General features: G+C 39.7%; 1 protein-coding gene across 1 annotated transcript; it reads left to right on the forward strand.

Moving 5' to 3' along the window:
* Positions 1-2,689: 2,689 nt before the first annotated feature.
* LRCH2 (leucine rich repeats and calponin homology domain containing 2) lies at positions 2,690-53,382 on the forward strand. The gene is made up of 22 exons (XM_077825572.1): positions 2,690-2,702; positions 2,810-2,954; positions 4,977-5,103; positions 10,796-10,901; positions 10,989-11,125; positions 16,761-16,894; positions 18,480-18,567; positions 19,916-20,027; positions 20,350-20,447; positions 20,535-20,602; positions 20,827-20,931; positions 21,037-21,102; positions 27,168-27,236; positions 31,511-31,559; positions 33,290-33,406; positions 42,309-42,353; positions 45,294-45,344; positions 46,883-46,940; positions 48,758-48,870; positions 49,956-50,093; positions 50,408-50,485; positions 51,843-53,382. The coding sequence occupies exons 1-22, from the start codon at positions 2,690-2,692 to the stop codon at positions 51,960-51,962; spliced, it is 2,037 nt and encodes a 678-aa protein (XP_077681698.1). The 3' UTR covers positions 51,963-53,382.
* Positions 53,383-72,089: the final 18,707 nt, after the last annotated feature.

A 72,089-nucleotide genomic window follows, 5' to 3' on the forward strand; every position in this document is an offset into this window, starting at 1 on the left:
TCTTAAGCATTTTTTATGTTTTATCCACACGATGAAAGGGGTGCATAACCAATGGAAAATCTTTCATGGACCTATTCAACAGCAAGAGGAAAAATAATGCCTATGTGGTAATAACGCTAAAGAATGATAGTGCTGTAATACTACATATAATTATTCAATGATCGTAGACATTGAGATTTAAAAACTCTACTGTGTTCTCAAGCAGCATTTTTCTTTTTTTTGCCTTACTTCATCATCAGTGGAAATATTTTTTTGTCCATTGTGTTTGGTGAAATGATGTTTACCAATTTGAAAATCTAATTTTTCCAAGTCTAAATATAACTGACAAATGAATTAATCCCGTACGTAACTTTACTTTCATTGTAAAGTTCATTGTTATGGATTATTTTGGAAGAAGCTGTTACCTCATTTTGTCAGTTTCGGTAAAGAACAGTGTTCAGCCGCTCCCTGAAGAAAAAGCCTTACGCAAATGTATAAAGAAATAGATAGGCCTGACTCTTCCCCAGTCTTCCCGTTTTCTTGAAGAAAAAAATTATTCATGAATGAAAAGATACTGTATAGGTAGGTGCTTTTTTAACACTTAAAATTTTATATAAAGGTTATCACACCTCATTTAAACCCTAATGTTAGGGGATCTTATTTTGTTCTAAAAACTTGGGCTGAGATCTTGGCCATTGACGTCAGTGCGGCCAGGATTTTACTTTGATCTTTACTGAAAATTGGCACAAAAAGCCAAATGTTCATAGAGAGCAGCAAGGTCCTTACATTGTGTACTTCTAATTTGACATTACTGCAGCTTTGTACACAAATCATGCATTTATGCATGCAGTTAAGTTTGTTTAGTCTGGGAAAAAGAAGACTGAGGAGGCATGTGATACAGTTTTCATGTACATAAAAGATTGTTATAAAGAAGAGTGTTAAATTGTTCTTCTCATCCGCTGAGAACAGGGCAAGAAGTAATGGTCTTAAATTGCAGCAAAGGAGATTTAGGTTAGACTTTAGGAAAACCTTTGTAATTGAAAGTGTAGCACTGAAACAAATTTCCTAGGGAGGATGTGGAATCTCTGTTGTTGGAAGTTATGAAGAACAGGTTAGACAAATACCTGTCAGGAATAGCTTAGAATAACACCTAGACTTGCCTCAGTGCCAGGGACTGGACTAAGCGACCTGTTGAGGTCCATTCCAGTCTGACGTTTCTGTGCTTCTGTGTGGACATTCGCCCACCCACTGTCCTGTCATAACTTAATTAGCTGAATGGTTTTGCTCGATATTAAATCACTGAGTTGATGGTGAGAAAGGACTCAAAGGGCGTTACTGATCTATCCAAGTGAAGTCACTTGTCTTTGTGATATATACTATTGTGCTAAGGATCTTAACACCTTTTTTTAAAAACTTTTGGTGGTTAACTGATCAATACAGGTAAGATTTTGTCACAGATATTTTTAGTAACAGTCACGGACAGGTCGTGGGCGATAATGAAAAATTCACAGAATCCGTGACCTGTCCCTGACCTTTACTAAAAATATCCATAGCAAAATGGGGAGCCTGGGCATCTGGCATGGACTGGAAGCTCCAGGGGCCCCCTCCGCTGGCAGCTCCGGCAGCGAGGGTCCCCCCCTTGCTGCCTGGGGCGGCCAGGAGTAGCAGGGGTCCTCCCCCCCATTCCTGCCTGGGGGCAGCGGGCGTACCCCGCAGTTCCATGCTTCCACAGGCAACAGGGGACTGTGCAGCTCCCAGCCGGCACTGGCTGAAGTCACGGATTCTGTGACTGCCCTGCCCTCTGTGGCTAAATCGCAGCCTTACTGATCACCTCTGGAATTCAGGGTTCATACCACACTTTTAAATGGATGTGTATTAAAACTACTCAGTGAACTCACCTGTCAAAGATGACATGCACTGATTCTGTCACTTGGTTTGAGAACGTAGACTTGATGAAGTCGTTGTAACTTTTTTATGGTATGGGAGCTTTTTTCGTATAGTCTGTAGTATTCAAATTTGTTCCAACCATTTAGTTTCAAAATGCAAGCCATCATTTGGAACACATCACCGTGGCGACTTGAATGTGGTGGAAACTACACCCCTCTTCTGCCCACTAAAATAATCCTAGTGTGTGTTTGTCTGGATTTTATTCTGTTTTGAACTGTTTGATTAGTACTTCTTAAATGGAAGACATGACAGTTGTGTTTTCTTGAGATGAAAGGCATGATAAATCTGCTAAAATAATGTTGTTTAACTGGGTGAATAGATAAGTTCTGCACACCTAGCTTTATTCTTGCAGATATCCTGAAACAACTTTAGAACGTTAAGTTCTAATGTAACTGGTACCAGTGGGAAACAATCTATTCAGTTGTCTTGTAATATGTTAAATGAGTTGTCTTGTTGCACCTAGCAAGTGAAAAATTTAGAGGAATAAACAGATGTATAGAACTGAGGAAAAAATTTACAATTTAAAATTGTGATGAATATTTCTAACTTCTTTATAGGAGTAGGGTGTGGCATAACTTTAGATTCTTGTACTTTTTATAGCATAAGTTTATAATCAAATGCAATGTTAATGGTATCTTTCACTATTTTTTATTTTTAGAAGGCTTTCGTCTGTTATTTATTTTAATTATCAAAATCTTCATTATGATTTTTCTCAGCAGCATCTAGTAAAACCAAAATACTTATAAACATAAAACACCTAATCATGCAGGGACATGGCAAGGACAGCAGTTATCTTGTGTATCTCTTCAATTTTGGTTTAAATTTTTAAATTTTAGAAAATTTTAAATTTTTAGAAAACAGTCTTTTCTTTTTTTTGTTTCAGATCTTTCAAAGAATAGATTTACTGAAATTCCTTCAGATGTCTGGCTGTTTGCACCACTTGAGACTTTAAATTTCTATCACAACTGCATCAAATCCATTCCTGAAGCCATCAAAAATCTGCAAATGTTAACATATCTTAATATTAGGTGAGTAACTGTTTTTTCCTGTTGATGTCTAGGGATTATATATAGACCATCAGGAAAGATGGCATTCATCATCCTCAGGACCTTCATTACATTTGTTCCCCGCTTTTCCTCAGCTTGTTAAACATTGTTCTATAGTTTTTGTCTTTTGGTTGTAGGTCAAGTAGCTCCTGCTTCTTCCTTCATGGGAAGGAGTTGACTGTATTACCGTATTCCATACAGTAAATTGTAGAAGCTAACTATGTGGGAAGCTAATGGAAGTTTCCTTTGTTTCTGGTGCTATACAGATAAGTGTCGATGAAGGTTGGAAATAGGCTATAGAAGCTGGATTATTCTGTTCAGAAGGCTCTACAGACTTAGCACTCAAATGAGTAGTGAGAGAGGTGACTGCATTACTGCAAACAAATAGTGGGATCTTGTGAGACGAAGGAAAAGAAATAAACACCAGCTTTACAGGAAGACTTATAAAGTGTAACGGGTATACATATATATTGAATGGGGCATTATGGAAAACTGTAACTTTCCCATGCGCTGTTGAGACTTGTTTTGTACAATATGCCCAAATTTTGGTCCCTGATCACCTAAAATATTCTGGAATAATCTCTTCCACTATACATTTTGCAACGGGATTTGTGACCATCCGTCATTTTTTTCTTGTCAAGTTTGAGGTGACTTGATTGAGAGAAAAAGAGAGAGAGGACTCGGGAAAAATAATTGTTAATCATGTCTTGAAAGCTCGAATGCTTTTCCCCCCCCATGTCCTGTCTTTTTTTTTTTTTTTACTCAAACTTCAAGTGAAGTTTAGTCAGAAGCTTTTGGAGGTGTAGTATACAAGACCAAATTTGAAACAGGAAGGAATATTTAGGAAGTTATGCACTGGCAAATTTGCAGGGTAAGAATGGTCTGCTTTGTGGAGGTTTTTAAGAGCACTAGTGACATCTGAGAGACCTACACTGTTTGTTTTTCTTTTCCTGTGCAAAGGGCCAGAAAGCACAATTCTCTTCTGCTTCTGGGGATAAAAGATGCAGAAAAAAATCTCCTCAAACAAGACTAGAACAAATGCTCATTGAAGTAGGAGTTCTATTCTGTATTGAAGCAGGTTCTCAAGGTATTTGGGTGGCCCATTTCATGATGTGCTCTACTTCTCTGGGGGAGTATCCTTGCTTGGTGAAGAGGAGGAAGGACTCAGCTGCTTTCAGACACTCCTGCAGGACCTGTCTCCCTGTGGTTATCCAAAACTGTTCCCTCAATTCCCGCTCTGTGTTGCTCGTCAAAATCACTATATAGCTTGAATGTTTCATAGTGTGGTCGGTCATTCTCTTGAGCCAGGCTAGCTGGAGTGGAGTAACTAGACTGTACTGGTGAAATGAAAACGAGCCCTAAGACAGGTCTGGTCTACATTAGAAAATTAGATCAATCCAGCTATGTTGCTCAGGGCTGAGAAAAATTCACACCCCCAGAGCGACATAGTTTAAGGCAACCTAAGTTCACTTGTAGGCAGTCTTCCATCAATCTTGATACTGCGTCTCGAGGAGATGAGTTGCCTACACTGACAGGAGAACCCCTGCCATCAGCCTAGGTAGAGTCTACGCACTAAAGCGCAGCTGTTCAGCTGTAGCATTTCAAGTGTAGACAAGCCCAGAGATTCAATTTACAACTCAGTGGGTTTGCTTATTTTGTCTTGTCTATCTTGAGTCCATTTCACTTGACATTACTTCTACATGGCAAGATGTTGAAATGTTTTTATAATTGCATCTTATTCCCTAGATTTACATCATATTATGGGAAGACTAAATTATTACACTTGAACGCTATTTTATTTAAATTGAATGGGGACATGGAATTTATTTAGTTAAGGCAGACTTTTTCATGTAAGTCATTCATACTGGGGAACACAGCTAAAATTTGAATGAGAGGTATTGCTGTGTACTTTAATACCTATTGGAACAGAGAGAATGTTTTCTCAGAATTCCTATTAAGCTTCAAGAGACTATTTTAATTTAAACTTTTTTTTTCCCTTTTTAGTCGAAATCTTTTAGCAACATTGCCAAAATACCTGTTTGACCTACCACTTAAAGTTTTGGTTGTCAGTAATAATAAGCTGGTATCTATTCCAGAAGAAATTGGAAAGTTAAGAGACCTGATGGAGTTGGTGAGTATAATTGTGTACACCACTGTTATGTGTATTGTGGTATAGATAACTTATTAATGCTGTAAGAAAAGTATAATTTGATATTACTACTATTAGTAGTTTATTCTGATTGTGCAAAGGGCTGACTAAGAGTGGGGCCCCATTGTGCTAAGCACTGTACAGAGTAGAAGACAGTCCCTGCTGTAAAGAGCTTAAAGACACCCATCTGGTTGAGTAAGGGGATATGAGACAAAAGCGGAGTGAAAAATGTGAGGGCAGCAAATGTCGTGTTGCTTGTATTTGTTTTGGTGGGTGTGGAGGGAGGGAATTACTTACACGATAAGCTAACAGGGAAGGGGAAGTGAAGGGGACGGGGCAGGGGGAAGAGTTTAAGAGGGAAAAGTGTGGAGTTAAACTGAGGTGAAGAGACTGTAAGGAGCGGATGGGATGGAGAGGATTGGTGCTAACAATTCTGATTGGCACAGGGCAAAGAAAGACAAGTCAAAACTGAGAAGTTCTCTGACTGTATGTTTACACAGTGCTCGGAAGCCCAGGGGAGCGGTTCTCTTGGCAGACTTGAGCTAGCACGGCTCATGCTAGCATTCTAAAAATAGCTGTGTAAACAGCTCTTTGAAGTTGTGGCTTGGGTTGGAGCTTGGGGTCTGAAGCCTCGGGGAGAGGGGTAATCTGTTGACCTGGGCTGCGAGACTTGGTTTTATGGGCTCCAAAACTCAGTGTAGACCTACCAGAAATGTCCAGAGCTCCCTACTTTGGCTCCTACTGGCTGGAGTCTGACTGATTCCCCACTGTAGTTTTTCCCAAAGGCCATGTGGCGGGAACAGGGGAAGGAACCTCCTGGAGCCTAATTCCTCCAGGTTGTGGGAGTCTCTCCTATGCAGTTCTAGGTCCAGGGGGATGTGAATCATTGATGCAGAATGCCAACTTAGTTATTGCATGGTCAGTGTTCAACTGTATATTGCAGCATTCAAAGTACAGTTACAAAGTTATTAACAATTTAGAATAACTAAACACTGAAATATATAAGTAATCAAACTTTCTCTTAATACATTGACATGAAAGACAAATCTGAGAAACCTCTATTTATTGAATATGGTTTCTCAGTTTAATATGTAGTAACAAGTAAATTATGAAGGAATGTAGCCTCACTTACTTTAAAATGAAATTGGGTCTTTTAACTTGTTGCTGTAGTTCACCTGTAACAGATATGCTTAGTTTTGTGATAAGTCTAGAACATTACACTCACACTTGTAATGAAACATGAGCATATTCCAGGTCCCAGCTTTTTAATTTGAAAAGTCAAAAATAAAGATTTAACTCAGTTTCCTTTGTGAAATATATTAGTGAAATGAATGCCCATTATTTATCCTATTCTTTCTCTTGTACTATACTTTCTGTGGGAGTAAAGAAACATTTTTATTGGGGGGGGGGGGAATTGAGAATACTACATTTCGATTAACTAGTTAGTGTATTTGAAAGTACATTGTCAAGGTTTCTTTCATATTTTTAAAATGTGTTTACTCACTGTTTAAAGCCCCGACATCTTTACCAGTTGAAAACGGGATAAATGTTTTTACTATTGGGGATTTTACAGGGGTTTCATAAAGTTAATCTTCAAAAGCCAAGTGAGAATTAATTGCATGTGAGGAGGCAATCTTATATTAAGTAAAGATTAGTTTTTTGCAGTCTGTCTGCAGTTTCACCCAGAATGGAGTCTGAGTGTACAAATGGCTATATAATAACTTGATAGAACAATGAGGACCTGGGCTACGTGTGGTGACTTGTCAGTGTTGAGGTGCACTGTTATCTCACTGCACATTGCAAACAGCCTGCCCCCCATTTCTGTAGCAATTCAGACTCAATGCCTTCGGTAATATAATTGTGTACACTGTTTTAGGCACTTCTGCAACGTTTAAAATGTTCTTTGTTATACTGTATATATGTAGAACTTGAAAATTCTGGCTTTTTAAAATTACATATCCATGGGATCACTCCCTGACAGAAATCTAGACCTGCAGTGCTCTGCATATGCGCATGTAAAATATTGCCAGAAATAAAAAATCCACCACAAGGTGTATAATGCAATCTTGAATATTAAATATAGCTCCCGTATGTGGGTTTTTGCTCTGCTGCTTTTATTATAGTGGTTTTCAAGCACACTGCCATCTGTACACAACATGAAGGTATTTTTAATCCTGGTGCTTAAATACTCTTTATGTCCATAGAATCATAGAATATCAGGGTTAGAAGGGACCTCAGGAGGTCATCTAGTCCAACCCCCTGCTCAAAGCAGTGCTGATCCCCAATTAAATCATTTCCACTATTGTTTGATATCTGCATTAGAGCTCTCTAGTCCATCAAGTAGGCATGCTGTCTTTATTCTAAAGACTCAAAGCAACAGTTGCCAGCCACGAATATTGAGATGGAGTATTTATAAAAACCATCCTAGCTCTATTTTTGTCCCTTTAAAAAAAACCAAAAACCTTTCATTTTGTGTACTTCACCACTCTGTTATAATTATCTAGAAAATTAAAAAGCGCTTGTCGCCACAAATAAAACTGAAGTGTAACTTTTGAATGTTTTTATCACCCTTCCTAAATTACCCCATGGACTTGAAATAGAAGACTGTTAACCAGTTTTCAGTACACTTAAATAATAGTTTAACAATCCACGATGAACATTTAAAACTGGTAGGCAACCCAAGTAGCCAAATGGACGCTGGAGAGAGATGTTGGAAAGGAATTCTGTCCTAAAGTAAGCAGGCAGAAGAGAAAGAATGGGCACATGTATGCAGAAGTGGATTCACCTGTCCCACCGCCTGAGCAGGGGAGCTGCACGGAGAAAAAAGCTAGATTTATTTCTAAGGACCTACCCTTTAAAATCAACCTCCAGTTTTTCATCTGTAGCATTGGGTGTGACATCTAAGTGTTATCATTGCACACATGAATCACACCTGGAAAACTGGAGCTATAGGTCTCTCTTGTTGAACCAGTGTTCAACCAGGTTGGAAATAAGTTTTTAGGTCTTCTCCATATTTTATTAAAGCATATGCTGAAATTATCTAAAACACTGGTTAATAAAGAAGTTACTGTTCATCCAAGTATAATGTTAAATTATCCAAAAGTAGCAAGTTTGATTTAAAAAGTCATAAAATGGATATAATACATAATCTGCAATATCTCAAATTAGGGTTAATAAATTTAACAGTACATGTTAAATATCTGTATCCAAATACTCAAATACATCACTCATGGAAAGTTATACTAAGAGTAGCTTGTGGAAAATAAATATAGTAATGAGTGTAGATTGTCCCTCAATAGTTGAAATTTTAAAGTAGGTTGTCCATGAATAAATATAGTCCACCAGAGAAGAATTTCAGCTACTTTCCTGTCTTTGCTTCTCATTGGCACTGTAGCTCATTTCTCCTGGTATTGCCAATGTCCGGTGATATATTCTAGTCTAAATAAATGCCCCTTGACCACCTGATGGTGTCTGACACCGTGAGTCACTGCTTTAGCCGGGCACTGCACTGACCGATTCCACATTCCAGTAGCACTCGCTTGTTACCAGGATCCCAGGTGCCCCAGGCTCCCACAATCAGTAATGTGCTTGAACCTTGTAACCCCTGGCACTCAAAGCATCAGCCACGGGGGCGTATTTCTCCAGCTTTTGAGCTCTGGCACCGCAAAAGGCCAGGGTTCTGTTCTCAGAAGGAACTATGACATCCACCATGACGACCACCTTCTGTTCCTCATTAGTAATGACTATGTCCAGTCACAGTTGATTCTCCGTTTCAGGGACAGAGTTCATGGCAACCTTTCCCATGGTTGGCAGGATGGCCTTGACTAGGTGGTCTTGGATAGTGGTGTGGCATAGCTGGCAGGTTTTAGAGTTGGGTTTGCAGCTGCACAAGATGTGGGGTAACGTCTCGTTAGAATAGCCAAACTTTTTGCATCGATTGTTCCAATGGCTCCGTTCAGTGGGATGCAATTGAGCCAAGCCCTGTTGCTGAATTTCCAGTTGTCAAATCAGGTGAAGCTGTCCCTGGGGAGGAAGTGATTCCTGGCATCCCACTTGCATGTCACCTCAAAAGCCTTGCCCTGATGTGACTTCCGTCTCAGGTTTTCTACTTACTGCCAATGGATGGCATCCTTAAATGTCCTCTTGAGTATGGTCCTTGCTGTCAGAGTAATGACTGCGTACGCAATGTTCTTGACCTGGGGCACCAGGACTCCCGCCTCCTGACGTTCCTCATACCATGTCCAGAGGCAGCCAGTAAGCTGCTGCAGCCGTCGTGTAGCATTGTGGGCACAAGTCTAAAGTGAAGCAAAGTCTCCCCAGTCTGTTCCAAACTCGCCTTCCAGGGAGCCACTCAAGTACATGGAGACATCTTGGCTGGAAGGGGTCCTCGCTATTCGCTTCCTGCTGACATCACACACAGCACTTGCTGCAATGCTCCTCACCATAGCGTCCTGGTATGTCAAAAGACGGAATGCGTGAATGATCACCGCAGTGTGGCATAGATCACCTATTCAAGGGATGTTGGCACCATCCTGCCTATGCAAAATGACCACCAGTTCATTACTGGCCAGCTGGGGAAGGTACATCCACTTCTTCACCACATACCTTATGGTGTTGTCCACCTTGTTGAGAGGTACCTTCCCACGCTTACATGAATGCCTAAACAAATGTTAATTAATTTAGTCTTGCAACACCTATGTGAAGTAGGTGTAAACCATGCTTATTCCCTGTGGCTGAACCACTTCGAGGTGTAATGAGTCTACAGCAGTCTTTGTGAGACTAGGCTGATATATTTTTTCTGAGGCAGTAGAGCATCAGGTTCCCAAACTTTTTGCTCGCACAACCCTTTCTTAATGAAGTATTTCCTGCTGCGACCACAGACAGCATGGAGGATGCCATTTTATAGAGCAAAATGGTGTCCTCTGCATGCATGACCTTGCATGCTCCGTATGTGAGAAGTCATGCCACATGGAGGATGCCATTTTGCTCTACAAAATGACACCGTCTGCAAAGTGTGACCTTGTATGTATGGTGTGTGTGAGGTCACGCTGTGCAGAGGATGCCATTTTGTAGAGTGACATGGTGTCCTCCATGCACTGTGACTTTGCACACACTGTATATGCAAGGTTACGCTGTGTGACACAAAATGGAATTTTCCACTCACTAGGGATTGCCGTCATCCCCTCTGCTGATGGTGTGACCCCATTTGGTGTTTCAACCCACAGTTTTGGAACCGCTACAGTAGAGGCTCATCATTTTAGATCCAGTGGTCTCAGGTGATTGTGGAACATAGGGAAGAAGAAAGGTTGTTATCCCCATTTTGCAGAGGTACAGAATGTAGGTGAGCTGTCTGCAATCACACAAAAGACAGAGATGGGAATCAAATCCAGATCTCCTGATTGGGTCCAGTGCAAATCTCAAGGTGGTCTTTCCTTGTCCATTGGATTAGACTCCTTGATTGGGCTCCCACACTACCAAATGTTGCTGCAGATTGGAAAGGCTCTCCTTAGAGCTGAGTTATAGCAGCTCTCAATTTGGTAAGAAAGGGGGAGGGGGAAGGAATGAGGATATTGTTCTTTAAAACGTGTTTTTGTAATAGCTTTCACTGAAATTTTTTCCTTTGTTTAATTTCAGTCAAGGTATTCAGCTCATTGACTCATTATCTTTTACTTAGGATATCAGCTGCAATGAGATTCAGGTCCTTCCCCAGCAAATAGGAAAACTGCAGTCACTTAGAGAACTGAACATTAGAAGAAATAATCTCCATGTGTTGCCAGATGGTAAGCTGCTCACCATCCTCGTGTTGAAATAGGTAAATTACACAAAATATTAGGGTGTCTGATTTTGTTTTCTTTCCCCCTTAACAGAATTGGGAGACCTTCCCTTGGTAAAGCTGGATTTTTCTTGTAATAAAATTACAGAGATCCCAATTTGTTACAGGAAATTACGTCATTTACAAGTAATAATTTTGGATAACAATCCAATGCAGATACCACCGGCACAGGTTAGTATAAAAAACTTGCATTTTCTCAACTTTCCCAGCATTTTAAGAAAGGGTGAGATGTGTTAGGTTAATTACCAACCAACTGCCAGTGGCACAAGGAAATATAAGGGCATTTCTTGACCCGTAATCCTTTGCTCAAAACATTATTTTGTGGTTTAATCATTCATCCCACCCTTTACATTAGTTAATGTGGAGGCCAGAATAGATAATTGTAGTAGTCCATTCTGTCCTTTAAAAAACAAAAAACCTACAAACCTATGAATAAACCCCCAAAAATCAGGCTGATGTTGATTATACTATGTGGTAGTCTGACAAATTGTCGTGAACATCCAAAGATTTAACCCAGGAGAAAAATTGTAGGTGTGACTATTAGGGTTAGTCTCCTTTCTCCCACACACAGCTATCTTTCTTTCTCTGCATCCATATTTCTGTTTGTTCTTTCCATCTGCTTTCTGTTGCTGATCTTTTCCTCAACCCAGCCCTATAGAGACATAATGAGCAAGGCCCACCCCCAAAAATGGTCTTAATCAGTTTAATCTAATCTGAAACTACAAACAATATGTAGTAGTCATAATTGCATGGAAACTGTATTAGTTATTGAATAACATCATTACAGGGTAGATTAAAGGCACCCAAACAACCATACCTTTGCATTTCCATACCTTAACATTTTTGGATTTCTTAAGTTTAATTCTGATATTCCAGGGCTTGTGATGCTTGTTTTGGAGATAATTACTACATTCCTGTAACTTTTTTTTAACCTTAAATTACTGATACGTACACAACCTTTATCTGGGTATTATATCGTACTTTTTTCCCCCTTATTGAAATTTGAAAGTAATCATTAAATTTACTTGAATACAGTTGTACGAGTTGTACTTATTAGAAACATCTTTGACATAAGAAAATTAATGTTGGAGTTTAATCTTATTTGTTTATAACCTTTATACTGGCTTAGTTTGATAATATGTATTATAAGTTTCATACAGCATGTATCAGAAATGTCCAAACTCCCGCTCCTTTCCTCCCTGATCCCGGAGATTCATAGATTCATAGATTCATAGATATTTAGGTCAGAAGGGACCATTATGATCATCTAGTCTGACCTCCTGCACAACGCAGGCCACAGAATTTCACCCACCACTCCTACAAAAAAAACCTCACACCTATATCTGTGCTATTGAAGTCCTCAAATTGTAGTTTAAAGACCTCAAGGAGCAGAGAATCCTCCAGCAAGTGACCCGTGCCCCATGCTACAGAGGAAGGCGAAAAACCTCCAGGGCCTCTTCCAATCTGCCCTGGAGGAAAATTCCTTCCCGACCCCAAATATGGCGATCAGCTAAACCCTGAGCATATGGGCAAGATTCATCAGCCAGATACTACAGAAAATTCTTTCCCAGGTAACTTGGATCTTACCCCATCTAAAATCCATCACAGGCCATTGGGCCTATTTACCATGAATATTTAATTACCAAAACCATGTTATCCCATCATACCATCTCCTCCATAAACTTATCGAGTTTAATCTTAAAGCAAGATAGATCTTTTGCCCCCACTACTTCCCTCGGAAGGCTATTCCAAAACTTCACTCCTCTGATGGTTAGAAACCTTCGTCTAATTTCTAATCTAAATTTCCTAGTGGCCAGTTTATATCCATTTGTTCTTGTGTCCACATTGGTACTGAGTTTAAATAATTCCTCTCCCTCTCTGGTATTTATCCCTCTGATATATTTATAGAGAGCAATCATATCTCCCCTCAGCCTTCTTTTAGTTAGGCTAAACAAGCCAAGCTCCCTGAGTCTCCTTTCATAAGACAAGTTTTCCATTCCTCGGATCATCCTAGTAGCCCTTCTCTGTACCTGTTCCAGTTTGAATTCATCCTTCTTAAACATGGGAGACCAGAACTGCACACAGTACTCCAGGTGAGGTCTCACCAGTGCCTTATATAACGGTACTAAAACCTCCTTATCCCTACTGGAAATACCTCTCCTGATGCATCCCAAGACGACATTAGCTTTTTTCACAGCCATATCACATTGGCAGCTCATAGTCATCCTATGATCAACCAATACTCCAAGGTCCTTTTCCTCCTCCGTTACTTCTAGTTGATGCGTTCCTAGCTTATAACTAAAATTCTTGTTATTAATCCCTAAATGCATGACCTTACACTTCTCACTATTAAATTTCATCCTATTCCTATTACTCCAGTTTACAAGGTCATCCAGATCCTCCTGTAGGGTATCCCTGTCCTTCTCTAAATTAGCAATACCTCCCAGCTTTGTATCATCTGCAAACTTTAGTAGCACACTCCCACTTTTTGTGCCCAGGTCAGTAATAAAAAGATTAAATAAGATTGGTCCCAAAACCGATCCCTGAGGAACTCCACTGGTAACCTCCCTCCAACTTGACAGTTCACCTTTCAGTAGGACCCGTTGTAGTCTCCCCTTTAACCAATTCCCTATCCACCTTTCAATATTCCTATTGATGCCCATCTTATCCAATTTAACTAATAATTCCCCATGTGGCACCGTATCAAACGCTTTACTAAAATCTAAGTAAATTAGATCCACTGCGTTTCCTTTATCTAAAAAATCTGTTACTTTCTCAAAGAAGGAGATCAGGTTGGTTTGGCACGATCTACCTTTTGTAAAACCATGTTGTATTTTGTCCCATTTACCATTGACTTCAATGTCCTTAACTACCTTCTCCTTCAAAATTTTTTCCAAGACCTTGCATACTACAGATGTCAAACTAACAGGCCTATAATTACTTGGATCACTTTTTTTCCCTTTCTTAAAAATAGGAATTATGTTAGCAATCCTCCAATCATACGGTACAACCCCTGAGTTTACAGATTCATTAAAAATTCTTGCTAATGGGCTTGCAATTTCTTGTGCCAATTCTTTTAATATTCTTGGATGAAGATTATCTGGGCCCCCCGATTTAGTCCCATTAAGCTGTTTGAGTTTCGCTTCTACCTCAGATATGGTGATGTCTACCTCCATATCCTCATTCCCATTTATCATGCTACCATTATCCCTAAGATCCTCTTTAGTCTTATTAAAGACTGAGGCAAAGTATTTGTTTAGATATTGGGCCATGCCTAGATTATCCTTGACCTCCACTCCATCCTCAGTTTTTAGCGGTCCCACTTCTTCTTTCTTTGTTTTCTTCCTATTTATATGACTATAGAACCTTTTACTATTGGTTTTAATTCCCTTTGCAAGGTCCAACTCTACTTGACTTTTAGCCTGTCTCACTTTATCCCTACATATTCTGACCTCAATAAGGTAGCTTGCCTTACTGATCCCTCCCTTCTTCCACTCCCTATATGCTTTCTGCTTTTTCTTAATTACCTCTCTAAGATGCTTGCTCATCCAGCTTGGTCTACAACTCCTGCCTATGAATTTTTTCCCCTTTCTTGGGATGCAGGCTTCCGATAGCTTCTGCAGCTTTAATTTAAAATAATCCCAGGCCTCCTCTACCTTTAAACCCATAAATTCTTCAGTCCAATCCACTTCCCTAACTAATTTCCTTAATTTTTGAAAGTCAGCCCTTTTGAAATCAAAAACCTTAGTTGCAGATTTATTTTTGTTAATCCTTCCATTCAGTTTGAACTGAATTAGCTCATGATCACTTGAGCCAAGATTATCCCCTACAACCATTTCCTCTATGAGGTCCTCATTACTCACCAAGACCAAATCTAAAATAGCATCCCCTCTAGTCGGTTCAGCAACTACTTGCTGAAGGAATCCATCAGCTATCGCATCTAGGAAAATCTGAGCCCTATTATTATTACTAGCACTCGTCCTCCAGTCTATATCTGGGAAGTTAAAGTCTCCCATGATCACACAGTTTCCATTAGTATTTACTTTATTAAAAACATTAAAAAGGGCTCTATCCATATCCAAATTAGATCCCGGCGGTCTATAGCACACCCCAAGCACTATCCCAGGGGAGGCTCTAATAGTTTTCTTCCCCAATTTAATTTTTGCCCAGACAGACTCAGTCATATCCATTTCATCGCTTCTTATTTCTTTACATTCTATCTCATCATTGATATACAGTGCTACTCCACCACCTTTACCTTTATTTCGGTCTTTCCTAAACAGCACATACCCTTCAATACCTGTAGCCCAGTCATGACTACTATTCCACCAGGTCTCTGTTATACCTATAATATCTGGTTTCACTTCCTGCACCAGTAACTCTAGTTCCTCCATTTTGTTACCTAGGCTCCTTGCATTAGTGTACAAACATCTTAATTTTTGCTGTTTAGCCTCACTCACATTCTGTACCCTATTAGGCATGGTTATTTTACTACCAGTATAACCTATTAGACTTGTATCTACACTGCCCTTCCTCCTACCTACAGCTGTATCCACTCTTACTTCATTTTCTTTCCACTCTATGCTTAATTCTGGCGTGGAGATTACCTGGACATCTCCCAACCATCTCCCCCAAATTCCTAGTTTAAAGCTCTCTTAATCAGTTGTGCCAGCCTCCATCCTAGAAGTCTATTTCCTTCCCTACTCAGATGAAGTCCATCCCGAGAGAACTGTCCTCTATCCATGAATGCCTCCCAATGGCCATACATCCCAAAGCCCTCCTTATAGCACCACTGCCTAAGCCATCTATTGATAGTCATAATCTTGTCACACCTTTGTTGCCCTTCTCTAGGAACAGGCAGAATCCCACTAAAGATCACCTGAGCCTCAATTTCCTTAAGCGTCCTCCCCAGCCTAGCATAGTCTCCCTTAATACTTTCCAGCGAGAATCTAGCCGTATCATTTGTTCCCACATGAAGGATAATTAGGGGATTCTTTCCCGCTCCCTTTAGAATCCTTTTCAACCTCAGGTCTACATCCCGTATCTTAGCACCCGGAAGACAGCACACCCTCCTATTTTCTGGATCAGCTCTGGTTACAGGCCTATCTATTCTTCTCAGTAAAGAGTCCCCAATCACATAGACCTGCCTTTTCCTAGTGACTGTGCTATTCTCCAGTCTATCCCCTGTTCCCTCTGGCTGCAAGTTCTTTCCATTCTTATTACAATAAGAGATGTCTTATTTACCTTTGTTGCGGCTTCAGGCACCCTGATACCTTTCCCTCTGATTGGTATCCAAATGCTTCTGTGTTTGATGTATGCAGTGTTGTTGTAGCCATGTTGCTCCCAGAATATTAGAGTGACAAAGTGGTTGAGGTAATATCTCTTATTGGACCAGCTTCTGTTGGTGAGAGACACAAGCTTTCGAGCTTACACACCTCAAAAGTTTGTGTCTCACCAAGAGAAGTTGGTCCAATATGACACGTCATGGCACCCACCTTGTCTCTGTGCCTGATGTCATTCAGACCGTGGGCAGCCTTCTCTGCTGTCCTTACTCTGCAGGCAGGCAGACCTTGCACTTTTATGTGCCTAAAGAGCAGGTCTGCTTGTCTTGGGCTTCTGGACAATTTGATTTTTTTTTCCAGCCCTGACTGCTAAACTACTAAAACTCTCTATTTTTTTTTCATTTGAGAGTGGGAAGAGTAAATTCTTGTATAGTAGAAAGTTAATAAAAATAACTCTTAAATGTAGAAAGTGTATGATATAAATATACCATACATCTAAATTAATTTTTTCATGTGTTTAACAGATATGTTTAAAGGGTAAAGTTCACATATTTAAATTCCTCAGTATTCAAGAATGCCTCCGAATAGATAAAAAACCAGATTCCTTAGATCTTCCATCACTGTGTAAAAGAATCCCATCCCAGCCACTCACAGACAGGTATTACTTTTCTTCTTTAAAACTACTTAATGTTTGCTATGAAATAAGTGTTTAGGATGATGGAGAACTACTCTCACAGTGAGGTCATGTAATGTTAATAGTTGTATTTACTTTTAAGGCATCATTATTACAAGTTAATTGATTAACTGATTTAAAGAAGAATTATATCAATTACATTATATCTCTTCATTCTTTTAATTTCTTGCTACAAAGCAAACAGTAATTGTGCTTTTTCAAATTTTCGGCAGTAGGGTACACCAGAAATTAGACTAAAGATGGGTTTGAATTTGTTTTTTGAAATGAGCAGCTTTTCTTTTTCATACTACTACAGTACAGTAGAGCATTGAAGTTATATTCCTCTGAGCTTGCTCAAAATAGAACTGTATTGCTAGATGGAAAGCCCGCCTTCCAATATTGATCCAGCTGTATACATTTATAAGGAATTCTAAATTGAGCAATACCTTATAAAGTCTCAGAAAAACAAGAGAAATCAAACTGAAAAGTCCAAATGAACTAAACAGTGCAATGTATACAGCTGGACTTTCTCAATTAATATACTTCTATTAACTGTTTCAGAACTGTCTGATATCAACAGTCTTTAACCCGTCTTGTTTTAGAAAACTGTATTACCTATAGAACAAGATTTTACCCTTGCCAACATACTTAAAATTTCATCCACAACCTGTGTCAGTATTTGTTGACTTTTGGTGCTGAATAAAACAGAAGAGCTGTTTGAAACATACAACTTCTGTAAGAGAAGAACTAGTTAGTTATCCAGGGAGGCTTAACTAAGTGTAATGGGATGAAAATGTACAAATGTGAATGTAGGCTGGATACCAGTCAGAATACCACACCTAAGGGCTTGTCTACACTGGGAAATAGCCTGGAATAGCTGTTTTAAACTAAAAAGAAAAGGAGTACTTGTGGCACCTTAGAGACTAACCAATTTATTTGAGCATAAGCTTTCGTGAGCTACAGCTCAGTTCATCGGATGCATACTGTGGAAACTTCATCCGATGAAGTGAGCTGTAGCTCACGAAAGCTTATGCTCAAATAAATTGGTTAGTCTCTAAGGTGCCACAAGTACTCCTTTCCTTTTTGCGAATACAGACTAACACGGCTGTTACTCTGAAACCTGTTTTAAACTAGCTTCCCATGTGGACTCTTATTCTGCACTGAGAGTGGATTAAGCCAAACTGCGAGAAGGAACTCTTAGTGTAGAATGAGTGTCCGTGGAGGGGAGTTAGTGCAGAATATTGCACTTGAAATTCACACAGCACTTGAATGGACTTAGGGAAACACTCCTGAATTTTTTGGGAAGTTGGACGAGATAACCTAATTGATCTTCAGTCTTAAAATTTCTATCTGATATCCTTCTTTAAAATAGCCTCTCAGCACACTAAACATTTCTATAGTGGGTCTTGTGTCACAGATGGGTGTAAAACAAAACAAAGAAACCCTTTGTCCCAGCAACCATAGAGAGATAGGTGGGAAACATCTTGAAAATGGTGTCTTCCTTTCACTTACCATTTAGAAAAGTGGTATTTTGTCTTATATTATGTTCAATGCCTTCTCTTTGTTATAGTATGGAAGACTTTTATCCCAATAAAAATCATGGTCCTGACTCTGGCATTGGCAGTGATAATGGGGATAAAAGACTGTCTGCAACTGAAGTGAGTGAGTTTTTATTATTCACTGTATATTTTTATTTTTGTGTTGATAAAAGAGGGCTGAAAGGACAGTATTTTTCTTCATTTACAGAAGCAGTTTATCATTCAGCATGTGCATAATTTTGCTGCACTAAATTGCTTATTTCTTTGTCATTCAGATATGCCTTATATATAGATATGCCTTATATAACTAGGGAAACTTATAACTTATAGATATGCCTTATATAACTAGGGAAAGCTTTAATGTAATACATACTGCAGTTAAATGAACTCAGTAAAATGTGTGACAAACTTACTGTAAACAGTGTAGTTGTAGCTGTGTTGGTCCCAGGATATTAGAGACACAAGGTGGGTGAGGTGTCATCTTTTATTGGACCAAATTCTGTTGGTGAAACTTGCTGTAAAGCATAGAATGATGATACTAAATATTTAAATTATTTATACGTCCCTCTGAATATTTAGCCCAAATTAGTTGCATGGTGTTCTGTCACCCCACTCCAAGCTTTTTAAAAACTGAACTCTGAACCAAATCAGTTGTGGCTTGTTTGGCCATTTTCAGATATAAAATACAAGATCATTTTTTACAACAGGGAACAATTAATTTGAGAGTTGCTTTTGTTTTTCTAATAATTTCTGTTTTAATTAATATAAGCTGAGGTGTAATGTATTTTTCTTTGCATTGGCTGTTTATTAATGGGGAGTATTGGTTGACATGTTAGATGTATTATCAGCAACATTTAAAAACTATAAGGGAATTTATCCTATTTTTCCAATAGCTTGCTTATGTAGTTGTATGAATCTATGTGTAATCAACTACAGTTTGAATAACAGTAGTACTAAAACTGAATATGGTAAAATTATAAAACTGGGACTAATGGAAGATTTAAGTCTAGGCTAAAAAATGTACTTGCAAATTCATCTGAAGGTTGTTCATAAGAAACCGTAAAGTGGAGGAGTATTTCAGGATTATGTCAAAGGTCAGACTGATCAGATGTAAAGTGGCCACACAAACTTAATGGACAGAATCACAGTTCCTTTAATTAAGTGGGGTTGTGCTTGGTAATTGGTTGAGTGGAGAAATATTTATGTGCTTCAGAAAGTGTTGATTCTGTAGGTGGCACACTTTACTCAGTTAAGAGACCAGTGGCCCCAAAATTTTGCTGCATGGCACTGTAAATAAAAAGTACTGTCTTTCAGATGAAACAAAACATGTCTTGACCACACTTTGCATTCATATAAGTGTTTCACCTAAATCTTCCCTCATAGTAGTCTCTTTAATGACACTGTGGCTTATCAGTAAACTGAATAATTAATATGCCAGTCATGTTTTAATTCTGATTATTCTTTGCAGCCATCTGATGACGACACAATCAGCCTTCACTCTCAGGTATCAGAATCGACGAGGGAACAGACTTTAAGGAATGACAATCATTTAATAGGAAGTAAATTTGACTCACATAAAGGTAATGCCTAGACTTTTTAGTACACAGAAACACACTATTGTTTCAGGTGCAGATAATTTCTGTTAGGCACCGCACAAGATTATATGATGGTGTATTAGATCTGTGCATTTACACTTCAGACAACATTGAAATAAAATTATAAATACAAGATCAACAAATATGCAATAATGAAAAAACCGTCTCATGAAAATCTTGTCTAGATGTAGCAAGAGCTCACTGTATTAGTTATATTTGGCTGTCACAAGTACCTTTTAGGAATAACGTTAGGTTGAGAGAACTATTTAATATTTTCTTTTTTTCAAACTTGATCAATCATCCCTAGACCAGGAGGTGTATGATTACATTGATCCTAACACAGAAGATGCAGCTATTCCTGAGCAAGGAGATGTACAAATGGGACCATTTGTCTCTTATGTTAAGGTAAGGTAACTTAATAAGCGGAAAAAATTAGATGACACATCTTGGTCATTAATGTCTAAACTCTTAATTTTTTTCTTTCTGTATAAGGAACGAGGAAAACACCCTGAGAAATCGCAGAAAATAGAAGGGAATGATGAGTGGGGAGATGAAAAAAGGTAGGCCTTCATAAACATCCCTTTGGAAATCAGTATTTCCAGAGCATAGTTCTGCGATAGTGGGTACAAGCACCTGTGGCTGGGCAGATCAACTTTTAGGAAGGTTTTTTTTCCAGTTGCTCTCAAGGAACACAATCATTTGCTTAAAAAAACAAGCCCCCAAACATGCATGCCTTTCCATAACCTACTGGAAACCAAACTTTTCAGCTAAGTTAATCTTTCAGACTTCAGAAAGAACAGCTGTTGGCAGAGGAAGATGACGAGCTGAAAGAAGTGACTGACTTGAGAAAAATAGCAGCTCAGCTACTGCAACAAGAGCAGAAAAACCGGTAATACAAAATCCAAATTCAGTAATAGGTTAGGCAAGGTGTGTGCCGAATCTAATTTGTTTTCTCGTTTAAGTTGTCTGCTTAAAACTCTTTTCTATTTTACAGCTTTGAGAATAGATTTGTGCAACTGAAGACATTAAACAGTCAAACAAATTCATACAGACTTTTTAGGTGTGTGTCTCATGTCTGTTTTCATAAAATTGCTAGACAGAGAAGCAACAATGTCCAGATGTAACGTGTATATTGTGATAGATAGCAATTAATGATTATTTTTGTCATTGCTCATCCAGTGGACAGGAGAGCAGGAAATCCATTTTATGTGAATATTTTATGTTTCATAATGTTAAGCTAGTCCTTGATTATCTGATCAGGTGTTTAACACTGGCATTTTTCAAAGTGAAACACTCCTATGTAAAAATGATGGAAATTAGTAATGGCAAATTCTGGGCATTATTGCTGATGCACTAAAATGCTCTAAGCATAGATCATAAATGACTATTCAGCACCATGTGCTGCTTCTGTGTGGCTGGTTATTTTTACAGAATATGAAGATTTCAGTGAATGTAGGTTACCAGATTTTAGAGGGTAACTCCTCCATTCAGACTGCCAAGTTGTAACATTTTGCTAAAGGATGAGGAGAGTGGACCCTTGTTCAAGCATGCGTCTTTCAAACAATAAAACACACAAACAAGTTGAATATCAGTAGTCCATCTTGGCCATCTAGTTAGCAGTTATCAGCTGGCAGTTTCCAATGGGCATTGCAGAGAAGGGGGCTCTTGAGGAGGGATTTGGAGTGAGACAGGAGAGTGGCTTTATGGACTCATTTGGGCAGGGTATTCTACGTATAGGCGTGACAAGGAAAAAATGAAAAGGTGCTTGTGGAAGTGGAAAAACAGGTGATGGAGGCTGGCTGCTGTGGAGTGAGAAGGGGAAAGAAGGCAATATGAGAAGTTACAAGAGAGGGCAAGTAGGGAAGGCTAAGTTAACGATAAGGACCAGAAGCTTGTATTTGATGTTGGAGAGAATGGAATGGAATCAGTGCAATCCTGAATGGGGGCTCTGAGAGCATTACTTGGGAGAGTCAATGGCACATTGGCAGATGGTTTCTGGATGTGGCATTCAGTGATGGTGAAGAAGTGGTGTTTTATAAGGAACATGGCAGAATTAAGAGGGGTTAAAGAGTATTCGTAGGAGGGGAGTCTGCATGGTCATAGGATTTCCCAAAAATGTGATCAGCTGTGCAGGAGCAAGACTGAAGGAAGCAGAGAGAGTGTGGCAGCAATGTAGCAAGATGACACATTCCATAATCAGATGAATACAGTTTTCATTAGTGTCTTAAATTTCAGCCTAGCAATGAGATGCTACGCATCTGTTTTTCTTAAAACATTGTGAAAGATATGAAAACCTAAAATATCCTGATATTGCAGCTGCATATTGTCAAGCTTTAGAAATTGGCCAGAGTGTATCCCCCTTGTGTAATTATTATATTGCAACTAATGAATTGGTGTTAGCTGAGTTTAATATTAACAGTGTGAGCAGATAAAATGAATGTTTCTATAGCTTTAATTACTTGTAATTCTATTTAAAGTATTCAGGAATGAGGTGGTGTCCATAGGGAAGGGAAATACAATTAAGAAAGGGAGATAAGTAGGAAACAGTAATGTTTAGTCCTGGTTAGCTGGCAACTGGCAAAAACTATAATAAGAAAATATAAGAAAATATTTTGAATTTTTACTGTACTATAAAATATAAACAATATTTAAAAATTATAGTAAACAATGGTTTAAAAACACTGTCATGTTTGTTTGTTTTTAATGGGGATAATTATATTGGAAAAACGTTGTAAATCTTCTTATGTCATCATTTTGTTATACCAAAACGTTTCCTCTGAAGACCAGACTTCTGACCTAGTGCTGCTTTTAAATTACTTTTGTTAAGCATAGCCATTACTGTGTTGCATTTAGTAATTTAGCTGAGAACTCTAAATTCTGCTTTGGTTGGCAGTGCAATGTTTATACTTGTATGAACCTACTGATTTGCTAAGCTTTACTGCTATATCTGTGGCACTTGTATTTAATATTTGTGTAAATTTTTTAAAATGTGGAGACAAACTCAGTACTGATTTAAACTATATGCTATCAGCAAAATATAGCAAGATGTAAGTCAGCCCTGATTTTGGCCCATAATTTTTTGTGAATGTATAATTCCTTGTAGTGACAGGAATAAGAATTAGAATTAGAGATTAACAGTTGAAATATTTCTGCTTTTGAATCTACAACTTTGTAAATGTTTACATTGTGCAATTTTGACCTGATCACAAGGACTCCTCTAAAATTTGTGCATCCTAATAATTTCTTATTAACCTTAACTCTGATCATTTAGCATGTTTTCTTTTAATCCTGTGAAATCTATCCTCTTTTTTTCTTTTCTGCTTGCTATACTAATGACTTCCCTGTCCTCTCCCATCAACTTCTCCTGTTTCCTTCTTCCATCTCTGGGTTTGGTGTACATGAAATGTGAATACAGACGGAGACCATTAAGCTATAGAACTTCATTCAGTGAAAAACTCTTCCAGAGGACAAGGGCTGCAGGACGTGCATCCAGGTATCTAGTGTTTGTGGAGCTTAAAAATCTGAAGATCACATTTTAGACAAGAGCAACATTATCAAGGCTTGGCTTATAGAAAATAGAACAAAGTAACTGAGTGAATTAGTATAGGATATTTAATGGCCAAAAAATTGATCACAAACTAAATTGTTATGAACACATTCAGTATTGTCCAAGAGGAATGCATCCGATGAAGTGAGCTGTAGCTCACAAAAGCTTATGCTCAAATAAATTTGTTAGTCTCTAAGGTGCCACAAGTACTCCTTTTCTTTCTTCAAGAGGAAGTGTGTTTGTGTTTCAGAACATTAGGTAGTTTAACATTAGCTATGCAGAGGTAACTTCCAATTATAAGTTTGACTTTTTTTTTTTTCAGTCACCACAACTGACTTCACCAGACCTAAGCAACCAACTGAAATTTCAAGTATTATATCTTGCCCTAGATAACAATTTTCTGCAAAGTTCAAGATGGAGGGAGTGGGCAACCAGTAAAAGCCACATGGGGTACAAGAATTTCAATATTGGGATATGAAAGGAAGAGCCATATGTAAAGATGAGATACTGCCTTCAAAGGAATGGGGTCCTTCTGCCTATTGATTTTTGAGTCCATCTAAATTCCTTACCCCACTTGCAAGGCCCACCAAGTTCCTGTACACCTGGCATATTCTGCAGTGACTCCTGTCACTGAGCAATTTTTGAGTATTTTAATCTAAGGGGACTTCCAGGCAGTAATCTTTTAACATCCAGTTAAGGTTTCATTTGACTTGGAAAACTCTTGAGAACTCTTAAGAATGTAGTGTATTAGAGAGCCTACTAATGCCAAGTGAAGATTCCACGTTATTTAAAAACAAAACCTATTAAACTTTGGGAAGTGAGCACAGGTAACGTCAGGCCCCCATCATCCCTTCTAATCTGAAGTTTGGAGAAGATGCTGTACTTGTAATGTCTGTCAATGGGAGACTGAAAATCTGAGTGATTTTCATTTACCATGCAATAACTAAACTTCATGATGTCGGTCAGGTGGACATTGTATACACTAATTCGGTGTACAGCAAAATTTGTGTAATTCTCAGGACATGAGATCTTTTTAAACAGGAGAAAACAATGGTACTCATGCTATATGTCTTGCAAAGAAATACTGAAGTACTCTTCTAGTGATAAATAAGGCCAGATTCCCTTCAACTACTGATTGTTATGTATTATAAAGAGCGAGGGTTGAGTGTGAAGAGATGTGATGTGGATGGAAATGGTGGAATCTGTCCTGGTAGCATCATTCTGAGAATAACATGAGTTAAGAATTTGTGGGTGACTTGACGCATTCATTTTGCATACGCCCTGCAGTTTGTTGGCTTTTTTTTATAAACTGGAATCTTAGTTTTGGAGTTACAAAGCTTTCTAATGTCTGGTGGCTGGTTTGTTTTTTGAGAAAAATATAATGATCTCGGGGGGGCAGGGCAGCAATGTTTGGAATGAATGAATGACTTTCTCCAGTTCAGAGAATTTTACCTTGAACTGTTGGGTTTGGAAACTTAGTAAATATAGATTAATTAACTTCCATGCATTTTATAAACAGGCTGTAGACAACATTTTCCCAGTGAACCTGCAAAAATCCATTTAGCTCTGTCATTCAGTCTCACAGGAAATTCAAAAGGCCCTGACTAGTCAAACATCTAACCACTAATCTGAGAGATACTGAACTTGCTATTACTTACCAGTACATTTACTCTAAGAGTTCATTTTTGAGTATACTGTTCCAGACTATTTTCAATACTAGAAAAAGAGATCTGAATTTATTTTTAGGAAGTAGAGTATTCAAAATATATTTGAACATCCATATAAATGTCTTGGTTTTTAATAATTGGAAGCATCGATGACTTATATCATTAATGGAAATAGCTTCAACCAGCAAAAATGCGCACATCGTTAGTATTTAATATGTCAAATGGCTTATTTCTAAAACTGCGTGTCTTACTTGAAATCATTTTATCTACAGTGACAGTTTCAGTCGTGGCATCAAAGTTATTAAGTGATTCAAATTATTGCATTTTTTTAATCTTTCATTTTATTCCAAGGGTCTTATCTTGCCATCGGTATACTCTAAATTGTCCACTGACTTCAGTGGAATAATTTCCTGAAAACTAATGATCCTAAAATGGTTTCATTATTTTACAGTATTTACTATATCATATAGCACAAACATTGCATCCTTATGTAAGTATTTGTTCTGGAGAATTAGAATTTCTTTTTCCTACCTCAAAACACCCCAAAATATTCAGTCCTTAAAGATTGAATATCGGGAATGTGGACTGGAGGGAGTAAATTTTCCAGTTTGAATTCAGTCTGCATGACTTTATCGAGTTAAATGAGATTTGCATAGTCACAACACAATACAACACTTACCCTGTCATTGAAAAGTATTTGTAGTACCATTAAGCTGAGCCACCTATGATGAGGGTGAATGAAAGCCTGTGATACAAGTCAGTTAAAATTAATTCACTGGTACTAAAGACAGTTGTAAGAGAATGATTGATCTGTGACTTAAAATGTAGGTGTCTGTTTCACTTTTCCAATTTTACTGTTTATCCTTCTCGTACATAGTTGTTTTTATTATCATTATTATCATAATCATCATTATGACTGAGTTCTAGGTTTCTGTGTAATTTAAGAGTACGCTTTGTTCTCAATCCTGCTCACCATGAAATCGATGGAGTATTACAGTGCAATATTTTCTGTTCTAAGAATTCAAAAATCCCGAGTCCAACCCCAAAATAGCATGAGACTTGCTTGAAAATCGTTCAGTTAAAAAAATTGCTCTGTTTATTGGTTTGCTTTCTGTCTTTTTAATCCTTTAAGGGGGACAGCCCCATCTCCTCCTACCCTGTGTGTGATTGTTTCAGGGTAATAATCTGCCCCTAAAGCACATGTTAGGCATAGACCACCAGCTGTTTTGAGGGTGACTCCAGTTGTCCATTCCAGGATTGAGGAGGGTTATCGCCATTTTATTCATCACCATTCTCCCCATCATCGTTCTGACTCTCCTGCCCTCCCCCCAATTCTCTCAGCCTTTCCCACAGTCTCCTGCTCAAAACCCCACTGCCAGTCTCCCGTTTGTTTTTACATTTCCCCTGCTCTCTATGCTGTGCCTCACTAGCCATCTGTACGTTCTTCCTGACCGCTCCCACTCTTCATTCCCATGTCCCACTGTGTCCTGTCTTTGCCACTTTGGTGAATAGTGACTGGGCCTTGAAGCTGAAGGCTGGCTGGCTGGCTTTAAACCCAATGAGAACAGTTGATGTGGTGGCCTCTTGTGTAAAAAATGAGGAAGGAGACCTAGCTTTTTCTGAGATCGTAAAGAGTTGGGTTTTGGTTTGGTTTTGTTTTTTAAAGAAATACCTACTATTGCAAGACTTGAGAGAGCATAGAAGTTGGAAACTCTGCTGTTGACTTCAGTGGAAGTATGACTGGGCTCTGGGTTTTCTTTATATAGGCACATTCAGTTTTTATGTAAAATATGCCACTTAAATATTCAGAGTGTTTATTTTGTAGGGAAGCGTTTAATGGAGAAGGTGCTGTATGCTTTAAAGAGGTTGCTAACAAGAGAGCTGTCAGATAAGTGTGTGTTTTCTTTGTAGGCTTCTTAATCATTCGACCTCAGTAAACACAAGAAACAGGCCAAAGCAGACCGTGGAATCTGAAAAAAGGTATTAAGAAATTTTTATTGCTTTCTTTGATAGTACTGAAATAAGATTTTTTTTGTGGTGGTCATTTTATACAGGGTAGGGATGAAGGATCAGTGAACAATGAGGACTGAATTCTGCCCTTGAATGTTTGTGAATAACTCTTGTTGACTTTTGTGGGAGCCTCACACTCCTTCCAGTGACAGAATTTGGATGTGAAAGAAAACTGTTGGAATAATACCAGAGCACTTTTTAAGTGTGCTGGGGTTTTGTTTAATTCTGGTATAACATGATCATTAAGACATTTTACAGCAATGTATTTTGCTGTCGGTCTGTTTTTTTCACACTGTTGTATATGATTATCAGAAAGTTCTTATTCTTTCAGCCATGAGTTCATAAAATAAGTACTCTGGATGGCTGTGTGCCCTTTGCTGGATCACTACTCTACTGGGTGACCTTAACTGCCTTTTGTGATGAGAGACCCAAACTTTACTTATACCAGTGTTGATAAAGGGGTGTGGGTTTTTTTTAGGAAACAAAGGCCAGATTTTCTTGGTGTCTGCTAATACCACCATCTGACTCTCAGTCTCCAGCAGCAGAAAACCAATACGAGGGGGGTGAAGGATTGCGCAGAGTAAGGTTCTCACAGCTGAGAGTCTGGTTGAGGAGCTGATCCAATGGAAAACTTGGGGGTTCAGCAGCTAGCAGAGAGGCCTGCTCTTCCCAGGCTTGATTTTTCTCTCCTCTTGGTCCCTTGGTTTGCACTTCCCTGCACCATTGGAGCTGAAATGAATTCTAGTATCTTACCGAATATCTAACATTCATATGGTTTGGGTTCCTCAGATTCCGTGGCTGAAGTTCACTTATAAACTGAAGAATTTTGTTCTATATAATTAAAAGCTTACACCAGTTCGTCAGATAATGCATGTTTGAAATACTGGGGAATGAACTGCATATTTATCTTTCACTTTTTCTTCCTGTGAATGGTATGTGCCGCCTATATTTTGTAGTAACATCCAAGATTATTCTGACAGAAGTCAGTGAAAATAGCTTTAACGCTTTGTTTCCTTGGCACATTTGTCAGGCTGTGTGTGTAGTCAGTTTCACTGCCCTTTTTAGTCAGTTTGTCAGTTTCTTTCGGGTTGAGAGGAACAGATAATAGGTAAAATTTTTATAAGGCATTTTAAAGAAAAAACTCAGAATGCTCTCTTTGAAAGGGTGCCCTGTCAAAAGAATTCATTTTAATTTGCCAATTTTAAAAGAATGCAAGTTGACTGTGTCCCTTGGATGTCAGTTTTGTTTAATTTTGGCATGTCCCTAATGGAAAGCTCTCGCAGCCATTGAGTTTAATTTACCATTTTTATTCTTTGAAATATAGTCAGGTTAGTTTCTTATCTATAGTGGGAATAACTTGGGGGTAGGTGTGGAATTTCTCACTTTGAACATTTAAGTAGAACTTGAAAAATTAGTTTTGGTGTTTAAAATTACTAACAGTTTAAGTTAAAAACATTTCTAGATGGTGTAAACAGTGCATTTCCAAGTTATTTAGGAATTAATGTTGAGCAGTAAACTGAAAGCAAGCCTTTTTTTAATCCTAAATTTGTTTGTTTTTTCTAGGGATACTGTTGGTTTGGTAGTGTTCTTTAATGGAGGTTTTTGCTGTTTGCAGCTGCTAATATACATTTCCCAACTGTAAATAGTCAGAAGCATCAGGAGTGGAAAAGCTACTCTGCAAATCATATCAGTGAATAATGCCAAATCCTAAACCCAGTTACTGGGCAGGGGAGAGCACAATTACTTGGTATATTCAGGAGCAATCATGGGGGGAAGGCCCTCTTCATAAGGTAGATTTTAACTAGCATCTTTTTGTCTGTGTTTGAACCAGTCCTAGGCAGAGGACCAATAGATATTCTATTTCTAACAAACAAATTTGTCAGAGACAAACTTCCCTTGTAATGTCAGAGGGAACCATTTTTAACAGGAAAATTGGAGCCCCAGAGTCTGTGAAAACATAACCCTCTCCTCAGTAACCTAGTCTGTAACTAACAGGGTTTACTTCAAGGAAGGAATAATCAATGCAAGTAGATGGAACTTAAAAACAGGATCTTTGTTTCCTATTAAATGTTTGCAGTAATAAATGGAAAGGCAGAAACGAAATTGCTATACCAGTAAAATTTTCTCTAAATATAATTGTTTTTCAGTGCTTTCTGTTCAGATTGGATTTCGTTGGTGAATAGGTCTATAATGATAAATACATATCTAAGTGATTTAAAAATTAAGTATGATATATCTCACACAGGACTGGTTCCAAGCATCTTAACGTATATTGTACCTTTTGAAAAAGGTACATTATCCATGTATAAACCAAAAATGAGTTCTTACAGGGTTCAGTCACCTGCTTGCCATCCTGGGAATTAGGTCCAGCCAGGCCTTGTTCCCTCCCCTGGTGGTGTCTCTTCCTTTGTCCTCTCACCCTGTGGACCCCTCTCACTCCAGGAACCGCAGCCTCCTCTTCATGACTCGCCCCTCCAGCCAGTTGACCATACTTGTTTTCCCCCGCTTCTGGGTTATCAAAGTCCCTCTTGACAAATGGGTTCAGGCAGTTTTCTTGCTCACTGCCCTGCTGGTGCCACTTCATCAGTGGTTGGTAGGGGGACCTGGGTGTGCTCTTTACTCCGGGTCCTGGCTCAGGGGCCCTGTCATCGGCAGCCAAGGTTTGACCTATCCCATACCTTGCTGCTTTCCCCCTGAGCCTTGTCCTACCTTCCAAGCCCCCCCCCCCCCCACCAGGTTTGTCAGCCTCCCAATTCCCTCTTCCCAGGGCGTGACTTTGGACTATCCTCTATAGTCCAAACCACACCTCCCTTCACGCAGGGAGTCACTACAAACTACTTCCATGCAGTCCCCTCTGTTGCCAGCTTCCTGGATTATATAGGCCCCACCTGTTCCTGCCCAGTTGAGCTCCCTGTCTCCTCCAGGTGCAGCCTGGGCACTTAATTGGCTCACTTAGCCATCTTAACCCTCCCAGGCCTTTCATTGGGTGAACACTCCATCACAGGGTTGTTTCTGGTTCACTGTTTATGTGCATTACTGTTTTTACTCCTTAGATTTTCTAATGCAATTATCCTAAAAATTAGGATTTTAACTGAACCTATAATGGCCCACAGCAGAAATTTTGCAGCCTGTTTCCCAAACTGCAACTTGCATTTGCCTGCGACATTTATAGTTTTGCTTCCCAGAACAGTACTGTAGAAAGATCATATATCTTATGTCTATTTTTAAATCTACCTGCTAAAAGTCTTGGCAGAGCATATAGCAACTTTGTAGCTACTGCAGTTATTTCAGAAATAGCACTTTGTCATCAGAAATGATTTGCTGCTTTTTTATCCTTCACTTTCTATTGTGTTGTATTCAGTGATGTCGTATTGTATGACACAACATCATAATCCAGTTGTCCACTTCTGAGCCACACTACAGCCCCTGGGAATTTCAAGTACTATATCCACCCGTTAGTGCCCCTGTGAACTTTTGAGGTTCTACAATTTAATTTTCCTCTCTTCTAAAATGTTTCTCTGCCCTGTTGCTGTGTGAAAGACCCACACACACACACACACACGAAAACTGACCATACAGGGCAAACAGTGAAACTGGCTATATACAGGGCTGGTGCAGTCACAAATTAAAAACTCTGGAAACGATAGAGAAATTGTTACTCTGAACTTTCAGTTGTAGTGATCTTAGATGTACTTAATATTCAATGTAAAAAAACAAACAAAAAACACTTGTGTGCTTAAACTGAAAGTGCCCTTTTAAAATGGCATTAGAACAGACTTTATTTTTACTGTTAATTTTCAATAAAGTGTGTGTCTGGTTCTTGAAGAAAGGAAGTAATGGCATTCCACAAGTAGTAATTTAAAGATAAATGTTATCCAGTTATCGTATGTATTGGAAATAAACTTTGAAAATGGTAAGCATAGCATGCTAAAACTATAAAGGAGCTTGAAATGGATCTGGAAGCAAAAATCTCAGATTTCATTACATTTTAATCAAATGCTCATAGAATTACTTTTGACAATATTGGTTATAAAATTGTTAGGCAACACACAAAACATCAAAACAGTGTTGATAACAATGTGTATTTTTAACACTCTATTCTGACCTCAACAAATCCTCTTAAAATATCAAATTTCTATATTAGTATAAAATATTTTGGAAGTCTTGCTATTAATGTGTAAAAAGTAGTAACATAGTTAGTAAAACTAAGAAAATACATATTCAAATAGTGGTGTTTTTTTAAGTGTCTCAACAGATGAAATAAATTCTCCAGTGTCTCCTTACAGATGGCAGGTAAATATGTGCATGTAAAACTGTAGAACCCTTATTAGCCCTTGATAATCATTTTATCCACGGATGTACTAGTGGTGTAGCATAACTTGCATAGTGTTTGTGTTCAAATATGTATTTGTTTGCAGATACCAGTAAATGTATGTACATAATTGTGGTTGCAAATGTAAAGGTAATCTAAAAATGTCCCTCTTAATAATGCAAGCTTCATTTTTTTTCTCCAAATAACACTTATATTAATTTAAGATCTTTGTTCTGCTTCTAAGGCATTATGGGTCTTAATTTTGCCCTACTTTATTCTTCTATAATTTCTTTGTGTTGTGTGTATCAGGTTTTCTGTTTTCTCAGTTTTTAAATAGTCCTTACGTTGCAGATCAGGGATGGGCAACCTGGGGCTCCGGAGCCACATGCGGCTCTTCAGAAGTTAAGATGCGGCTCCTTGTCTAGGCACCGACTCCGGGGCTGGAGCTATAGGCGCCAACTTTCCAATGTGCCGGGGGGTGCTCACTGCTCAATCCCTGGCTCTGCCACAGACCCTGCCCCCACGCCACCCCTTCCCTGAGCCTGCCATGCCCTTGCCCCTCTCTCCTCTTCCCTCCCCCAAGCCCAGCCTCCTGCATGCCATGAAACAGCTGATTGGGAGGTGTGGGGAGGGCTGCTAGGGGGTGGGTGGTGCTGGGGGGGTGGGGCGGGCTGAGGGGGGCTGCTGACATATTACTGTGGCTCTTTGGCAACGTAGCCTGGTAAATTCTGGCTCCTTCTCAGGCTCAGGTTGGCCACCCCTGTTATAGATCTCTTGTTGTTTTTATGCCTAAGTAGGAAACACATCAAAGTGCTGTGAAATGTTTGTGATCAAACTCAAAATGTTTGGTTGTAGATTTTAATTCAGTGTTTGTTTTACGTTCATTTTATGGTGCCCTTAGGTGGTAATACAAAAACAGCTTTAGAAATGTAGATTGATTTATATACATTGTCCTTGTAGGTAAATATTTCCTTTTGAATCATCTTCCTTTATATTTAGTGGATATGAAAACATTTAATTATTTAAATTCACTGATCTTTTATGAATAAGCCTTTTATTGTCTCCATCAAATTATTATATTAATTTACTTGTTGTAAAGATGGATATTTGTATAGTGCCATCTATTGCATAAATTTCACTGTAGGTCAAAATCCCAAGAAAATGCTTTTTAAAAAAAGAATATCAGTGGATAACTGACCTGATGTGTAAAATTACACACACCTCCATTTGCGTGCACAGTGACTCGCTGCGTGCTCAAATACGGTAATCACACATGAATAGCTGGTCACAAGTCTACCTTTCTATTTGCATGCCTATTAGTGGTAAGTGTATACAATTTCAGCACATGTCTAATTTGTGAAAATCAGGCCCAGCATGAATAATGAAGAAAGCTGTGGTTTAAAAAATGATTAAGTAACAATTTAAGGCCATCGTTAAACTTATACCCTCTCCCATATATAACTTATTTTAGAATCTTGAAATGTAAGAAGTGCTGTTTGTAGAAGTGACCTGTACCAGAGATTGGTGAAATTACAGTGCTGCAAAATTGAAGTGTAACAGAGGCAAACAAGGCCCAAGAAAAATAGTATTTTTAGTTAAACCAACTTTTCTGTTCAAATTTACCTCTGTAATATAATTTGTGTCCTCATAATCCATGCTAATGCTTAATGTTTAAATCCTTGCTGTCTAAAACCATTGTTGAAATTTGCAGCCACTAGAAAATCAAAAGGATTTGACAGATGAGCAGCACTGGCCAGAAACACAGCCTGTTATCTGGCAGAATGAAGAGAGGAGAAGGAGCAAACAAGTTAGAAAGGAATATTTCAAGGTATTATATCCTTATTTTTTCATTTGCTGCTCTTTTTGCTCTTTGAAGAACTGATGTTTCTAGGAAGACAATGTATTTAGCTTAATTGTCACCAGACTGGTGTGATGCAAACTGATAAATTTATCTTCTGGTTCATGCTCTGCTGCAATTTATAGAAGTAAATGTGTGTGTATCATCTAATTAAATACATATTAACAAACACTATTTTGAAATACTGTGTTTTAGCATGAAATATTAAAATACTATGGGCTTTATTTCTCATTTGCAAGATACACAGGTGGGTTTCTTGGGTAACTAAATGAAGGGGCTTTCTCTTCTAACTTGCATGTGAGCTATATTCTCCGTTTGGTTCAATCCTGTTAGATTAATACATATGCTTCCAGGACAATTTGAGAGTGCAGGAAAACTGGAAACATTTGGCTGAGTGAGGAAATGCTTATTATTCCTCTTACCTTCAACAGAAAATGTAAACTTAAATCTGTGTTCTGAAGGCAGAGAATAAAACCTAACCTAGAATCCTTCCAAACATCCATCATTTCTTCTCCTCTTCCCCACGCCTCAGGCTTAAAACCACAAAAAAATATTCAAAACTATTTTAAACAAATGTTTATGCTCAATTTGGTATTTTTGCAGAGTCTGAGAAAGATGTATAGTACATCTTAAATCAGTTGCCATATCCTAGTACAGTATGCTAATATCATCCTTACCTGGTTGATTTAGTAACTGTCTTACTGCTCTAACGTGAGGGTGAGAGAGAGGAAATACTCTGAAATTGTTTCCCTTTGTTTGCAATGTGCACGAACGGTCACAAGATGTCAGTGTCTGCATGATGCAAAACAGGCACAAGATCACAGGCAACAGAGCAGGCGTCAGTTTTTCCCCCCAACTTCTGGAGATAGTTGTGGTGTTTTTTGAGAAGTTTCAGATTAGCCCTACTAGCTGTAAAGGGGTGACCGCTTTACCAGTGTGACAGCAGGTCTAAATAAACTGAATCCAATAGCACATTTCTTCTTTGAGTGCCAGTGCCTCTGTATATTCAACTGTGAATACATATGTGCTCCATCCTCCTGAAACCGGAGAATTATTGCAAATAGTGTCCGTCAGTCCACACCTGTGCCCCTGTGCTCCACGCTGAGGATATAAGGGGTGAGGCTGACAGACCGCCTCTTTCTTAGCACCGCATGGCCTGAGGCAGAATCCTCCAATGTCCAGAGCTGATACTTCGTTATAATCTTTCCAATCTCCCAGCATGGGACTTAGATTATGCCTAGGATACCAGGTTTCAAAAACCATGTCTCCTCCCCTTGCTCCTTTTTTGGCCAGCAACGATAACCATTACTGCCTCGGAGAAGCTCATATCTCCATTAAATGCAATATCTGCTGTGCTTTTCTGCGATATCTTTGGCTTCGGAAGCACCTTATGGAGTACAGCAAGGCTCCAGTCAGGCCCAGGCTGGGGAGACCTCCCGGTACATCATCCAGAATTGGCAACGAGTGTGTCCCCTAGTACTATATGTGACTCTCTGGAGCAGAGAGGGGGACAGGTAAGGACTCTTTGGCTGGGCCCCCTGGTGAGAGTAAGGGGTGCGCTCAAACATAAAAGCAGATCCTCTCTTAGATCTTCTAGGAGGGGAGATCCCTCCCCACCCCTGTCCGTGGAAGAAGGGGAAGATCAGCAGGATCCATTGGTACCACTGGTTCTGACAGGGATATTGTCCTTTGCTCTTGATGAGGTGGATGCCCCAGCCTCTCCCTCTCCACTGGACAATCATAGACTGTTCCAGGAGCTGTTAAGGAGAGAGGTAGAACAGCTCAAAATCTCCTTAGAAGAAGTCCAGGATTTTCAGCATACGTTCCTGAGTATCCCGCAGTCGGCAGGCTCTGGTTGGGTTGCTCTCCCAGTAAATGAAGCCATGCTAGGGAAATACACATAAACTAGGGAAATATTAAAGAAAAAATACAATATACATAAACTAGGGAAATACAGTCTTGATGGAGCTATTATAAGGTTATAAGATAATGGAGCTATTACAAGGTTCATAACTGGTTGGAAAATCATTTCCAGAGACTAGTTATTCACAGTCAAGCTGGAAGGGCATATCAGTTTGCAGTAGGACACATCACAGAGTATGAAAAATGTACCCAAACTAAGGGCAGTATATATAATATATATGTGTGTGTGTGTGTGTGTGTGTGTATATATGTGTGTATATGTATATATATACACACACAACATTACCCTCACATAATACATTGAGAACAATAAGGGTAGGGATCTGTCTGAGAATCAGAACTCATCTCCTTGTGGTGTTTAGACTAAAGCCTTGTCTACACCTAAAAGCCTTGTCAATATAGCTATATCAGCAAAACCTTCCCAGTGCAGACACAGTTATACTGGCCAAAAAGGGCTTTTGCCAGTCTGGCTTATATCAGTTTGGTGAACAAAGCAAACTATACCAGCAAAAGCACTTTTTTAATGCTATAACGGTGTCTACGCTAGTTCCAGTGATATGTAGCCTGTTAATCCACCCTCTCTTACCCCGTTGTACCAGAGAAAGCTAGGTCAGCCGTGTATGTGTGTATCACCTTTGAATTTGTGCTTAACTTATATAGCAGCATACTTCCATACAGTGGTCTGTGCCCGTTTTGTCCTGTTCTTCTGTGCACATGTAGTTGATTCCATTCTGTATACTTGATTTCCTGATGTCTTTTTACATTATTTCAGTGTGTGTGTGCTCTAAAGAATGAGAGTATGGTAGGTGACAGCTATGTCTATATGCTTGTCGATACTTATTGAACTGTGGAGTTCAGCGTTCTGAACTGTTTTGTACTGGTGGGCTGCTGTGCAATATGTTACCTGAGTAGAGCCTCGTAGTGCTTTGGTTTACATCACTGCACATATGGATGTGCTTTCCGTCATATGTCTCATATGAGATCTCATGTTGGCATTACTGTCAAGAGTGAAAAGGGCTTTTCTTTCTCACTGCAACACATCCTGGCTATACGTTTCTGCATTTCGTAACTAACCATCACATTGTCATTCTGGATAGAATTCTTTGCATGGTTAAATCAGTGGCCTCCTCAGAAAAGATTTTTATTTGCTCAGCCATTGTGGTGTCATCTGTAAAGTGATTGTGGCTGTGAAAACTATGATGACTATAATAGTATATGGCTACTGAACACCATCTCTCTGAGAAGATGGTGTTGTGGAGATACCTCATTGATCTTACTCATCTTCTTTCTGTGTGGTCCGCTACCTATGTGAATGGAATCTGGCTTTTTCAAGGCACTAGTTGCACACAGTACTTCCTAGTTTGGTATTTTGCAATTGTAGGATTATTTCTTCATGTACTTTTTTTTGCTTTCCATTCACATTTGCTTTTTGGCAGGTTTAACCATTTGTATGGCCCTTAGCTGAAATGACCATCAAAATTGCAAAAATTATATTGAGAAAAATTTTTAATAGAATAAAACATACAGTGAATAGTTAGTCAATATTTCTTTTTGTTTTGTGCTTTCAGTGTGGCCTCAGATCTCATTTAATATACACCATTCAAACCCAGGTCCAATACAAAATAATTAATTTTCTGTTGGGTGTTTCCTGTGATTCTGTCGTCATAGTATCTGAGTGTTTCTCAAACTTGGTTGAATTTAGCTTCACAATATGCCTGAGAGGTTAGGTGGTATTATTATTCTAATTTTACAGTTGGGGGATTTAAGCATAGAGAGATTAAAGCCAAAATTGTCATCTCCTCTAATTTTGGATGCCCAACTTAAAACACCGAGGTTCTGATTTTTCAGCATACTTTGTACTTCGATAGGACTATATATGTTCAAAGTATAGTTCCAGTTGACTTCAGTTGCAGCTGTGTGTGCTGAACACTTCTGCAAATTAGAACCATTTATAGCTGAAATTAATATTAGTATATATCAGACTGAGGTAGACACCTAACATGGGAAAACTTCAGCTCAAATTGATATAGCTCTTGGGTGGGGCTGGAAATGCTGTTATTAAGGTTGCTCTACCATTGCTATTATAAGACCCTGTTTTCAGTAGCTTATAACTTGGGCCAAATTTTTAACGGTCAGGCTGTAATTTTCCATGCCGGGTGTCTTCCGTAAACTGGTGTGTGTGTGTGTGTGGGGGGGGGGGGTTGTTTTTTTTAATTGTAACTAAAATGTTTATCATTTCAAAGAACGTTGCTTTGCCCATGTTATAAAATTCTGGTGACCCTTTCTTTAAAAAATCTCTAGTGCTCCTGCTCTGGAATAGGGACTTGACATTTGACAGGATGGTGGCCTTTGTGTCCAGGATGTGCCTTTTGCTGTCCCCTTGAAAATCTACCCAAATTTGGCCAAATTATAAGCCTTTGAAAAATTGCAGTTCACACATGCTCAGTAGAGACATCTTAAATTTTAGCAGCGAGAAGCTCCAAAGGTGATCTCTGCACTGGGCATGCTCCAGCCTAGGGCTGAGCAGGAGTTTCCCTGCAACTGCAATTATGGGTTGCTGCAGACTGTGCTGGGTCTAGGTCTGAGTGCCTGAGCTAAGAACAGGGATGCAGTCTTCTGTTTCCTCATATGACCCATTCCTCATTCAGTGCATAGGATGGTCCCCATGGGGATGAACCAGGATTGTCTAGTAAAGGAAGCTATTGTCTGTAGTCCCAGGCTTCATTTGTTCCAGAAGTTTAGAGGTGTGTAGTGAGTGAGGCAGAAGACTGCAGAAAGAATGGTTTCATAATTAAGGCAATTGAATTCTGCCCTTAATAATTTAATGGTTTTCGGCGTTTGACCTGCAGGATACCTAGTTTCTCTGTGACGGCCACTTTGAACCTAGACAGATTTGTCAGAACATTATAAGAGCATATACATAGACTTTCCTTATTAGAGTGGGTGCAACATTCACTAGTGTACAACGTTTTCCCAGCGACCTCGGAATATGCAATGCCTTTTATTTTAGTAACATGACCTCTCCTCCATACTGGCAGGGAGGTCACTATTCTAGCTCATTGTGAGTGAGGGATTCCCAGAGGCACTAGGAAACTGAACATTATGCTATGACCTGTCCAAGCCAGTCTTTGGACTCTCATTGATTCTTTGTTTCCCCATCCTTATGAAGGAGTAATGGGGAGATGGGGTCCCACGACTTCCATAAGGGCTGGGTGGACCCGGCCATCTAGGAGATTGGTTACAGTTCCCTATGTGGTAATGGCCAATGCTGGCCCTGCTCTCCAACAACTTTTCTTCAATTCCTTTATTTTTGGTACCCTTAACAGGCTGATGAATTCTTAACCCAGGTATTTTGTTATATCCAATGAGGTGGATACAGAGTGTGGCAGATCCTTTAAGCTATATAGGATTAGTCGACTGGCCCTATTAGTATTTAATCCTCCCTTTCACATGGCACGCTACTTGCATCCTTCATCATGCGCCACAGGGGCAGCAGGAATTCCCTCACAGTTACCCTTCAGTCCTTCTTCCTGTTCACCTGTGGAGACATTGTTAGTATTGGCAAGCACTGGTTCAAACAGTGATACATCCCATACACAGGAAATACCTGCACTCCGGTGTCATGGGCTAGGATCATTTTCAATATCGAGTACTTCCTTTTGACCTCTCTTCAGCCCCAGAGGCGTTCTTAAAGCTTTTAGTGGTATTGTCAGATCTTGGCTGCATGTGTGTGTTCTTTCAGGGTGCTGTCCCAGCTCTGCGCAGATAGTGGACACAGCAGACCTAGATAGAACTGCTCAATAAGACCACAAGACTTGGTTTAGTAGCGAAGGCACATGGCCAGGTTTATTACCAACGAATCATGGTCCTAGGTCCCCGGATCAATGTCTGCAGTTACACTAGCACCTGGATGCCCATGACAATGGACCAGCTCATCAGTGGTGGGACTTTCCACTGCCCCCTAAGCCAGAGAAAGATGCTCCCTCTAAAGATCAATCTTTATACACCAGTACAAACAAGTTGTGTGATGCCCCTCAGACGTCGTTAGTTACTGCTCCCTGATGTGGTTTACCACCCATTACCTTATACAGGTTGGTTCGATCAAAACATCTTTGTTCATCGCACTGTCATCCTGACCTTATCTCTAAGAGGAGGTCAGTGTATCCTTGCAACATCTTCGGGGAGTGTGTTCCTACCATACATGGTGTAGGGGTGTTCTGGTACCACCCTTCTGGGATGTGCTTGCGTGAGTGTCCTGTGCTTAGCACTTAGGAGTGTATATGTTTCTGCAATACCAGCCCTGTTCTTGCCAGGTTCTGTGAGCCTGCACACAGGCAGAGCCTGACTTCCGCTAACTTTGCTTTATATTAGCAAGGCTTGACCACTACTTTTGTTGAAGTCTTAGGCCTCGTATTGGGCTTCTGATACAAGGCCTCTTGTCTCAGGCTTTCTTTCTACTACAAGTGGTGGTGGCTGCTTATCTTCAGTAAGAAGCAGTTTTAGTCTTCCTGTATCCAGTCTTACAAAGCAGTGCTAATTTCCACCCAGACAGCTCTCTCCCTCTTCCAGAATTGGGTCTCCAGCTAAATGTAAAGAAGTCCAAGATATTCCTCTAGAGTTCTGATGCCTTATCAAGGGTAAATCAATCAGAATCACTTACAGATAATGTCGCTTGCATGTTCTATATCAGCAAACAGAAAGGAGCAATATCCCCTTCCCAGTACCCCGAAGCTATAAAATTATGGAACTGCTGTATAGCCAATCGGATTCAGATATCAGCTGCTTTCCTGGAGTCCAAAATGTCAAAGCCTGTTGCTCAGCAGGCACTCCTCCCAGGACTACGAATGGGAGTTGGACTCTCCAAATCCTTCATGGAATATTTCAGAGATGGGAACTTCCACAGATGGATCTGTTCACCACATCCACCAACAGGAAGTTTCCCTTATTCTGCTGAAGAGGAGGCCTAAGTCGCCTCTCTTTGGGAGACACCTTTCTGCTTCCTTGGACAGAGGACTTGTTCTACACATTCACTCCAACACTACTAATGCTAAGAGTGATGAACAAGATCAGGCAAAACAAGACCAGGGTTATCCTTGTAGTACCGACCTGACCGACACAAGTTTGGTATCTTTACCTGCTTCACCTATGTATCCAACTGGTGCTCAAGCTTCCAATGGTCCCTCAACTCCTCTCCCAGGATGCAGGTCATATGCTTCACCTCCACCTACAGGTCCTCCATCTCCAGGCATGGCTCCTAGTTGGTTCATGGGATTAGAATCCAGCTTCTTGACAGGAGTACAAATATTATTAAACAGTAAAAGGGAGTTAACGCTAATTATTTACCTTCAGAAATGGAAGAGGTTCAACAGTTGGTGTCACCATCACTGCCTGAAACTTCTCCTCCATCAGCCATGTTCAATTATCTGCTGGATTTAACAAATCAGGCGTATCACTTAGCTCTATTAAAGTTCATCTCACTGCAGTATCAGCTGTTCATTCCCCTCTCGAGGTATTTTCTGTTTTTGTGCACCCAATGTCATCGAGATTTATTAAGGTCTGGGTAATCTTTACCCACAGGTTAAGGATCCTGCTCAGACTTCAAATCTCAACTGGGTACTTAGATACCTTATGGGACCTCCGTTTTAATCTATGGCGACCTGCTCCTTGCTTCACTTATCTATGAAGATGGCCTTTCTAGTAGATATCACGTCAGCCCTCAGGGTTGGAGAAATTGGAGTCTTGATGGTAGACCCCCACACAATATTTTTCAAGGACAAGGTCTCTGTGACTGCACCCAAAGTTCTTACCTGAGATGCTGTCGAATTTCCGTCTTAACCAGTGTTTTTTCCTAAACCACATAAATCTCAGCAGGAGCTTTCCCTTCAAATGTTGTTTGTCTGATGTACGTTGGCCTTTTATATGGATAAGACTAAACAATTTCGGAAATCACCTAGACTCTTTATCTCCATTGCTTAAAGGTCAAAGAAGTACATGATCTCTTCATGGAGACTACTGAGATGGATTTCTGGCTGTATTAGTGCTTGGTATGATGCAGCTGGTGCTTTGCCTCCCCAAAGGACTGTAGCAAACTCTACAAGATCACAAGCAACTTCCACAGCATTACTCAAAAATATTCCAGCATCTGAGATCTGCAGAGCTGCTTCATGGGCTTCAGTGCATACCTTTGTCAACCCTATGCATTAGTCCACGCCATCAGATCTGATGCAGCACTTGGTTCTGCTGTACTGTCTTCGGTCTTGGACTTGATTCCGAAGCTCGCTCCCTCCTAGTAAGCATACTGCTTGGGTGTCACCTGAAGTGGAGCACCCATAAGGACACTACTCAAAGAAGTAATTATGCAGTAACTGTAGTTCTTCAAGATATGTGTCCCTATGGGTGCTTCACTACTGCCTTCCTTCCGCTCTGCTTCAAACTGTTCTTGTTAGTCATTCAGATACAGAAGAATTGAGGGCAGTTTGCCTGTATAGCCCTATATGCCCTCAGAGTGTGGCACGAGGTTGTATAGAGGGCATGAGCGGGCCAAATGGACACTGCTAATGGAAAATCTCTGATCAAGGGCTGGAGAGGTGCATGTGCACCTGATGTGAAGCACCCATAGGGACATGCCTCTCAAAGAACCACTGTTACTTCACAAGGTGAGTAACCTTTTGTTTTTACTTCTGCAGCACTGCGAGCTTGGCAGCAGCCCTGTTACATAGGTAAGTAATGTGGATGGACAAAGGTAAATAACGTGACCTGCTTGGGATCACGTCAGGAGTCAGTGGCAGTCAGGACTAGAAAGTGCTAACTCCCAGCCCCGAGCCCTTCACTATTTAAAAACGTTTACTGAATGATGCCTATCTGGCAATTTGACTGATAGAGATTCCATTTGATACAAATGAAACCCATGTTTCCTGTTTAAAAAACAAAACTTGTTTCTGTTTTGCAGTATAAGTCTTCCAGAAAGAGTTCAAGTGGAAATGAAAATGATGAGGTGAGACATGATAGTGATGATAAATACTTCAGAAAATTTTTGTTTGTATTACTGTAGCACCTAGGAACGTAGTCATGGACCAGGATCATGCTGTGCTAGGTGCTGTAGAAACATAACAAAGAGACTGTCCATGCCCCCAAAGACCTTACAATCTAAGTATAAAGCAAGAGACAATCTAAGTATAAAGCAAACAGTTCCATACAGACAGATGGGAACACAAGGAAACAATGAGACAATGAAGCCTGTGGGGGATTTTTACACTTTAGTACCAGTATAGTACCGAACTAGTAATAGTTCAGATATTAAATTAAACAAAGGCAATATATACACTGCTATATATATACTGTACACAATCTTAGGTACTTCAGATGAAGTGACTCTTCCACAAAAAGCCTGTTAATATTTCCTTATGCTATTATTTCCATAGCATCCATCAGCATGAAATGCTAATACTAGGGCTGTCGAGATTAAAAAAATTAATTGTGATTAATCACACGATTAATCACGCTGTTAATAATAGAATGCCATTTGTTTAAATATTTTTGGATGTTTTCTACATTTTGAAATATTGATTTCAGTTACAACACGGAATACAAAGTGTGCAGTGCTCACTTTATATTTTTTATTACAAATATTTGCACCATGAAAAACAAAAAATAGTATTTTTCAATTCACCTACTACAAGTACTGTAGTGCAATCTCTTTATCATGAAAGTTGAACTTACAAATGTAGAATTATGTACAAAAAAACTGCATTCAAAAACAAAACAATGTAAAACTTTAGAGCCTGCAAGTCCACTCAGTCCTATTTCTTGTTCAGCCAATCGCACAGACAATTTTGTTTACATTTGCAGGAGATAATGCTGCCTACTTCTTGTTTACAATGTCACCTGAAAGTGAGAACAGGCGTTCGCATGGCACTGTTGTAGCCGGCATTGCAAGATATTTACGTGCCAGATGCACTAAAGTTTCATATGTCCCTTGATGCTTCAACCACCCTTCCAGAAGACATGCATCCATGCTGATGACAGGTTCTGCTCAGTAATGATCCAAAGCAGTGCAGACCAACGCATGTCTATTTTCATTATCTGAGTCAGATGCCACCAGGAGAAGGTTGATTTTCTTTTTCGGTTGTTCGGGTTGTGCAGTTTCCACATCAGAGTGTTGCTCTTTTAAGACTTCTGAAAGTATGCTCCACATCTCATCCCTCTTAGATTTGAAAGGCACTTCAGATTCTTAAACCTTCGGACAAGTGCTGTAGCTATCTTTAGAAATCTCACATTGGTACCTTCTTTGCATTTTGTCAAATCTGCAGTGAAAGTGTTCTTAAAACAATGTACTGGGTCATCATCCAAGACTGCTAGAACATGAAATATATGGCAGAATGCAGATAAAACAGGGCAGGAGATGTACAATTCTCCCCCATAGAGTTCACTCACAAATTTAATTAACGCATTATTTTTTTAACGAGCATCATCAGCATGGAAGCAAGTCATCTGAAATGGTGGCCAAAGCATGAAGGGGCATATGAATGTTTAGCATATCTGGCGCATAGATACCTTGTAATGCCGGCTACAAAAGTGCCATGCAAATGCCTGCTCTCACTTTCAGGTGGCATTGTAAATAAGAAGTGGGCAGCATTATCTTCTGTAAATGTAAACAAACTTGTTTCTCTTAGTGATTGCTTGAACAAGAAGTAGGACTGAGTGGACTTGTGGGCTGTAAAATTTTACACTGTTTTGTTTTCGAGTGCAGTTATGTAACCAAAAAAAAAAAATCTACATTTGTAAGTTGCACTTTCACAATATAGAGAGTACTTGTATGAGGTGAATTGAAAAATACTGTTTTTATCATTTTTACAGTGCAAATATTTGTAATAAAAATAATATGAAGTGAGCACTGTGCACTTTGTATTGTGTTGTAATAGAAATCAATATATTTGAATATGTAGAAAAACATCCAAAATATTTAATAAATTGGTATTCTATTGTTTAACAGCGCAATTAAAATAGCGATTAATCGCCATTAACTTTTTACTTAATCATGTGAGTTAACTGTGATTTAATTGACAGCTCTAGCTAATACCATATTCATTCATGCTTAGCATTTGAAAGTCTGGAATATTGTAACGGTAGAGTTAATGTTATTTTTGAAATTCATTTTTTTACCCTCATTTTTTTTGTCTTGTCTTTTGTTTCTTGTTGGAAATATTTAAAGCGAAACCACTGGCAAACCATAATGTTGTCCGTTACCTTTCCATTTGCAAGGTCAGGGTGGCTGAAATATTCTTCCTTTACCTTTTTTTGTCCTTTAACAATGTGGAAACACAAAAAGCAATCCTTTGGATTGTTCGCAGTTACCAGTTCAACTGCTATAGTTACTCAAGTGTGAATTAGTAGATGCATCTAAAGTTAAAATCTGGAGAAAATTTGTTCTATAGTGTAGAAAAAGCTGGATCTCAAAGAAAGATCCAGTGACAACTTGAATGCTATTTTTGTGACCATCTTTAAAGGAAAACTGCAGTAACTAGTTCTAATCTTTTCCGAAATAACGTTTATAGATAAAGGTCGGCTCTGTGATTTAAACATTTTACAACTAAATGAAAGGACTTTATTTTAAAATAACGTTAGCTTGAAAATGAAATATATCAAATTGAAATGTATTTAATGAATAATAGACTTACACATTTTACCGTGTATTGAGGTGTTCAAGATAAAGATGTTTTACAACAGGAAATACCCTTTGTCAAATTATGGCTGTTGTACATGTGTATTGAGTTGATTTGTAATTTTTTTGATGTAGTCACTACCACTTTGCCTGACGCTTGAGGAAAAAATGTTGCATGTCATGTCTTTTGTATGCATTTTCATAATTTCATATTATACCTATTCAAAATCATAACTTTCATTTTATAATTTCATCTCTTTGATTTCTTTTTAGCAAGACAGTGATAATACTAATGTGTCCCCACAGTCTCCTGTATCATCTGAGGTACAAGTTTGTTTGGTTTTTTTTTCTTTCAGTGAACATTTTCTGTATGTGCTAATTTGTTTTCATTGTGGTTCACTGTGCAAAAACATGTAACTCGTGGACAAACCAGAAAATGTTCATCAATAGGCTTTGCTTTGAAAGAGGAATTGAAATATTGTGCAGTTGTGAAATCATTTAAAAGCAGAAATAAGTAGGAATCAAGGACAGATTCCTTGTTAACTTCCTTAACTTGTCCTGCCTCCACTACCATCAAATCTCACTCCCTCTGATTTTTTTTTTAAAAGGTTGGTGTATAAGAAAGCAGCATTTGTTTTCTGCCTCTCTTATTGTAGCTGGTGAAAATAGCTACTTTAGAAGAGAGAAATCATAGCTATCATATTGAACAGAGACAGTGTGTTAGCTACCTACATGTGTAACATTTCAGAGTTTTAAAAACAAGTTATGGTTTAGGACCTAGAGGAGCCAGAATTGTGAAAGGCCCCCCTCTAGTTTAAGGGGTTTCATCCCCACAGTCGTGACTCCCTTATGCAGTCGTGACTCCCTTTTACCTGGGCAGTGTGGTTCTCTGGCTGTTTGAAGGTTAGGAAGGAAAACGCTTTGTGGCCTGCCCATGTTGTTTCCCTGGCTGTCAGCTGCATTACAGTACTGACCCAAGAAAAAAGCCACCCAATGAAGCTGAAGGTTTCCACCCACTGTCAGAGGGGGATCACAAGGGTGTGGCATGAGGAAGAAGTCTCCTGTATACAGTGGAGGGGGCTGGGAGACGATTCCAAGCACATCGGGGATCTGAAGCACATCAGGAGACTGAGGAGTTAGTTTCCGTTCGCCACCTTTTGGGATGGGAAAGGCCACTGTCCCAGCTGCTGAAAGTAATTTCTTCTTGAAAACAGAAAGATAATCCCTCCTGGGTCTATTTTCCGCCCCCCCACCCCCATTTGAGCTGCAAAGGGTGTCCACACCAGATCTTGGTTTGTACTGTCCCAGCAGAGGAGAGACAGCCTTGGATTAGTGGCTGTCTACCTACAAGCTGCTCATTCTACAATAACCTACCCATGCTGTCATTTCCCATTGTTCTGTAAGTGGTTCTGGCCTTGCTTGCACACACAAGTAGCACCAAGTTAACTAGCATTGGCTTTTATAGAGATTTAGTTACATTATCCACACAAAGGCTGGGATCACACTCAGTGTTCACAGCTAGCTTATAAATGTGTCCACGCAGAGGCTTGCACTAGTTTAAGTTGATTTAAAAACAGATTTGAGTTAAACTTTTGCCACTTTTGTGCCTAGAAGAGGCTTATGTCTTTCTCTCGTCTGCGGATGGTGAGTCTTCATTCGCTGCTTTCTTATTTTAATGTCTTCCCCGTCATTATAGCTTTTCAATTAAGTTAAAGCAGGTTCTCATGTTCTGTAAATATGATCAAAATAAACATTGTCATCATGGAAACAAAAGTTTAGGGTGTGAAAACTTTTTTTTTTAATTTTTCATCAAGAATTGGAGAAAATTGCAGAAAACTTGATATATTCTCTCTCTTTAACAGGACTATGAAAGGACAGACAGTAACTCTCACGGTCCATTTGGTCTCAAACCAAGATCAGGTAAGGTGGTGGTTTCTAATACAGTATGCCACAGCACATCTTGCTTCCCCCATTGGAGCTGAAGATTGGGATAGCAGAGATGTGATGCTGGGACTCTTTGGAACAAATAGAAGGGGAGGGGCCACTACATAGTACAGTGCCCACGCTTGACTTCTGGCAAGTGCACAGTTGGAAGAGGCGTGGCTAGCTACTCTGACAAGCTCATAACTGCACTGTCCTGAAATTGCAGTTATTTGCTACATTGATTTCTAGAGCCCTGCGCAGATCAGCAAAAATGGTCCGAATATCCGCAGATGCAGATATCCGGGGATATAAAGCAAATATCTGCGGATTTGCAGGGCTCTGTTGATTTCTCTTTTGTGTCTTTGGCCATCCTCTGAGTTGGGGGGGGAACAATGCAGAACGGCCTTTGGCAATCAATGGTTGGGAGTTTCACAGAGGGGCAGGCTCTTGTCCATTGAAATAATATGTGGGGTTTCAGAGTTTGCCAAACATCATTAAGCTCAGCACATTGAGGCTGCCATACCCTTGCCACTTCCAGAGAGCTGCTAACTCCTCGTAAAAGATTATTTAAAGCAGACCTTAATTTTCTGAAGACTAGGAAGCAAGGCTACACATTTTTAGTTAGTGTTATTTTCTGAGATTTGCATCAGTCATATGCATGTTCTGTATTAACTAGTTAAAGTATAGTTAAGAAATACCGCCTTGGCCAAACAATGAGGAATTTCACTTGAACATGTGGGAGTTTCTGAGCTCATTAGGAAAAGCTTGCTGTACCTCTGTACAGTATGCATTAGGTCAATCTTTGCTATCTTAACAAATTTGTTCTTGTTTAAACTAGCTTGTAAGCATTCAGTATCAAAATGCATTCTGCAGTTGGTCATTTATTGTATCTCTGTGGACGGATCACTCTCATGTACAGTGTGTTATAAAAAGAGTTCCACCTTTTAAGAAGTTTATGCTTTGGATATTTCCATAGACTCAGTGGTTAAGACGAGAATACACATTTTTTATGTGTAGAATGCAGTGTTGGCATTAGGAACAAGTTACATAAAATACTCACTATTGGGGATGTCTAGATTCTTTCCTCCTCTTTCAATGTGTTTTCACAAGAATTAAACTTAAAAGTGTAATAAGTTACAATATTTCTAAATATTATGAAAATTCTTCCAAGTTAAACACTGCAAAGATATTGGTATTTGCAAGTATGAGGATAATCAAATAGTCACCTGCAAAGGTTTTTGATAGTGGAGAGTGATAAAACCAAATGCAAACTAGAATGCTTAACGTTGTCCTTTCCATTGCAGCAGTGCAGCATTATGAAGGTTTGGTCAATAAGAAAATTCATAGTCGTAACTTGTGGGTTCATAAACTTTCTCCCATGACCTACTTTTAAATATTTATTTTAATAATTTATGGTTTTTAAAAAATTCAGGGAGTTCCTTCCACAACAGTTTTATGCTGGGCTACAGTAAAAAGCTATAAGAATAGATATTTTCTAAAACCAGTATGGTATAACCTGTCAAAAACGAAAGGATAGTTGTGTACCCAGACAGATTTGCTACCTACCTAATTTCCAGGCACAAATGCAGACATTTGAAGGAAGAGCCAATGTGCTTCCCTTTAACACCTAGAGACTACATGTTGCTGCTAGCCCATTGAGCCTCACGCTATTGTAGTCACTTTATAGCATTGAAACATACTTATTCTGCTTAACATTTCAATAACTATGATCTTCTTCTTTTATCTTTACTGATGGATTTTTTTTTCCATAGTGGGGGTGTTCCAAATATTGACAACTGTCTGTTTTATCACAGCTTTCAACCGTTCCTCTCGCCAGGACTATGGGGTAGTGGACCCTGGATTTACAATGAGGAGGAAAATGGAGCATTTAAGGGAAGAAAGGGAACAAATAAGACATCTTCGCAATGTATGTGCCCATGACTTGCTGTTTAGGCTCAAACTGATGGGGCCACACCCTTGTTTGCTTACTTTTCTTTGCACCACCAGCATGTACTTGTTATAAAACCTGTCTACGTGTCCCAGGCAGTGCAAGGGTGATAACCGCAGTATTGTAACTCCGCTTTAGGAGGTTGTAGGTAACACATCGCTCCTACCAGGGTAGGAAAGGGGGTGCAGCTGGGATACCCCTACACCATGTGAATCTGGGCCATACGTTTGGCCCTTGAGAGCCAAATGCTGTTGTAACATGGCACAAAGAGAATGGTACCCACCTCTTGACTAGTGAGCTGTACATTCTGGCATGTATCTGAAGAGTTGGCCCTGGGTTTTGAATCATCATCCCTGAATCATCAGACATGCTTTGGGGGAAGGACCTTAGCTGAAAAGAGTGTGAATAATGCCATGTTGGATCTAAATTTCAGTGTTTTGAAGAAATGTTTTCCTATATGCCTCTATTCAGAAAATCATTTTGTAAGTTACATTCTTAATTATTTAAAAAAGGTTAACTTTTTTTTATGCAGCTACTAAATAATGGTTAAATAACAGAAACTTAGAACAGTCAGTTCTTCTTGATGATGTGTTAGTTATATTTTTAATTCATCCTCAGATTCCCAGCTGCACGTCATCAGAGGCTGCACACATGTAAAGAGCACATGATGTACAGAAATGTTACTTAAACACTGAATCCATATCCTATATAATACCATGATAGCAGCTCATCTCCTGCTGTAGTAGCAATTTGCTCATGTCCAGTTAAGCTGTTTAGGAGAAGCTCAGCTCCTAAGATGATTAATCTAGTGTGCTTCCTGCCCCTTTTTCCATGAAGGCTTGTAATTTGTGTGGTGAATAGCACTTCTTCCTTCCTCCGACTCTCTTGCTACACAAGTGTAGGTACTTCCATCCCTCACCACTCCATTATCACTTGTCGGATGGCTGACACCCCACCTCTGCAAAATATGTTTTCAATCCAACCATCTCTGGGTGTGTCTGTGTGGGTATGACCCCCAGAGTAGAAGAAGAATAGCATGTACTATGGGCTCTTCTGTTTTACAGAATCTTGAATCGAGGTTGAAAGTCATTTTGCCCGATGACATTGGAGCAGCATTGATGGATGGGGTTGTTCTTTGCCATCTAGCCAATCACATAAGGCCACGTTCTGTTGCAAGTATTCATGTACCATCACCAGCAGTGGTGAGTCAGCTCTACATCCTTTTTATTCTATCTGAAGTGAAAGCAAACTGTTGGAATTCAGCACTAGAAAACTGTGAATTATCTTCGCTATTTTAAATGGTTATATTATCAATTTTCATTTTATTTCAGGATGCAATAAACAAGTATTTGGTGCTACATTAAGGCTCAAGGGTTTAGCAGTCTGTTATGTACTATGTCCTTAAATTAGTTTTCTAACTTTGCTTGTTTCTAATACAACTGTTACTGAATTTGCATCATAATTATAAAGTCCTTTTATAAATGCGTAACAAAGATCTAACATCCTATCTTTACAGCCTAAACTCAGTATGGCAAAGTGCAGAAGAAATGTTGAAAACTTTCTTGATGCTTGTAAAAAATTGGGCGTGCCACAGGTATACTAATCACTTTATTGATTAATATACTTATTAATAATCACAGACAGGATATGTCAGCATTTACTTTTCTGGGTTATCTAGAAAGCCTAGAGCAGTGAAATAGGAATTGGGAGACCTGTGTTCCATTCCTGGCTCTGCAGCTGGCTTGCTGGGTGACCTTGGCCAGGTCACTTCCCTGTGCCTCAGTTTCAGGGGATAACGATAGTGACCTTCTTTATGAAGTGCTTTGAGATCTACTGATGAAAAGTGCTAGAGAAGAGCTGTGTGTGTGTTTATCAGAAACCCTTAGTTTAGTGGCACATTGTGGCATGAATGGCAATATCTGCCTAGAAAAGATCTTGGACTAGAATGAAAGGAATTTTGCAGATCACGAGGTGCATTGGCAGAGCTACATAGAAGAAGCTTGCATGGCTCTTAACTGTACTAGCTCATCTCTAATCCTTGTTACTAGTCCCTCACTTTCATTTTACCCACGCTCCTTCTTCCACCTCCTCCATGAAGGGAAAAATTAAGGGCCACATTTTCTTCTGTGCATTAGGGGAGAGGAAGCTCCATGAGTCTATATTTGCAGTAGCCACATGACTGTTCTGCCAGTGGCCGTTTAACTCCACCTCAATAGGCCAGGAAAGTGGTTTAACCCTGAAAACCATAGTTCCTTAGCTATAGCCCTGTGCTTCTGCTCCCACTCTCCATATCAGCACAACTCCTGCAGAAGTCATGTTCCCAATGACTCTCCTACTGGCTGTAGAGAAAAAGGGTTCATGTTGAATGTAATGCTTATAAGAGAATTCCTATGGGTTAGGTGGGAGCTGATTCATTCTTGAGTTCTGGCAGATTGTAACCCTCCTTACAGCCAACTTGTAGTGGAGCTTCTGCAAGGACCAGGAAGGAAGAAGTCTGACACTGACCAGCACTACCCGGTTTTGCCTCACTCCATTTTGCTCCCTCTGTTTATGAAAGCAGATGGGAGTCTCTGGCCCTAAATGGTCAATAAACTAAAACTGTCAGAACCTTCTAAGAAATAGTGTTTATTTCTTCTTAGTTTAACATTTTAATGAAACAGTCTTTAGTTTTTGTTTTGCTCTAATTTACTAATTTGTGTGTGTGATTTTTTCACACTGCAATTATCAGATCTTATGTGAGATATACTTAACTTCTGAGCACCTTGTCACACTTAAAATCTTGCTGTAGCAATAGATGCATATGCAAACTTATTGACCAGAGAAGATTTCTACATGGATCTCTAATTAGTCATAGTGAGGTATTTGAGTGTTGAAGTCTTTTAAAAGTACACTTTTTACCCAAGCTGTGCAGAATGATTGACATATGATGCATGTACCATTTTATTTTTCAGGAAAGGCTTTGCCTGCCTCATCACATTTTGGAGGAAAGGGGTCTAGTGAAAGTTGGTCTTACAGTTCAGGCTCTGCTTGAACTACCTTCATCTAAAGCATCCCAGCTTTCCTCTGTGTAACCTGACTTTTGGAAACCAGACAACTTATCATTGATCTATTGATTTAGATTGCTGCCAAGCAGTTCAGCTTCCTGAATGGGAACATCCAAGCCATCAGAAGTAGTTTCTGCCCAGACACTTTAGACAGAGCCTTACTTTGAAGGGACACATAAAACTTTGATTTCAAACTGACTGTTACCTAAATATACAGTTATACTGATGTTTTAAAACTTGGATGCACGAGAGATTTTAACATCATCAGATTCTCTGTCCAGGTAATATAAGTTCCAAGTTTCCCATTAATGTTTCATGACATTATTTTTAAAAGCTAGATTTTTTTTTACTACATTGAAAATTCTGTTTAGTTTTGTTTTATACAGGATAACACACACGCACACACCAAACAAAGCCCTACTATAAAAAGTTTGTCAATCATTTGGATTAAATGTAAAGATAAAACAAAAACCAGCTACAGTATGATTGTGAAAATCTGAGTGACAGATCACATTTAATCCATTTTTGTTTCATATAGCTCTGTATTGAGTTCTTTATTTCTTGCACTTCTGACTGTAATGTATATCCTTCTAACATCTCCAGTATTTAGTTGGATGTATGGTAATTACACAAAACATTATAGAGGGAAAAGGTGTATTTTCCAATCTTCTAAGTTTGTGCCAAACTATTTTTTCAGTTGTATGGTAGATTGTTTACATGTGAAGTGCCTGTGTAATTGATGACTCTTCATAGTCTTAAACGTTTTTGCAGTTTCTTTGTCTGACATAGATACAATGGGAATTTTAAAATATTTTAATAGTTTTTTGTAAGGTCAGTAATATGTGAAGATTTAAATGATGCTTCACATTTTTGGTGTTAGGTGTTTTAAGTTGCACAATTGATTATGTTGTCTAATGATTGGAAAATAATGTAAATACATTTTATTTATGCTATTTAATTTGATAATACCCAATCACTTCTGTTTTAATGTATTATTAACAAAAATTGTCACTGAGAGTTATTTTCCTCGTTTGGGACAAACCATGACATCCATAGTTAAATAAGAAATATATGGACTAGTGACGCATACATAATAATCATTAAGGATGTTTTGATAAAGCCTCCAAAATCTCAGGTTTATGCTGTGACTTTCAGGATTTTGCATCATGTTGTTCCTGATTTTGCTTTAGTTTTTTACAATAACAGAAATCACCACAAGTTAGATTTTAAAAAAATTCAAGCTGGGAATCTTTATATTTTTCAGTGTTTACAGGTTTGTTGAGAGGGACTTATTTTGGAAATAACCACCTGCATCATCACACTTTTGCACCAGTGCTTCTCATTTTCACCAGTGTCACCAATTATCAACACTTAATTCTGTGCTGAGAATATCAAACTCTTGGGAACAAATGTTTAAAAAAAAAAAAATTAAATCCCCACAACAGAAGCTTTCTTTAACTTCTGGGTTTAAGTACTTGTTTGATTCTACACCTTTTCAGACTGATTTTTCCCTTGGTGTTCTGAGAACTTTCAGAACGATGGACAGTTGACTCCCTTTCTTTCTATCTCTTCCGCTTCCTCCCAAACAAACAAGTTTACCTTCTTAGTAAATATGTGACTCGCTCAAAAATGTTGGCCTCTGGGTATGTCACCGTTGTATTTTTAGACTGTTGCTTTAGACCAAGGGTAAAACCTTGTGTGCCAGATGGTGTAAAAAAAACTAAGTTGTACTCTTGTGCCGATTGACCTAACGCTATTTCATTTCATTTTGCTAAGGAATGAGGAAGAAAATATTGCTTTATTTCTTCCTTACTCGCTTTAATTGAAGCATCAAAGCCAGTTGAGAAGAAAATAAAAATCCCGATGGCTAAAAGATTTAGAAGATAAAATTATTTTAATGTTCTTTAACTAAAATCCATTGAAATAAAAAGAACAGGAGGACTTGTGGCACCTTAGAGACGAACAAATTTATTTGAGCATGTAGCTCACGAAAGCTTATGCTCAAATAAATTTGTTCGTCTCTAAGGTGCCACAAGTCCTCCTTTTCTTTTTGCGAATACAGACTGACACGGCTGCTACTCTGAAACCTGTCATTGAAGTAAAAGTAATTCATGGGCTCTTGTTAACGTATGCTATTGTTTATAGAGTGCATTCTCAAATACAGCTCATTTAAAAAAAGGCATGCCCTCCTTTACAAAATCATGTACATTAAAATATCATTTAAACAGGTACTCATGCAGAAACTGTAATTGGCTCCATATAATGTTCGGCCATTCAAATAAGTAGTTTCATTTATCTTTCCTCTGAATTATCCTTTTTTATTGTTTATCTTAATTCATATTCATAGGAGAGGTCCATTTTAAAAAAGAATGGGTCAATGTATTCTCATTTCACATAAATACAATATCAGGGGGAAAAATAAATGTAGCTGAGATGACAGTGAACGAGGAAATTTAGTTCAGCAAGCAGATTGGTGTTGGTTACTTTTGCTGTATTTTAATAGCTGAAGAATTACCTGATCATTCAAAGAGAGGAAAAAATGTTCCATATTAACAACTGTTACTATCTTGCAGTTTTTTATACATACCCTCTTGACTACAAAAATAGCAATTCCTGTTTCAGTAGTGTTAACCACAGACTTGCTGGTGGCAAAGACATTAAGTTAAGTTTCAGACTTGTCTAACGATCATCTAAATTGGATAATGCAGGTGTGTGTTGGACTGTTTAAATACATTCACCAATCCTGAATGAAACTTCAGTTTTCCTGATGGAATTAAGTTTCCTCTGTAAAGTTTTCTGAATACAGTGCAAGCCTCACTTAAGACCACTTGTAGTCACTTAGTTTTTGTTGATCCCTTGTGGAGTATTGCAATATGTCAAGAGAAGATTACATTCTGACTTAAAATTTTAACATTAAGAAGTCTAGCTGTCAGTGTAGTACACTAGTTTCACTTAAAAATAAATAAATAAAAGTTAGCACAGTTGTCCCTAAGTAGCTTAAAATAATTTGTCAGATTTATTTGGGCATAAGCTTTCGTGGGTAAAAACCCCACTTCTTCAGATGCATGACTCCATGAATCTGAAGAAGTGGGTTTTTTTACCCACAAAAGCATCTCCTCCTGCGCAGGGATCCAGAGGGGAAAAACAGCCTGATGCTGGGTCCCAGGCTTGTACGGAGTTTTCTGCGCGCTGCCACCTCCTTTCTTCAGGGCGTGCTAGGAACCGCAGCTGCCCGAACCCTCCCTCTCTCTCCGGCAGTGTATTGGAGAGACGGACTTTGCTGGCCCCTACTGGCAGCCAGCAGCTGTGCAGCGCCAATTCTGCAGGGAGAAAGGAACATTAATTCTGCACAAATTCTGCATTGCGCAATGGTGCAGAATTCCCCCAGGAATGGAGTAGTAGCAGCTGCAGAAGAGACTGAAAAAGGAGTTAATACAGCTCCATGTTTTAAGGAATGGAGAAACAATACCTCCAATCTGAAAATGGGGGAGGCATTGGTGTCTACAGCGCTTCTTTTTCCCTCACCTCAGAATTCACAATAAACCCCACAACTGCAGCTTTGGAGGGCAAGGTTCCTTAGGTTGATATTGAATGAATTCTAGATTTCCATGCAGAAATCAGGGTTCTGATCAGGATGCAGTGTGGCTGGGCCTGGCCATTCCCTTGGGTTAGCCCAGCCCACTTGGTGGAAGTAGCAGTCCCTACCCTCCTTCCACGTACAGACAAGGGGAGAGCAGCCTGTAGAAGGATGCTCCTAGCTGATGGAATTAACTGTAATATTGCATGTTTCGATTGTTTCTAAACGTCTTTAATCATAAGAAGCCATCATCAATCCTTTTATTTATTATCTATTTCTAGCCACATCTGCTTACAGATCCACTAACTTCACCCTCTCATGCCCCCAGTAGCCTGTCTTCTCCTGACTTTTCCATGTGGGAAACTGCCTCTGCTCTGCACTGGGGCATCAAATGGAGTGAAGAGATCCCATCATCCTGCACATTTGAAACACTGTGTTTCCACTTTGTGTAGGACCTTCTCTGGCTACTCAGATTGGGCCCTATTTGGTGGGGGCTTCAGAGCACTCAGCATTGGCTTGACTTGAATAGGAATAGAGTTATGCCAACAGTAAGAGCTTTAGGAAATCTCACTCATTACCTTTTGACGAGTAAACTATCATAGGAGTTATTCACGTGCTGTTTATTGAGCATTCAATTTCAAGTTACCCCAAGATAATATAAAACTATAATATTCATTTTTATTATTATTTGTCTGAACATATCAAAATGTTTTCTTTGGCCCCATATGTTTCTTCTGTTCCCCCAAAGATTGGCAGGATATTTGGATGGCTCCAATGTATCATGTAAGAATGTTTTGTCCTTTTAAGGAATAAGATATCTCAGCTAAGGCATTTCTAAGTGATTATAGCATGTTTTAAGTAGTGGCATTAAAGTGCTTAGTTCAGAGTGACTGAATGACTTCGAACTGTCTCAGAAATACACTTACTAAAGTGTCCCAATAGTTTACTTATAAAAAATTAAAGGCTGGACTGATTAGATCTGTGACTTTGATTGTCATGGCACACAGGAGTGCAAGTCATTGACAGACCATCAAAAAGGCTCAGCTGTGTCCAGATTTCTAAAGCCCTTCCATAACATAAGCAGGGTCCTAAATACTGTACTGTATAAAGGAACAAATTAAGAAAGGAAATAGTAATAATTTAACTGTGACATGAATAGTAAGGATTCAAAGTAAAATCTTGGCTCCATTGAAGTCATTGGGAGTTTTGCTAGTGACTTCAATGGGACCAAGATTTCGCCCTCTGATCTTATGGAAACTGAAAGCCTACAGTATTTTGAAAACAAAATAAAGATCAGGAGAAGGTTTTATAAGAGTTAATGAGCCTGAGCAGAGGTTTGGGTGTGGAGGTCTCTAGCAGCGGTTTTTTAGATAATGCCACTGTAAATTTTAGGGTACTTCTAAAAGCTGTAAACGATTCACCTCTTTTCAGTTCTGTGGTAAGCCACAGAAAGCTCTAAAATATATACATTAATACATTTATATAGTAAAGTACTGTATTTTGTCATGTGCACTACTGAGAGAATTCCTCAGGAGCACAACTTTTGTACTACAAGAAGCTAAATAGCCTCAATTGTGGAGGTGGGGACTATCAGCAGTTGTTTCACTATAGTGAAAACTGCGTTTTTCTTTTTTAAGTGTTTGGTGACTTGGAGGCCATTCTCTTCTAAAAAAAAAAAAAAAAAAATTGGCATTAAAATCTATTGCCAGATTCAACCCATGCGAAGATGTATTCCATAAATATTTTCAGTTTTGATCATTTTTGACAAGATGGTGATTGTCTTCACTACACCTCAGAAGTTCCACGTTTCTCACTAGTATTTCAGGAAATGATCGTTTTAAAATATATTTTCAAAACTACTGGTGTTCATTTTCACAGGCAGAGCATGTGAAAATGAAGTAAAGGATCACTTAAGCTCTGACGTTGTTTCCTTTTGATATTTTCTTAAATGCCAAAGCATAACATAGGGCTGCATTTTGTCTGGCTTTTTCAAAATAAGTCTGGATTCCAACACAGAGACAATAAAACACTTATTGAAATGAAATGCATCTTTACCAAATTCCAGCTTTCCCAACATGTTTTCCATAATTTGGTAAATGACAAAATGTCAAGACTTCGCTTTCATTAAAAGGTCTACTTTTACCACGGAACAATCTCATTAACTTTTGTCTCAGTTTAGTAGGTTCTAGTTTATATTTTCACTGGTAATTTGTACAAGATTTTTAGCCCTTCTTCCTGTTAAAAATTATTCTGCACTGGTTAGACATACTACTTCTTCGAGTGATAGTACATGTATGCACCATGCATCAGAGTCTGGAGATTTTTAGTGAGCAGTGTATGTTGGTCCACATACACAGTTTCTCTTCTCGAGTCTGCACCGAGGACGTATGAGGCAGAGCGGACTGACGCCTCTCCAATTCCTTCCACGTGGCCTGAGGTGGAATCTTCTGCATCCACAGCTGCTTCCATTGTTTTTTTTCAATCTGTGTGTGAAACTACCCTCCCCCGATAGTTTTTAGTATTTGCACTATCTATTTACTATTTTCGAGTTGTAGTATTTAGTATAGTGTAGTTTAGTTAGTTTTTTCCCCACTTTGGAGAAATCCTCCTCCAAGGGTGAGGACTCTGCCCACAGCCCCAGGGTTTAAGAACTGTTTCCTGCCCCCCGCTCCTCAGTGAGTGACCAACATCAATGCTGACTTTACTGTCTTGGCAAGGCTCACATCCCTGCTATGTGCAGTATTTGCTACTCCTTCCCCAAATTCATGAGGGTTGAGCACTCAGACTGAGAGAGAACCTTATGGGGAAAAAACATGAGACCCCAGTTGCATCCGGGCAGGGGACACCCCGTCTGTACACTGGTCTCAATCAACAGGCAGCATCTCTCTGAGCACAAAGTCAGGAGCTGAGGCTACAACCTGCAAGGCTAAAGAATCAAAGGGCTCTCGTGAGAGTATGGGGCACTCTCACAAGCACAGGGGCGAAGATCCTCTTCAGAATCTGACCTGAAGAGATCCTTCCCCAACTCCATCCAAGTTGGGTGAGTCCTTGCACACAGATCCTAAGGACTTAGGCCCAAGTAAACCTCTTCTACAGGAGAATGTGGCATGCAGGAGTACAGATCTGTTGCTACTGATCTTGGTGCCAACGTAGAAACCAAAAGACAGGCATCCACTACCTTCAGCATCCAGATCATACTCTGCACCAACACAGTTTCAGAAAAATCCGATGTCTACTGTAACCAGGGAAGTGTCTGATCCAGTGGCCCTGACCACCAAAACACCCTACACTATGTGGCGGTCTGAGACCTATGTCTCCCCAGGGGATATTTTCACTCTTGTGTCCTCAGTCCCCTCCCCTCTTACGTCCAACCTTATTTAGAGAGATCGTCGTACCAGAGGAGGAAACCATCTTGAGGGCATAGAGTTAATCTCCTTTCTCATATACGAACCTGAGTACCCATCCATTGGTATCAACGGTTCCAATGGTTAATCAGGAACCAAACTAGACATCAGATTGGTCAGGAGCTACATTTGAACCTCTACATCTACAAAAGGAGGCAAGTATGGACAGAATTTCCAGGAAATCAGGGTTCAGTCCTCTGTCAAAGTATGACTTTCCAAGGGACTGATAGTTCCTAATGTCATGGTGTCCACCCCCGCCCCCCCCCCCCCCAACCAGTTGTCCTCTCTAAGTGGCATTACTGGGGCCCTAAGAGATTCTCTTACTCTTGGCACCCTGATCCACGAATGAACCTTACCTATGCTCTCCTACCCAACACCAAACAGCTCCATTGGAGTGTGAGGGTGAGGAAGTTGAGCCAGATCTGACTCTTCCAGTGGTTCTGGTGGCATCTCACATCATCCTACCTAGATTAAGCAGTCACCCCAATTGCTGATGATCATAGGCAATATCAGGAGCTCTCACAAAAAGTGTTGTCTTAGTTCCAGGTGCAGCTCAAGCAGGTTCAGGAGTCTCAGCACAGCTGTTGAATATCTTGCAACCCTCAGGTCCAAGTCAAGAGGCCTCCCAGTCAACAGTCATGGATCCAGCCAGGGTAGTGTGGTGCGCTCCTGCCTCATGCACTCCCACCCCCAAAAAAGGCTGAAAAGCACTACTTCATTCCACTTAAAGAAGCAGGTTTTGTTCTCACATTCAGCACCCAACTTCAGCAGCCACTGAGGTCCGGGCTGCAACACCCCAAGATGACACCTTTGGACAAGGGTGCAAAATGCCTCAATCTCCTAGGGAGAGGGAGAAGTTTTCTCTTCAACAAGCCTTCAATTGCAAATTGCTGACAACCTGGCCCTCTTAGCAAAATATGATTTCACCAATTAAGGTGAGTATTTTGACTTCAAGGACAAACTCCCTCAGCAGGATAGAGCCCAATCCCAGAACCTAATTGATGAGGGTGAACTTTGTGGCCAAAATATTTCTTCAGGATGCAGTAGATGCTGCTGATATTGCTTCCAAAAAATGGCTACTTCAGTTATGAGGAGAGAATCCTGGTTACAGTCCTCACGTTTTCCTTGGGAGGTGCAAAGTACCATTGAAGATCTGCACTTTGATGAAGTTAACTTTTTTAATTAAAAGACTGAGTCTCTTCCCTGTGTTGAGGACTTGAAAACAACACTTCACTCTCTGAACATCAATACCCTTGTCCCACAGGAAGCACCACAAACAAGTGTACAGGCCAAGATGGCCCCCTCACGAACCACCACAAGAGCGACCAAGGGTATAGAGACCAAGGTACACAGCTTCCTGAAGATCTACCACAGCTGATTCCAACCTCCTACCTAAGAGTTTCTTTTGACAAGACATGCAACATCTGCATTGCTGTGTTGATGCCTCATTATTCTGACCCTGCCCCCAAGTATTTGATGGCCACTTTATTCATTGCATCCCCAATTGGAGGGCAATAACAGACAAGTGGGTGCTGGAAATTATTCACTCAGGCTATACAATTGAGTTTACCTCCTACCCACAAACCTGCGTCTCAGCCCCTGAGCTCATGAGGCAATCCTACATGAGGCAGATCTTCTCCAGCAAGGAGCCATAGAACGGGTGCCACCTCATCATCAAGGGAAGGGATTCTATTGCCCAGTTTTCTTAGTTCCCAAAAAGGACAGAGAATAGAGACTAATTCTTGACCTACACCAATTAAATGTCTTCATCTGAAAATTAAAATTCAGCATGGTCACGTTGGCATCAATAATCCCCTGTCAGGAAGAGGGCAACATGGTTCACAGATCTTGACATGAAAGATGCTTGCTTTTCACTTAGGCATTCACCCGTACCTCATAAAGTTTCTCAGGTTCTTTCTTGGGCAAGATCTTTATCAAGTCAGAGTCTTTCTGTTCACATTAGATACAGGGTAATGGTGGCCCAGATAGGATAAGAGGTTAGGAAAGAAGTTACGTAAAGTACAGATTGGAGCTAGTGAGGAACAGTAAAACATTAGAATCCCATTTAAATATAATACATGAAGGCAAACAACTGAATGTTGACAAATGTTGTAAGTGCTGATTTAAAATACTAGGAGTCTGAATAGCAGCATGTGTGAACTAAATTGCCTGGCATTAACTGAGGATATTGATGTAGCAGGCATCCAAGAAACTTGGTGAGATGAGGATAATCAATGGGATACAAAAATAACAGGATATAAAATGATTAAGTGTGTGTGAATTAGCTCTTACCGCACAAGAAAGAGCTCTTGGAGTACATGTGGATAGTTCTCTGAAAACATCTGTTCAATGTGCGGTGGCAGCCAAAAAGCTAACAAAGTTTGAAACCATTAGGAAAGGGACAGATAAGACAGAAAATATCATAATGTTACTTTATAAATCCATTATATGCCTACTCCTGGAATACTGATGCCATTCTGGTCACTCCGTCTAAAAAAAAGATGCATTAGCATTGGAAAAGGTGCAGAGAAGGACAACAAAAATAATTAGGGGTATGGAACAGCATCCATCTGAGGAGAGATTTTAAAAGACTGGGACTGATCAGCTTAAAAAAAGAGAGAACTAAATGAGGGTGTGATGGAGGTCTGTAAAATCAGGACGGGTGTGGAGAAAGTGAATAGGTAAGTGTTATTTACCCCTTCACATAACACAAGAACCAGGGGTCACATGATGAAATTAATAGGCAGCAGGTTTAAAACAAAAGGAAGTACTTCACATAATGCACAGTAAACCTGTGGAACTTGTTGCCAGAGAATGCTGTGAAGGTCAAGAGTATCTAGTTCTTTTTTGAGCCCATGTTCATGGAGGATAGGTCCATCAATGGCTATTAGCCAGGATGATCAGGGATGCAGCCCCATGCTCTGGGTGTTCCTAAAGCTCCAGCTGCCAGAAGCTGGGACGGGATGGATTACTGAAAATTCCCCTGTTCTGTTTATTTTCTCTGAAGTATCTGGCACTGGCCACTCTCAGACAGCATGTTGAGCTACATGGCCCGTATGGCCACACTTACGTTCAAGGCAAATTCTCTGTATACCACTTTTCATAAAGAGACCTCTCTGCCTCTACCTGGAATTCATCCCTAAAATAATTTGAGTTTCACATAAAACAAACCATCCACTTATTGGCATTTTTTCCGCCAAAACCTCAATGCTTTTGATGAGGAGAGTAGGCTTCACTCTCCAGATGTCCGACAGGCACTGGTGTTCTATGTGGAGAGAATGAAAGCAAATAGGAAACCACCGAGACTATTTAGCGCCTTAGCAGAGCCATCAACGACTCAAGCATTCTCTATGCACAGACTCTCTAAAAGGATCTCGAGCTGAATCTTTGCTACTAGCTAACATGTTTATCTCTCACATCCTGAAGGGGTGAGAGCCTGCTCCACTGGAGCCAAGACCACCTCTGTAGCATCTCTGGGATGTAATCTACTCGCTACAAGCAGTGCCTTCAGAGGTTCCGCATTGGTCCATACCTGTGTTGCAGATACGGCTGTGGGAATGGCAGTACTACAGACATGCATACCATCTTCATCCTTGCTCCCACCTCCTGTTTGACTACTGCTTACTAATTTCCCATGTGTGGAGTACACCTAGGAACCATCACTCAAAGAAGAAATGGAGGTAGGTTACCTGTTACTGGAGGTTCTTTGAGATATATGGTCCCTAGCTGTATTTCACTACCCACTCTCCATCCCCTCTTCGGTGGCTGATGACTGGATTCATGGTAAGAGAACAAACTGAAGAGGCATCATCCTGCACTGCCTTCATACCCTCCGTCAGAGCACCATGAGGAGAGCAACTGTGCACATGCAGACCAACGGACATTGCTTACTAAAAATCTCTGGACTTGTACATGGTGCATATGCTTACCCATGTATGAAACACAGATAGGGACCACGCATCTCGAAGAACTTCTAGTTACAGTTAAGCAACCTCCCTTTACCATTTTCTGCACCAGCTTAGACCAAAGGGTGCATCCTTTCTTTAAATGAGCATTTTGAAACACTGGTCTGTCATGTCCAACAATTTCCAGCTGAAAATGAAATGCCTGATGTTTTAAAAAGTCACACAAAAATAAAGGAACACCACTCTGATCTGAAATTGTAAAGGAAAATTCTAATGGTCCATATACAAGAGGATATGTGCAATTTTTGTGTGGTATAGAATTTCCAGCGGGGTGTATGCTGGCTGTATCCCAGACCAGATTATTCAGAAGACAGGTTAGCCTGGTGAAGCGAATGGGGGGAAGAAAGATGGTTTGGAATTACAATATAGTTTTAGGGGGGAAAGGATCACCACCTAATTCTGGACCCACATCTCTCTGTACAGGCTATAGTAGGTATAGAATTTGCTTCCTCAGTTTCCCAAAGGCTAAGGACTCTGTTCCTCTATCCTAGTCCTGCAGGAAGGTCCTGGCTCTCTCACTTTAGGTCTGTCAAGAGTCCCTTCCAGTTGCCCCTTCCCCTCCCTGTGTGCCCGTGCTTGTGGGATGATGGAGAGTAGCATCCGCTGGCCTCCTCTTCATCTCACTGACTGACAGCTCCATTTCAGAGCTCAAAAACAAGGTGGGAGGCATTCAGGTCACAAAAAGTCCTTTAAATGTATTCCCTTTCTGACAGTCCTCAAGGAAAGAACGCTCCCTTCCCATCCTTCTGTGCACATCCACTTTCCCTAGAGCACTGGGCAGTGGATAGAACCAGTGCCTTCTCTAAGATCATTTCTGCAAACACAATTGCTGTATACAGATAAGGGGGCTAGGGTTTTGTGGCTGTGAAAACCCAAATCCTCTTTTGTGGAGCATCTGAAGGGGCAGTACCCTCTCTGCCTAGAGAGCAGAATATCTTAGTCAAGAAAGACCAGAATAATTATTTGGGGAAAGTGAGGCATGAGTGGGCATTTTCCAATAATTTTCACTCAAAAAATACTGGTATATTGGACTCCTGAAAGGAATGCTTGTTAGGGGAGCGTGCAGTGCTTCAAACTAGAAGAAATTTCCCTGGAGTTAAGATTGCTTCTTGACTCTAGTTTGTGAGCTACTATACAGTAGTTGTAACCCTATGAAAAGAAATAGTATTAACACTCTTGGCCATTACATGTGCAACACACAGTGAAGCATAATATACACACAGTGCGTTTATAGAGGTCTCTACAAACCTGTGGGCAAAACGTGTATATAAAATGCACAGGTTTGTTTTTTTTAAAAGCACAATAAGTCTTATGTGCAGTTATTTTGGTGATAGAAATGTGAAAAGAAAACATTACACTTTTATTTCTGACATGAAAATTGTTTTCTCTACATTGGCCCTGTGGTTAAAATAGAGACGCTTCCTTCTCAGTTTAATCTCTGACAATGGTTTTAATTTTTACTTCATAGACTAGAGCTTTGTATTGACTGATTTTAAAAGATGTTGTCTATAGGGCGTTTCTGTTAAGTCTTAAATTGTAGTTTTATACTACGCTGTGTTTCACTCTCATTTTCTTTATTTCTTAGTTTTTTAAAACATGCTTTAGTTTATAAAGCCACCTAAAGATAATTTTTAAGGCTGGTAGGAGAAAACAGTAACAACCATGATGGCATCAGTCACTCTGAATGATATTCTAATTGCTTTTAAAGTAAATTAATGTTTTTTTAAACACGGGTTCTTTAAGTATAAGTTCCTTCTGTTCCACGCATCAGAATGCCAGTCCTTGAAAAGTTTTACAAAACATCTCCCTCACTTTTCTAACAAGTCTTAAAATAGAGGAATTGATTAATTCGAATACAAATTAAATCCCAGTGGGTGAAATTCTAGCCCCATTGAAATCAATGAGAAAACTCTCCTTGACTTCAGGGAAACTAGGCTTTCCCCTGTGTGTTTATAACTGAGTTACATAGCAACCCATTTAAAACAATCTGTTGGTGCTTAAAGCAAAGTTAAGGCTTTCCCCCTAGTGGAAGTGTAGTACCATCATAAAGCCAGACAGATCAAATATGTGAAGGTAACCACAAAAGTGTGGGATTTTTTGTTCTTTTAAATCAGTAAAATCTGCCCAGAATGGCAGTGCTTACTTTGGGCCTGACCGTGTTGCTGCGCACATGGAATTAACACTGAGCAATGGGAGTTCTGTTGGTAGAGCACATGCAGGATCAACCCTTTATTTGTAAGTATTAGTACAGTTTTGTTTACTGAACCCATGTACTGTAGTAAGCATTGATAGGGCATTGCCACAAGAGTGGGAATTTCCAAGTTGCCACTGTTCTGTGTTGCATTTACAGTATATGCATATGTTTGTCCTGTTTGTGTAGTAATTACACAAACATTGTAAAGGGATTGTTTGGTGAATAGTGTGGGATTAATGTGAATTAACTTTTAACTATTGTGTAATCTGTAGAACCAAGAAAATGTGATTGCTTAAAAACCATGTTAAATTATCACTTGGTCAGTATTCATATATTTTGTTTTTTGAACCTTTTTCCTGATTATAAAACTCAGAAAACACAATGTAACCAAATCAGCAAAATGTAATGTACGCAAAATTTACAAAGTAATTCTGAGACAGATATCTGGAAAGTGATCATATAAGTAGCAGCAAATGCTTAAATTGTGGAGTTATAATACAACTATTTGATATTGCCTTTTAATTCATTCTGCATTTCATGTTCTGTAAATCCTTTTCCTCAGTTTTAAGTTCACCTATGTGTACAATACTGGATCTTACGTCTTTTTTCAGGACTTCCATTATTGCTGGAGCTTCCAACATGTACATGTTTCTTTGAAAAACAATCCTACTGTTATTTTTTGTAAATAGTTTTGTATTGAATTTGCATGGATAAAACCCACATGTCCAAAACCAGTGTACATATTCTATGTATAAAATACAGACTGTTTCATAATTTCCACGTCGTCAAGTTATTCATTTTAATCTTTTATATCTTATGGTATATAACTTATCAAATTCTGATTTACCTATTGTTTAGTTATAGCCTCTTTTAAAGGCCAGTACTGATGTTTAAGAGGCAACAATGAAGACTTTTTGCATCACAGGTTTTGTTCTCTTAACAATTAACATACTTTTTTCTGCCACAATACTTTGTGTATAGAAAGACCTTCTTATGGGTAGTAGAGTTTATGTGATGTCTTGTTTGACCAACAGTGCACAACCTGTGAAGACAAAGAGATGGTCACTTCTAGTGAGGACTCTTTGATGTGGAATCGTTCCTAATTTATATTACGTAAGACCAACAATTGTCCTGTAGGTTGTATATTTGAGGACCAGCTCATCTGTGTGTTTTCTGGATCCTTCTAACGTTTAGTTGCTCTGATAGTAAAATCATAATGTAAGATACAAGACTTCAATGCTGATGGCACTCTCTTCTCTGTTGCCTGTTTTTAGCTTTTAGTTTATTTTTTTTAAACTGAGATTTCCTTGGCCGTAGCTTTCCTGAACACTAAAAGCATGAAAGCTTCCCTTTTGCATAGGGGTTGTTTTGTTTTTGGTTTGTTTGTTTGTGGTTGTTTTTGTTTTTTTTTTTTTGGGGGGGGGGTTCATTATGTAAGATTTGGTATCTAGCAGCAAAGCCTAGTCTTCCATTCTGCTATTATGAAGCCCAATTTGCGAAATTATGAAGTAGAAATTGAGAAAAAGCATGACAAAGAAAGTGGATCAAATCCCTTGGAGAAAGCTTGTAAGCAGGTATTAAAAGAATTCTTTTGTAGCAAAAATTCAAGGTTTTAAGGTTTAAACATAAAATGTTCTTTGGTTAAGTCTGATACTCAGTTTCCACACAGTCACGGAGACAGGTCAGTACTGCATAAAGGATATTTAATAATCTAAAAATCTGCAATCTCCAGGTGGAGATGTTTCTAGAGAAACTGAGCATCCAGGGGGCTCTTGAGAGAGAGATGTGAGGAGAAGGTTAATTTATTAGGCCAAGGGGACCCTATTATTCTTGCTTTTAGGGTACCACCTGCTGGCTACATAGCTCAGACCAGGGCAGTGCGTACTGTTTTTCTATTCACCACCACTGTTAAAAGGCAGTACAAAAGGCAGACACTCTTGGTAATACTGTTGATGAGAGGACTTTATAGCACTGCGTGTGTTTTCTAGAGAATATTGCAACAATACCTTTTCCCTCTTAGCTGGTAATGCAGCCATCATTTATGCAAACATTGTTTGTGTACTTATGCAACCTTTCTTTTCACATCTCAGTAGCCTGGGCAGTGACACAGGAATCTTTGTTTTCATGTGGTTCTTGTGCAATACCTGTCTGTTTTTCTTTCCTGTGGACTATTTGTGACTCATTATGTGCACAATTCCTTCATCACACATCCTTGACTATTGCAAGGAAGAGCTTAACTCTCCATTTGTGCTTTGAAGTCTCCAGTGCTTCTCAAGGTGGTCTTTTAACCAGTCATGCAACACACGTTCTCGTTCACATAAAGTCTGTTTTTTTAAATCTTCTTTCAGTGGCCACATGACAAGCAGCTGATGTCTCTCAGCTTCCAACCATCGTGCTGTGATCGTTCGTTTGAGATTCTTTATCCTGACCTTGGCATTTGAAAAATTTCCCCCTCTAATTGTGTGCAGGGGCAAGAGTTTGTGGAAGCTGCAGAAAGAGGATTTTTGTGCACAGTTGGCAATTATGAACATACTACAGTCCCTATTTAAACCGCAACATTCCAGTACCTTTTGCTTGTGGAATCACCATAAAATGTAAAAAACAAAACAAAAAACCAACCTTCAACATATCATGTTTGTGAGACTATATTAAACTGAAATATCGATCAAGGTATAATTTGCTACATATTTAGCATTTCAGATAGCTATTAAAAAGTTTGAAGTGATTTCTGTATATCTTAGAGTCCTTTTTTAAAAAGGTTGCTTGCTATTTCAGCATGTCAAAACTATTCCCAAAACGCATATGTAATAATTTGTTTGCTTTATTTCCAAACGAGGGCTCTGTCAGGATGGAAATCTCATAATAATAAATGTTCTGATCTGACAGCTAAGGAGAAAATTGATTTATATCCTAATTTACAAAGTCATTTCAACACATTTGCCTTTGTAACTGAACAATAAACATCTCTGTAGGGGAGCACAACGATAACTTGCAGGTAGTAACTAGTACAGTGTAAACAGAATTAGAAAACATTAATTACCTGTGAACTTCAGAACTACGTTAAAGATTTAAATGTGTATCATCATAACCTCATTTGTATTTTAATAGGAAAATGTTACAATTACCAGCCTGTATATAGTAATTCCTTAACCTTTCCAACTGAAATTTTAAAATGTGATGAATTTATAAAATGATTTGAATATTGTATTTTTCAACTGCTCAGTAAACATCTGTCCTTCCAGGATTTTAACATTGGGTTTATTATAAAATGGTTATCTCTTTAGTATAACAAAAATGACATGTATTTGTACACACATAAAATGGAATATATGTTAGTGTCCCATAAAGGTTTTATCAGCACGAGGTTGGGATGTTGTCGTTATTCATGGAGTGGACATAACTTTTTATGGCCCTTTTTAACTCTCCAGCAATCAAAATATAGCCCGGTAAAGAAATAATTTTTCTACTAGTCATTTAAGAGATGAAAATATCCAATTTCATAATCAAGGTAAGTTCCCTTGAGATAATGCAGAGGCCCCCACATCACTGCTTCGCCCGGTACAATACACCAAGGAAACTATAGGAATTACTTGGAATCTGAATGCATCAAGATGCTGAAGCGGGTTTTGCTTAGCTCTGTTTTTGTAATATATCTATTTGTATATTCCTTTCATTTCCAGTTACTTCTAAGATTGTCATAATGTCATGAAAAGTAGCAGAGTCCTGCAGGGGAGTAAGACTTAAAAGTGAACGGTAACCTCGGGTATTAGCCAACTGCAACTCTGGATTGAATCCATTCACAAGAAGTGCTCCCAGCCTGTATTAGTCATATGGCATGAGACTCTAGGCTCCATGGGTCTTCTCCTCTGCTTCACGTAACCTGAATGCTCAGGCTGACCTGAGAAGCTGGCCACAGGAGCAGAGATGACTCCTTATCTGCATCTCCAGCAGCCAAGGAGTCACTGCCATCTTGTCATGCCAGCTCCATGCTAGCCAGCCGAACAGCTCAGCAGAGTGCCGTTGCTGACTTTAGTAGCCCATTACCACTGCAGCCACTTCCTGAGGGAGCTTCTTGTGGAGGTGTTGTGAGAGAGATGAGAATGGGTCACTCTACTGGATAGACACCCTTCCCTCCCCCCTGCCGCACACATAGGAGATGCTCCTCCCCAACACAATTAGAAAAAATAGCTTGTCGGGGAGGTTGACCGCCTGTGGGTCCTCATAGCTGGGCTTTCCAATGAGCATGGAGGAGGTTCACGCCAACAAAGCCTCTGCAGCCACTTACCAGTTCTGTACTACCCGTTGCCCAAACTTTCCAACTGCATGCTGCTAGGGCCTTGGTCACACTACTTTTATCTTCCAAATTACGGATGCTTATGTGTAACGATAACTTTTGTACCTCACCTTGGCTTGGCTTTTAGTTTACAGCTGTTTGGATTTCCTAGTTTCCAGGCTCCCAGAGGTAAGTGGATTTTGTTTTCTAATTTTCATATTGAAATTAAGCTGGTCAAATGAATCCTTTATAAATATTTTTGTGACTTAAATCCTTTTTCTGTTCATGTGAATCATTTTGAAGCTGATCTTGATTTTTATTAAGGTGCGTGTTCTTTGTAAGAATTCACCAAATAGTCAGTGGATGAACTACTGTCAGTTTACAGGCTAATGACAAACTGTTCTCTTCAAATATTTGATCTTTGGGGGGGGGTGTTCTTGGTCACTTAAGTCTCACATTACTGTTTTTGTCATAATCCGAGAGTAATGCCAAGCCAAGGAAAAGCAAATAACACACTTTCTGGCACAAACGTTTGGATAAACATCTTTGATTTGTGAACAGTTTTTAAAGAAGTAATAACAAAATAAACTGCGTGATTCTACACATGAAAACATTTTGGAAGTTTTAGTAATATTCACCAGTTCTAATTAGTAACAAAAAGTTATAAAAATGCATTTTAAAGTAGCTTTATGCCCAGCATAAAATATTTAAATGGCTGATGCACATTGCTAGTATTTGCTGTTGTGTACTTGTGCGGGGGTGTAACAGGCAGTTGCTGCCCCGGACTGGAAGCCCTGCCACCTTAGAATCATAGAATATCAGGGTTGGAAGGGACCACAGGAGGTCATCTAGTCCCACCCCCTGCTCAAAGCAGGATCAATCCCCAATTTTTGCCCCAGATCCCTAAATGGCCCCCTCAAGGATTGAACTCAGAAACCCTGGGTTTAGCAGGCCAGTGCTCAAACCCCTGAGCTCTCCCTCCCGCCCAACACACCCCAACAAAGAGAAAAAGAGTAGCAAGTTCAGACCTGCAGGGGAGGGCACCCAGGATCAGCTACTGGCAGAACCAACAAGAATTGGTCCTCCTTTAGCAACTAGAAGGGCTGGAAATGGGCAGAAGCCATTTCTGGGTGAAGCTGTGGCGGGGGAGGAAGGATTTCTTCTGTCTTTATCCAAGAAACCCAGCCTGGACAGTGGCCAAACTGTGACTGCACCTTTTTAATTAGGCCAATAAAGGACTGCTGTTCTAGGCTGTGGAATGTAAAGCCCAGGTGTGGCCATCTTGAGTTAAATATTGTTTGCTGTAAAATTAAGGCAGCTCACTTCACGAGACACTCCACTGACTCAGGCAAACCTGTGGTAACAGGTTCTGGAAGTGGGATTTCTGACACAAGAGCAGGCCTTGGCTGAAACCTTTCGGCTGGTCCTGCAGGAGCAAGGGAGAGGCCCAGTGGGCTGCCCGGCAGCAGCAGGCTGTATCTCTGGAGCTGATTCAACAGTGGCAACACCCCCAGTAGCAAAAGTGTCCATTTCAAGAGGTGGTGCTCCAGTGGATTGTCACTTAATCTGTCTGTGGAGCACAAGGTTCTGGCCTGGCCCTTTCCAAGCCAGAGCCAGCTGATGACCCAAAGGCATACCTGCTGAGGTTTGAGTGGGTAGCTGTACGGCGCAGTAGGCTAAGGAAACTTAGACCGCACAGCTTGTACCTTTCCTGGCCAAGGAAGCCCAGGCCACTTACCGGGCCTTAGACAATGAGGTGGCCAAAGACTATGACAATCTAAAGACTGCTATCCTTGAGGTGACAGAGGTATCTCAAGAGGCCCATTGCAGCCAATTCCAGATGGAGCCTTTTGCTCCCAGATCACACCACAGGCTGTTACCCAATGTCAGAAAAATTCCGTCCCGCAGTGTGATGGACATTACATTCTATGGTATTAGGACAAGAGTTGGACATATTTCAGCTGGTATTCATATTGGGTTTGACAACATAACCCCAGCTTACTGGTGGCTGCCATCCAAACAGCCAAGAACTCTCTGGCTGTAGGTTAGCCCAATAAGGTTGATTGGCCCAGGACAAATAGCCCACAGGCCCAGACATCAGAGGAGCCACCTTGGCCAACCAGTGAGAGCCCATGAAGCGCTCAGAACCCCAAGAGCAAGGGACAGCCATCCCCTGGACCCTACAAGGTGACTTGAGACAGATAGATAAACAGGAGAGACCTACCCAGGCACTAATAGAGGACTACCCAAAGATATGACCAAAAACTGATAACGTGGGTTCACCTAGCAGCTACATAGTACGTTCTCATTGTGAGAAGCCAGGACATATTAGTTGGTGCTGCCCTCTTATTAAGTGCAGTTACATGAGGCAAGGGGTCATAGAACTCTGCCACCTCTCATCCCAGACCTGACATCTGTTACCAGGCATACATAGCTCAGTGAAACTCAGGGGGAAACACTGTAGGAGTGTTTGGATTCAGGGTGTTTTCACATGCTAGTTATGGCAATCTTACTGGACCCCATAGTCCTGTGATGACCTAGTTCATGTTACTGGCATCCATGGGGATGTCTGCTTCTGTCCCACCGCCCAGGTACTGCTGAGTAGGGGAGGACCCAGATTAGCAGGTGTGAAGAGTTGTTTACCCGGGAAAGTGATAACTGAGATGGACTGGCAGCATTTCCCCTCATTTTCCCTCTCTACTGCCTCCTCACTCAAGCCTTCTGTGTAGCCCTGAGTCCAT

The sequence above is a fragment of the Eretmochelys imbricata genome, chromosome 9 (assembly GCF_965152235.1).
Source record: "Eretmochelys imbricata isolate rEreImb1 chromosome 9, rEreImb1.hap1, whole genome shotgun sequence".
NCBI classification, from domain to species: Eukaryota; Metazoa; Chordata; order Testudines; family Cheloniidae; genus Eretmochelys; species Eretmochelys imbricata.

What these genes read in the sequence shown, in the direction of transcription:
- LRCH2 (XM_077825572.1), top strand. An exon ending in TGCAGATACCACCGGCACAG is followed by an intron (nt 11,126 to 16,760) that starts GTTAGTATAAAA and finishes TGTGTTTAACAG; the next exon opens with ATATGTTTAAAGGGTAAAGT. An exon ending in GAGTGGGGAGATGAAAAAAG is followed by an intron (nt 20,603 to 20,826) that starts GTAGGCCTTCAT and finishes TTAATCTTTCAG; the next exon opens with ACTTCAGAAAGAACAGCTGT.